The sequence below is a fragment of the Vicia villosa genome, linkage group LG1 (assembly GCF_029867415.1).
Source record: "Vicia villosa cultivar HV-30 ecotype Madison, WI linkage group LG1, Vvil1.0, whole genome shotgun sequence".
Lineage (NCBI taxonomy): Eukaryota > Viridiplantae > Streptophyta > Magnoliopsida > Fabales > Fabaceae > Vicia > Vicia villosa.
In genome coordinates, this window is record NC_081180.1 from 83,305,526 (window position 1) to 83,377,614 (window position 72,089).

Below are 72,089 nucleotides of genomic sequence, written 5' to 3' on the forward strand. Positions count from 1 at the left end.
AAAATTTATAAATATCACTCTCATTGTTTCCTTAAACAACATTACAAAATTTCATATTTTCAAATAGGTTTAAAGCTTTAAGAAAAGCTATTAAATTAGGAATTCAATTAAAGATAAATCAATAAGGAATCAGTTGGAAGTTTAATAATCCATTCCGTATTTGATTGACACAAACATAAAATCTTGATAAGAATAAACACTAATTATTAGTAATATTATAAATCATTAAAATCTCTGTAAGTTTATATGTTCTCAATTTTATATCTTATACGTGAAACTTGTGTTTTCCACGAACAACACATAATATATAGTTGGAACTCTTCCGATCATCTCCATCTTCATCACAATCCCAATCATTTTATGTTCTATCACACTTAATCAACTAATCCACATTCTAAGAATTCACCTTCCATCATTGTAAGAATTCAGATTTTGTGACTAATGAAAGCTTGCGTATTACTCTCTCCGTTCCTTTTTAAGTGTCATTTTAGAAGAATTTTTTGTTTCTATTTAAGTGTCGTTTTTATAGTTTAATGTTATAATCTGTCAATTTTATTCTTATTTTCTCAATAACTTCACTTTACATTTCCCATAAAATTAATTATTTTCTCAATTAGTTATTGGAAAGAGAGAGAGAGAGAGAGAGAGAGAGAGAGAGAGAGAGAGAGAGAGAGAGAGAGAGAGAGAGAGAGAGAGAGAGAGAGAGAGAGAGAGAGAGAGAGAGAGTGTGTATGGATTTAATTTATTTTGAAAGAGAAAATAAATGAGGGTATAATGGGAAAAATAACTATAATAATCCACTATCTTAGTTGAAGAGTTTTATGCTAAAATGACACTTAAGAAGGAACGGAGGGAGTACTAATCTTATATTATTTTTACTCAACTCTATGTTGAGTTTGAGTTTTAACTACATAGCCATAAGTTCAATCCTAAAACAATATAGGACTATCTAATCATACAAGATGAAATCCCTCAATCGAGTAAATAACTAAAAAAATAAGTTTATTAATAAATTAAATAGTTATTGAATTTGGTAGCATTTTAGTCATATATATCTTACATAGAGTGAAAATAATGCTTGGCCAATCTATAAATTGCAACAATATGTGTATAAGATATAAGTCAGTGGCATACCTGCTTAACTGCAAAATAAAATAGACTCAGTATAATATAACTGTTAAAAAAGCCAACTATTAAAGATACATCCTCACAAAAGTATTCCATTCTTTACCTTTTTTAGGTTTAACTTCTCCAAAGAGTTAACCGACAACATTTCATATGCATACTATATAATCTTGCTCCTCAAGATATATAACCTTTTCTCTAAGCCTCTAAAAATGAACCCTTTTAAATTTTTTAATGAAAAAATTAACTCATATCTTTCTTCTTTACCATGTTTTTCTAAAAGCAGGCAAATAATCCATGATGTCAAAATATCATCTTGAATAAAGTCTCCTCAAAGTTTCCATGTCACTAATGCCTTTATTAAATCAACCAACATCACAGAAGATTCTCGTTATTGCCAATTTTTGAGAAATGATGATTTTCCATCTTTGAATGCTCTTCCTTCGAATATTTGTTGATAGAGCTAGTTCCAGAAAGTGAACCATTGACAAATGATTTATTAGACTGTGAAAGCTGCTCGGTGTTGAGAAATCGCCCACTGGATCCTCCAATGATTTTCAAAGCATGCTTGTGTCGGGATTCATGAAGATATGCAGAAAAATAGAAGCAATCAAATCGTCCAGGCCAAAGATGACAATGGTTTTTCGCTAGTAGTCTCATGTCATGATTGAGTTTGAAAGGTTTGATAACTGCAAAAGAGACACAGATCAAACGTTTGCGATACACTATTTATTACAAAGTGTTTCTAAATAAAGGCTATTGGGAGCTATGAAATACTGACACAAACACATATATCAAACACGACACAACCGAGATCGATATTTCAATGCAAGTAATAACTTGAAAAATAATACTAATATGAACGTTATCACATGTATCAGTGTCAAAAACTGATGCGTGTCAGAGATCAGAATACATAATTGTTCAGAGGCATCGTTGTTACATATATTCGGCCGCTATATTGTTGTAGCTTAGCAGAAAAATGAACAAATCACAATTTTACAAATTCTTATATTGACAACACAATAACATTCCAACAACAGGGTATGCATAACACATCACACCAAAAATTTTGCAAACACAAAAATTAACTGATCTAGCTCTTTCTAAAGAACAATCTTAAAATCATATTACTGAAGTAAAACAAACAACACATAAAAATCTTCAAAGAAGGATCTAAAAACCATGAAAAAAATTCAAAACAATGCTTATTACATGAGTATGAAGGATCTAGGAAGTATAAATACATAAAGAAATAATAACTGAAATAAAAAACTACTCCCATATCTTTAATCCAAGATTTGGTGATTTAGGACAAATGAGGGGGGAAATTTTAGGTGAAAACCATGATTCAGAATAAATTTTTTTGATTAAAATTCAAAACCACGATTATAAGGTGAGAGACATAGTAAGAATCTTGAGGCTGTTTTTCATGTCAGAATTATTTTAAGCAAGTTTAGAGCAAGTTTCTTGATTTGGTTCATTTCTCTAAATTGTTATCCGGTGATTCTCCATCTTCCTTAATCCATGGACAATCTATTTTTTTCACATAAAAATTATGTTGTTAGAATTTAAATTACTTCAATTTTATAGTGAGGAAATCAAAAGAAACTATGCATATACTTACTCAAAACTTCATATGATGTTAGCCTCTACTTAGGATCTGAGATCAACATTTTTCTTACAAGATCTTTTGCTGCATGTGAAATAGATGGCCACAGGCGGGTCTGTTCCCTTTGAGGAAATAATCTCTCTTCAGACTATTCAAAATCCTTACCAGAAAATAATACTACAAAAGATAACAATAAGAAAGACAAACAAAACAAATGACATATATTCCTTCCAAAAATTCAATACTAAGATAAACTCTTCTTCTCTACAACACGAGAAAATTCAAGAATAACATTAAGTCAATGTTTCATTATTATAATAACATTATATTAGCCCAACAACAATCTGTGAACTTTCAACATCATTAGTGATTGTACCTGATCAGAAGGATCTTCATGGCATGCAACAAGCTGGACTTCTGTGAACTGGGGGAGGTGTACATGCAAGGTACTACAATGCCAAAGTGAGAAGAGAGAGCAATCATAGTGCAAATATAAGGTAGAGATAGAATAAATTGATGTTACCTGACCCTCTAGTGAAATATGGTATTTATAACCCCCAGCGTTGGGCTAAGATCTCCATCTTGGACTAGATGCCCAGGCCCAAAATGGAAACTACCAGGATCCTACGTGTGTAGTGGGGGCCAACACGTGGCCTCTATCTTGGGTCAATCGCTCTGAAGTTTTAGGGGAGACACGTTCTTCTCGGAAGTGCGTAGACTCCGTCTTAATCAGAGGATTGGAAGTGAAGGAACCCTACGAAGAGGAGGGTCCTTGGAGAAGAGGGTAGACGGAGGTGCTCGCGGGGAGCGCCCGTCCGAAGCCTGATAGGAAGCCTTGCTCGGACTATGATCTTGCCCGTCTAGGGGACTTGTGGGCTCGCCAATTAAACCCAACGTGGTTCGTGCTAGGTAGACGGGCATATGTGGTCCCTGATGACGAGGAGGTCGATTGGGTCTCCTCTTGGGTCAAGCTGAATTTGGGCCTTGTGCTATGTTTGGGCCAAGCGTCGACCCAGTCCAGAACAATTAGCAACAACTTCATCCATATTCTTCAACCTCACATCCATTGAACTTTCATCTTTCCCACACATTCACCGTCTTCATTTAACCTGTAAACAACATAAATACACTAACAACATCTCAACCAACCTCCATCAATATCCCAAAACTTAAAACACATTTCAATCAAAAAAACCTTCAACCTACAATTTCAGCAGCACCTCAAACACAACAAACAAACAAACAAAAAGCCAAGAAAAAAGAAAGAAAAAATGTGATAACTCGGAACCATTCAATCACCAACAACCTTGACAACATAAATAACACAATACAAAAAATCGAGATAGAACGACATCACTCCGCAACAACAAGACTGAACCAAAGAAGAAGAAACAGAAGAAAAAAGAACCTGCAACCGGAAAAACCATACTCACCGCCATCGACGACACAACTCGGAACCACCGTAAAATCCAAATCCTATAGTTCAAATACAGATTGACCACCATGACGTGCAAATCGCGTCGAATGCTCCACCCGTTCCTCTGTCGTTGGCACTTCACTTCCAACCGTCGCTCATTTTTTTCTATTCATCATTTAGAAAAAAACGAATATCAGGAATGAAAGGAAGAGGGGAAGAAAAAGAGGGGAAAATAAGATTTAATTTTGAAAAAGTTGAAAATGAAAATGAAATAATGTGATTGGTTGATTGACAATGAATTAATAAATTCTCAATAAAAACATTTTGTAGTGTAGTATAAAAAAAGAAAAAGGTAAATTAGAGAGAGTCTTAGTTAGAAATTTTAACCTATCTATATTTTTTATTGGGTCTGTTTGGTAAAAATAGCGGTTGACTGATAAGCTAGCTGATAGCTTATAGCTTATGACTGATGGCTGATGACTGATGACTTATAGCTTATAGCGGATGGTTGAGACTGATAGCTTATAAGCTAATTGAAGTGTTTGGTAAAATTAGCGGTTCAATTAACTAATAAATGTAAAATGACATAAAAGATATTTAATATATATTTATTTTATTTTAAATTAAAATAAATTATAAGGATTAAAAATGGATTTTAATTAAAATAATAAGGATAAAAAAGGAAGAAAAAATGATAAGCTATAAGACATAAGCTAAAACGCTATTTGAAATAGCGTCTGAAAAATAAGCTATAAGCTAGTAAAATAAGCTATAAGCTCGTGATGAAAAGACCATTACCAAACGGGTCTAAATTATCATATGAGCTTATAAGACATAAGACATAAGCTATAAGCTCGAAAACATGGCTTACCAAACAGAGCCATTGAATTTGTGTTTTTGGAGGGATATGGAAGTTTTGTTAAGAAAACAATAACCATATTTATTTTTTGGACCGGATATATTTATCTTTGGGTGGAAATTGAATGTGGAGCATACCCTAACCATTTCCACTCCAATTCTCAGTCCCAATGTCCTCTTCTTCTCTCTCAACCCCTTTCATCCACCATTCTTCAACTCTCCGCCATGGAACCAACCCTTTTCCTTTCCCTCACGCCACTTCCACTCCCAAACCCCGATTCTTCAAGCCCTTTTCCGCAAAGTGCTCTCTCGACCACATCCCCAAGCAGTTCAGAGAGGAAAATCTCAAAGATGGATGTCAGTTTTTTTTCTACTCAATTTCTCTTTTTCTAATGCTAATTTGCTCTTTTCAATTTTGTTTCAGTTAGAAAGAAATAGCGTGGTAGAATCCACCACTTCAAGAAGTGATTTCTTAGACAAAAATGCAATCTTTAGGGTTTTATTTATGTGGGTTTTAGAATCCTAGAGTTTACGCCCGTTGATTTTTGAAATAAAAATTCTTACCCCCTTAAATTAGTTAAATTACTTAGAATTGATTCGGGATGAGTAGAATTGATTTTGACGTGATTGGTTACTCTCGAGTAGAATTGATTTTGACGTGATTGGTTACTCTCGAGTAGAATTGATTTTGACGTGATTGGTTACTCTCGAGTAGAATTGATTCTGCTTTCTAGAATTGATTCTATTTGAAGTTGAATTTGTAGCTTGAGTCTAAACGTGATTTTTACTACCTGACTCACTTTTGTAAGAATTTATCTAAATAGAAATCACTTTACCATCAACTCACTTTTATCCGGAATCAGTTTCACAGAATCAATTCACTCAAAATCAAATTTTTTTCACCCGAGAACCAAACACACACTTAGTAGGAGAGTTTGTGAGTTATGTGAGTTTGTGAGTTTGTGAGTTTGTGAGTTATGTTAAAGTTTGGTTGCGAAACATGTGGAGTGGGGGCTGGGTAAATGTGAAACTTCAAATTGGTGTACTAACCCAAAATTTGATGAGAAATTCAGGAAGTAGAGGGAAAGTAACCCAAATGATAATAACTATATTCAAAGTGGTTCTTTATGAAGTTCAATTGAATAGTTTGAAACTTGGGTGCCTAACCCCAACCTTGACTTTTATCTGATTTATCTGATAAATGCAGTGATGGACAACTACAAGAATGTTCCCGAGTTTCTATATGGTCTTACTCCATCACAAATGGACATGTTCATGTCTTCAAACAATCCTATCCACCAGATGTCTCAAAGAGTTACAGAGGTTCTCATCATTTAAATCATCTTGATATAAGTCATAAAGATTTTTGTTTCTATTAATAGAATAATTATTGATTGAGGAGTTGATTTGCAAAGCACCCAAGTTTTATCACATCATGTTTAACTGGTCAAAAGTGCTCCTAATATTTGTGATTATCGCAGGAAAGCATTTCATCTGCCAAAAGTTATTTGGATCATAGTGGAATGGGTAGAATATCTAGCATGGACATTAATGGCTCTTCAAGGACCAGCATGAGTGTAAGTATGTATAGAGGAGGTGGTAGGGGGGGAAGGCGTAGGAGGGGTCCACCGGATTTGCCTTCAATACTCTTGGATGCTCGAATATGTTATCTGGGTATGCCGGTAAGTATCGTGAAATGTTTGCTTTGATCTCAATCTTGGTGCTAATGTTTACATTTTTTACTGCCTATGTATGTAGAAATCTATTGTGTACCTTTTATACTAGTTGTCTTGATATTCCCTTTCTCGATTCATACAGATTGTACCAGCTGTGACAGAACTTATTCTGGGTCAACTTATGTGGTTGGATTATGATAACCCTGGGAAACCTGTTTACTTATATATTAATTCATCTGGGAGTCAGGTAAGTGTTAATAGTCATTTTTCTAAAACTTCTCCTTGTAAAATATGATGTGGTTATTTATATAAATGGTTTTTATCTCCATTATTTCTGGTTTAGAATGAGAAGAATGAGACCGTGGGATCAGAAACGGATGCTTATTCCATAGCTGATGCGCTTTCTGTAAGTTGTTATCAACTTATCATGAACCACACACCTGTTTTGCACGCATCGCAGTGTTGTTTTTTGGTTTACTTTGAACTCACTGTAACTTGTACTCTTATTAATTTTTTTTCTTTCCTTTTGACCTATAGTTTGTTAAATCTGATATCTATACCGTGAATTTGGCCTTGGCGCTTGGCCAAGCAGCAATGCTTCTGTCTCTTGGAAAAAAGGGTCATCGTGCTGTCTTGCCACATTCGACCAGTAAGAATCCTATCTTTGTAAATTTTTGAAAAATATTGCTTGATTGCACTTGAATCTGAATAGTGAATAGTTTGTGGGTTTGTGCTGTATTACATGAGATTTCACTTGTCTCCACTTCCGCGTAACCACCCTTAAAATCACCGGTAGTGGAGACAAATAAAACCTTGAAATCTGCAAATCTCAACAGATCTGGAACCAATCAGAGAGTCGAGGGTCAGAAACGCCAACCACACAACACATCGGAGAAGATGAGACTAAAACAACAATCGCTTACAATTATTTGTTGCGTCTTTTTTGAACTGCTAACTAATGCTTCCTTCAAGGTTCTTTAAATATGATTCATGAATATTTTTGGAGAATGGAAAGAAGGGTTTATTTTTGCGTTGTGTTTGAATTAGGGATATTTCTTCCACGTCGGTTGGATTTTGTCTTGGTTTATTATATAGTAGCGAGATGAAATATTTATACTTTTTATTTTATAGATTCGGTGGAGATTAAGGATGTTTGATTTTAAGCATTGTTTTTTCACACCGCGATTTCTAATTTTTTTTCAATTGCAGCAAAAATATATCTCCCAAAAGCCCACAGATCAAGTGGTTCTGTCTCAGATATGTGGATTCAGGTATTTGAACTGTAACATGTTTGTTGTCTTCTCTCACTTTTTTGTTTCTATCACCGATTTGGACTTTCTATTTATCAATTATATCGGAAAATACACAACAGGCAAAAGAGCTGCAGACAACTGCTGACTATTACGTTGAGCTGTTGGCAAAAGGAACAGGGAAGCCAGAGGAAGAAATTGCCAAAGACCTCCAGTGGACTAAATATTTCCAAGCACAGGGTGCCATAGACTACGGAATTGCTGACAAAATAATGAACTCAATGGACGGAGAGGGATATAAGAAGCGGGTAATAAATATTTTGCTGATATGAATGTTTAATTTCCTTGAATATTTCATGCATTATATATTCAAACGGTTATTTTCTTGATCAGGATCTTAATGAAATGCTTGCTACAAGAGCACTTAAGAGAGGTGGCGGGTACCCTCAAGCTGCTCCTTCGGGACATTAGGTAATTTCACACACAAAAACATTAGGTGGCTTGTTCTGTTCTCTATATCCAAAGGGTGTTAGTGGGTTTGGTTTCAATTGACGGATAGTATAGAAAGGCCAAATGGAATTTGCACCCGTTAATAATGTCTAGAGTCTGTATCTTTGCTCTGGTGTTATCTATGATGTCAGTGCTTTGTTTCAACTAAAGAAAATTACTAGGCCTAGGGGATTATTTTCTTAAGTTGTAAATATCAAACCGTTATCAATGTGATAAACTTTTTTTTTTTGGTGCCAAGTTTCGAAGAGTACTACTAGGTTGAAGGGTGGGTATGCCTACAACCAAGCGACCTCTCAGGAAACTGGCCAATGTGATGAACTTTGATGGGTGCATTAAAACATTCTATACACCTTTGTTTAATTTTATTGTCTATTATCCAAAAATATTGAATGTTCTGTTGTGATTCAATAAGCTGAAGCAAGGAAACAAACCATATTACGTGACACAATAGTAGCTGCCATTGAATGTGAATAAATATTTATTTCAAACTTAAAGATGTCTACTTCTTGCTTTAATAGAAAATGTCTTAATTAGTAGAGCATCAGGAAACAAATACAAGGTCACTAAAAAAACACAATGTAGTTGAAATATGGCCAATTTTAACTTTGTTTTTCTCTATCATTTCTCAGGGTAATATATTATAACCTGAAGAAAATTGAGTCTAGTTTTTAATAGCACATAATTCAGCTCATTCCAATTAATATACATGAAGATATGACAAAATTACTTGAGCAACATCATGTATAATACATAATCACTAAAAGTTATGAAGAAGTTATCAAGAGTATACACATGAACCCACAGAAAACATCTCAATTTTCATTCTTCAACTTTAAATTGATATTTCTCACATTATACTTAACCAATTTAAGGCTCTCTTCCGAGTTTACTTTGTAACAAAGTTTGTCTATTTTCTAATGTTCTATGTTTCACTCTTAAACAAACTTTGTAGCAACATTTATAAACCAACCATTAATATGGTGTCCTAATTACGGGTTGCAAAATTTCACTCCCAATACATCCACAAACATAACAATTTTATCCAAAATCTCTAATTCTCACTCCCAATACATCCACAAACATAACAATTTTATCCAAAATCTCTAATTCCTAAAACATGTCAGGTACCATTCTAGATCGATGAATTCCGTTGCCTTCCCATCAACATAGCATCTCCATTCTGAATTTCACTCCTAACTCAAAAGTATACATATTCCATGTATATTGACTAAAACGCCCATACATCAATTAAAAATGGCCTTTTATTCATAAAAGCATAATCAATGACTTAATAATTTACTTAGACTTTCATTAGCTTTATAAATAGACTTAAATACCAATCGTTAGTTGGTTCAGTGGTGATTGGCGCTGAACTTGGTAGGGAGAACCATGGTTCGATCCCCCGCAACTACGATCGGGAGTGGTGGCTGGAACCACTTGATGCCAGAACTGACCCCCGAACCGGACTAAACCGGTGGTTATTAACCAAAAAAAATAAATAGACTTGAAATGGCCTATAGTGTATATATATTTTTGGTTTTCACCACATTAGAATTTGTTGGTCCACTGAACCGTCTAATCTAAGTCGGAGATCAATTTTGACATCGTGTAGTTTAAGTTTCATAATCTTTTAAAGTGCTTAAATTGTCTTTAGTGATAAATTGGCTATTTTATCTATTATACTTATGGAATATTTGATTCTCAAAATATTTTTAACCGGAATATTACAAAAAAAAATATTAAGTTAATTATTTTCTTAATATCAAATAGACACCATATAAGTTTTGTCCTAACTTAAATTGATCCAAACAAATTAGTATATTTCTTAGTCCTAATTATTAGAATAAAAATTCATTAACTTGCATTAGATGCTAGAATTACTTTTATACTCTTATTTCATTATATATATATATATATATATATATATATATATATATATATATATATATATATATATATATATATATATATATATATATATATATATATATATATATATATATATATATATATAGGCTTAATACTCAATTTGGTCCTCTACCTATACACTAGGGTCCAATTTGGTCCTTTACCTTTTAAAAGTTTCAAAGTGGTCCCATACGTTACCAAAAAGTATGCACGTTGGTCTTTTCCGTTTGAAACGTTAAATATATTCCAACGTGGCTGCTAGGTGTCATGGGTAGGGTAATAATATTGATGACCTGTCATTTTCACTAGCAAATAGGGTACCCTCATTATCCATGTTCCATTTTTCGTTCAGCAAGGTTAGAAGTTTTCTGAAGAGAAGTGTCGAAGACGAAGACTTGTGCGAAGACGAAGAGGAGTGTGCGAACACGAAGAAGACGACTTATCATCACATTGGGAAGTAATATACGAAGGTCAGATTTCTTATTTCTTCAATCTCTTCTTCTTGTGTATAGGTTAGGGTTTCTGTATCGTATGAAAATTAGGGTTTTTTCCCCTTTTTCATTTTTTCTGTTTTACTGGATTTTTCTGGTTTACGTTTTGTTAGAAATCAAGATAAAACTACATATTTTCATCTATTAGGTTGAAATGGATGAAATTTTGACCTTTAATGTGCACCATAGTGGTAGCTTTCTGGACTCAGAAAAAACGGTTTATGAGGGGGGCATGTGTGGTAAACTAGTAGTAGATGCTGATAGGTGGTCTTAGTTTGAATTGTTGGGTCTTTTGAAAGAGTTTGGTTATAGTGGAGTTAGTAGCATATACTACAATGACCCAACATTTGGGATGAACCTTCTCATAGATGATAAGGGTGCCTTGGAGATAGCTGACCTCTTTAGGGTACATCTTAAAGTGGATATTTACATAGAACACCCCTTATCCCAACCAGAATTGGTTGATAGTCCTTTACCTGAAGTTCCTAATGTTGTTGAAGAAGCCACTGTTGAAGAACCTTTGAATGTGGTTGATCTAGAAAACCATGATACAATTCGGGATATTGTTAATGAAGTACTTAATGAGGGTGAGGGTGGGGGAGGGGTGAGTGCAGGTCAAGGAAACATGGACAATGAGGGTGAGGGTGAGGCTGATGGAGGGGTGAGTGAAGGTCAAAGAAACATGGACAATGAGGGTGAGGGTGAGGCTGATGGAGGGGTGAGTGCAGGTCAAGGAAACATGGATAATGAGGGTGTTGAGGTCCTAAATGCAAATGAAGAAGCCCTGAACAATCTGATTGATGAGGTTATGATTGCAAGTGAGGAATTGTTGAATAATGAGGAGACTGAAGCAGATAATGCAGGTGTGAATGCGTGTGAGGATGACTCTAATGATAGTGAGGATGAGACATATAATTGTGATAGTGCTATGGAGGTTGATTTTAGTGACTCTGATGTTAGTATGGTTTATTCTGATGAGGATCTTGCCAATCTTATGGAAGGAGCAACAAGCAAAAATAAGAAGCCTATGGAAGGAGCTAATGGTGGTGATGACAAAGAGTTGAACAATGATAGTGAGGAATTAGATAGTGGGTGTGATAGTGATTCTGAGGAGTCTGATTGTGAGGATAGTGGTAACATAAGAAAGAAGAAGTATCCTACTTTCAAGTTATTAAAAGACATGTCTCAATATAAATGGGAATTGGGAACTTTTTTTAACTCAAAAAATGATTTTAAAGAAGCTATTAGAACCTATTATGTTCAAACTGGTAGAGCTCTTAAGTTTGTAAAAAATGACAAGCTGAGAGTGAAGGTTGAATGTAAAGAAGGCTGCAAATGGGAGGCTTATTGTGGGAAGTTGCCTAATGAGGAGACTTGGCAAATTAGAAAACTTGTTGATACACACAATTGTTCTAGAGAATTCAATGTACCACTCATGTCTACTAAATGGCTTAGCACAAGGTTACAAAATTCATTGAAATCTAATCCTAAGTTGAAAGTTAAAGACATTAAGGAAAAGGCTATAAAGAAATGGAATGTGGGGGTTTGTAAGACAAAGGAAATTAGGGCCAGAAGTTTAGCTAGGGACATGGTTGATGGTTCATTTATAGGAGATTACACAAGGTTATATGATTACTTGCATGAGATACTAAGGACAAATCCTGGTTCTACTGTCAAGCTAAGTGTCACACCAGTTCAAGAGGGTGCTGAAGATACAAGGCCTTTTTTCAAGAGGTTATATGTATGCTATGCTGCTTGTAAGCAAAGTTTCAAGCTGTGTAGGCCTATTATTGGTCTTGATGGTTGCTTTCTAAAAGGATTATGTGGAGGTCAGATCTTAGCAGCTATTGGGACTGATCCAAATGATCAGATGTTACCTATTGCATTTGCTGTTATAGAAGGGGAAACAAAGGACATTTGGTTATGGTTCTTGCAACTACTCATTGATGACCTAGGTGGCAGAGAATAATGTAGAACCTACACATTCATTTCTGACCAGCAAAAGGTACCATTCTATAATTGATCTATTTTTTTAATTTGTATTCACATTTATGAGGTTATATCTATTCTGTTCTTTATGTTACAGGGTCTACTTCCTGCCATGGATGAGTTGCTTCCAAATGTGGAACAAAGGTTATGTGTTAGGCACTTATACAACAACTTTAGAAAAAAGTTCCCAGGAAAAATGTTGAAGGAGATAATCTGGAGAGCAGCTAGGGAAACTTACCCACAAGCATGGGAAAAGGAGATGAGAGGTATGAGGCAGATAAATGAAGAGGCATACAAGCATATGATGCAGACTCCACCTAGATTTTGGAGTAAGTCTTATTTTAGGACTACTTCAAAGTCTGATACTGTGTTGAACAACATGTCTGAAGCCTTCAACAGTGTCATTGTGGAATCTAGAGGTAAGCCAATTGTGACAATGCTAGAAGAAATTAGGGGCTACATAATGGAGAAATGGGCAACAAATAGGGTGAAATTCCCTAACTTGAGTGATGAAGATGTATTTCCAAACATAAAGAAAAAAGTGGAGAGAACAAGTTCCTACACAAATTCATGGATTGTTAGGTATTTTCTAACAAGTTCCTAACAAGTTCTAATTATGTATTTTCTGTTGTATTGTTCTGTTATTCATTTTCTGTACATAGGATGTCAGCTGAATACATTTATGAGGTTCGGCACATTGAGAACCCAGGTGACATTTTTACTGTCAACCTAAAGGAATACAACTGCATATGTAGAAAGTGGCAACTAACAGGGCTTCCTTGTGTGCATGCTATTGCTGCATTGAAGAGCAGAGGTTTACATGTTGAAGACTTCATTTCTGACATTTATAAAAAGGCTAGGTATATGTCTGTTTATGAGCCTATAATTTATCCAGTAAATGGAACAAATTTATGGGTCAGAACAGAGTTCCCAGATGTCCAGCCACCAAAGTACAAGAAAATGCCTGGTAGGCCTAAGAAGAGGAGGAATCGTGAGGCTGGTGAAATTGATAGGACAGATAGGAAAATAAGGAAGACAGGTATGATAATGAGGTGCACAAGGTGTAGGCAAACTGGGCACAACAAATCCACCTGCAAGATGACTCAACCACCACAAACATCACAACCAACACAAGGGTCTCAACAAAGACAAGCTTCAAGGACACAAGGATCTCAGCCAACACAAGGATCTCAGCCAACACAAGGATCTCAATCAAGACAAGCTTCAATGACACAAGGATCTCAACCAACCCAAGCTTCAAGGGCACCACCTACACTAGGGACTCATAAAAAGATGCCAACAGCTAGGCCACACAAGATACCATTTAGGAAACCAACACATGTGGGTCCAACAACAAGGCTTAGTGCATCTCAAAATGCAGTTGGTCCTACCACTAGGAGGACCACTCCTACAAAAAGAAACAATACTAAGAAGGGCATTTAGTTTGTTAGGGTCTGTTTACTACATTTTGGGTTGAATTAATGTAATGTTTGACTAGTATATTTTGGTTCTGTCTAGTATACTTTGAACATATTTTGGGTTGTTTGAAAAACATGTTCTTAGCAGCTTGTGTTCTAATATATTTTGGGTTATTCTGTTTTGAACATCTTTGAGATGCACATATTTTGGGTTGTTTTAATGTCATGTTCTAACATATTGTGTTCTAATATATTTTAGGTTGTTCTGTTTTGAACATCTTTGAGATGCACCTATTTTTGGTTGTTTTAATGTCATGTTCTAACATATTGTGTTCTAATATATTTTGGGTTGTTCTGTTTTGAACATCTTTGAGATGCACATATTTTAGGTTGTTTTAATGTCATGTTCTAATGAACATATTTCCTGGTATTTCTGTTTTGAGTACCTCATAAACATCTTGTAAAATACTTCAGTCTAATAACATATTGCAAAATACATGTCTCAAAATACTGTCTCAAAATACATTTCAAAACACTAATAACATTACAATCATTTCTAGCAAGATACTATGTTTACAAGCAACACATCTTGCAAAATACATGTCTCAAAACAATTCAAGACAAAACAGTTCCAAAATACATTAGAACACATAACTAGACCATCTTAATTACAAGAGCTAAAAACATGAAACAGACAAAACAATTCCAAATGCTCTTCCATTTCTTTGTCTTCTCAATTAGCTCCCCCAATTCCAATATTTTCAACTTCAAATCTTCTGTCTCTTTCCTGACAGCATCCATCTCTTGGCTCAGCACCTGAATCTTCCATTCATGCTTCATCAAGGTTTCTTCCTTCTCATCTCTACATTCTTCATGGAACCATTCAAAAAAACCACACCCAGAATTGGAATGCCCCTGTGACGATATTGGGAACGATGGTTATGGTTACAGAAAAAAAAGATACTTTAGAACAATAATAGAACTCGTAGTACCTTAAAATGCTTGCATCCCCAAAATAGCTTTCCATAGTTGTTAACGGTTTTCGCCCTACGCAGTATTGCTTCGTCTCCACACGTGCATAGAAGCTTCGCAAATCCTGTGTAAACTTGCGAATCAATCACATTTCTGGATGTTGAGGATGAAATGCGCCCAGAACTCATGCTTTGTGGTGCAATTTTGAAGTCAATTTGTAACAAGATTGAGTTACAGGATTAGGTTAGAGGATTTGGGATTTTTTGAAAATTGCAGTATGAACCCAAATTATAATAGAGATGATGAACAGTGATTGATCCATCTCATGTGCCATGTCATCAAATGTTAACACCGTTTGAAGCATTTTAATGGAAAAGACCAACGTGCATACTTTTTGGTAACGTATGAGACCACTTTGAAACTTTTAAAAGGTAAAGGACCAAATTGGACCCTAGTGTATAGGTAGAGGACCAAATTGAGTATTAAGACATATATATATATATATATATATATATATATATATATATATATTATATAAAATTAAGTGTGGAAAAAATACTTTATACTAGAGAAACTGTCTGAATAAGATTTTATAATTTTTCTGTATTTTGAAACTCATTAAATATAGTAATAATTTCTTAATAACACAAGGATTTTAGGGGCAAGAGAAAGATTCATCGGGTGAGTTGGAAAAAAGTTTGTCTTCCTCGTGAGAAAGGGGGGCTAGGCTTAAAAAATATTTCGGATTTTAACTTGGCCCTTCTTAACAAATGGAGGTGGAAAATTTTGCAAGGCTTTGATAACCTTTGGTATGACATGTTGAAAGTCTATTAAGGTGACATTTCTATGAAGATGTATAGTGGCAGTGTTAGTGGTAAAGTTTCTTATTCTCATTCTTTTGGTGGAAGGATATTTTCAAGATAGGTTCCCTTTATCTTAGAGATCCTATTGTGGCTTCTAGTAAGTTTGTCATTAGAAATGGTTTTAGTATGCTTTTTTGGGAATCTCAGTTGGTTGGAGGAGGTTTGTTTGAGGAAAGAGTTTTCGGATCTTTATCTAATTTCTTGTTTGAAAGAAGTTTCGGTGCCTATCATGAGGGGTGGAATGGAGAGTGGTGTTGGGGTGATTTTGGTTTCAATGCTTTTCCGTTGTCCTCGGTGAATGGTTTAACCTTTTTTCCCTAGTTTCGAAATTAAGGGGAGTTGTAGTGGGGGTCCAATTTTGACAAGGTGGTTTGGTCCGTGGAACCGGGGGAGTTTTTTTTCGGTTTCTTCATGTTACGATTTTTATGATTCCTTCTGTATTCTTTTTGGTCCTCGTAATATGAATGATGTTTTGTTGGCCAAGGTTTGGGATATAGAGGCTCCTTTCAAGATTAAGGCCTTTGGTTGGAGACTTTTTGTCAATAGACTTCCAACAAATGATCTTTTGAAGATTAGAGGTACTTCCTTTCCTTTTAACTCTCCATGTTACGATTTTTATGATTCCTTATGTATTCCTTTTGGTCCGCATAACAGGAATGATGTTTTATTGGCCAAGGTTTGGGATATGGAGGTTCCTTTCAAGATTAAGGCCTTTGGTTAGAGATATTTTGTCAATAGACTTTCAACAAAGGATCTTTTGAAGATTAGAGGTATTGTATTTTCTTTTAACTCTTTAAAGTGTGCTTTTTGTGGTATAGATTTTGAGAATAAAGATCATTCTTTTTTCAATTGCAAAGTGGTGAAGATTATTTTGAACGATATAGCTTTATGGGTTGATAAACCGGGTGGTATAGAGGAGGAGTGCTTATCGAATTTTATGGATTGGTAATTGTTTTGTAAAGGAAAGAATGTTAGGGAGGGCAAATTAAGAGTTGTTTGGCTTGCAACTTCGTGGTCTATTTGACTTTTGCGAAATGAGATTTGCTTTAACCATGATTGGAATGTTGATAATATGATGTGGAGTATTAAATTTTTGGTTTGGAAGTGGTCGTTAATAGGAGATATTATTAAACCCAATTCTAGTTTTTACGAGTCTATAATATAAGAAAATTAATGGTTGTGAAAAAGTCAAAAATATCTTTATTTGATTTTTTGCCACCACATTAAAATTGTGGTTATTTGGTCTTTGCACAATAAAGTTCTTAATTTTATTATTAAAATAAAACAACCCTCATATTTTATCAAACTTATCAAACCTCTCTCCATTATCTATTTTTTTCTCTTTCATCACTTTCTCACTTCTTTCTTTCACAAAAAATATATTATTGATAGGCTTTGGCTAATATGCATAAGAATTTTACTTATGCACCATGCATAAGCCTACATAAGCCATTGGATCATGTTTTTAATCCAGTATTGAGTATTGAGTATTGAGTGGTGAGTATTGAGTAATAATAATTGATGTCTAGAATTTGATCCAATGATCCAAGGGTCCATAATAATCTATGCATGGTGCATAGATTTTTATCTATGCACAGTAACTGCACCCTGATAGATATATATATTTTTATATATACGAAAAATGGTATTTATGATCGAAATATTTTTTAGTAAAAAATGCTATACGGGAAAAATTTATTCAAAAAATCTATTATTGTTCTAGATAAAAATCTATTATTCAAATATTTTTGTAAAGGATATCTAAATAAAAATATTATTTGTATACGGAAAAAATCTATTATTTACGAAAAATGGTATTTATAATCCAAATATTTTTTATTCAGTATACGGAAAAAATTTACTATTGATCTAAATATTTTTATATACAAAATTTACTATTGATCCAAATATTTTTGTAAATGATACCTAAACAAAAATGAAGTCTGTATACGGAGAAAAAATCTATTATTGATCTAAATATTTTTATATACGAATTTTTTTTACTAATGATCCAATTTTTTTTATTAAAAAATGGCATAGGCCAAAAAATCAATTATTGATCTAAATATTTTTGGAAATTTCTTTATCCACCTCCCTATGGGGGTGACCCCCAGCGAAAACCCCAAAATGCCCCTGCTTTGGAGATGTATCTCTGAAGTATTTTTTTTTAGATTTTTCCAGACTTCAAAGATGTATCTCCGAAAAAATAAAAAAATTTAAAAATCCCAAAAATTAAAAAATTTTGGGATATTAATTAATTCACATATCATACTTTATGCGTAATGAATAATAATAATTATATATTTTGATATAATTTATGAGTTATGAATAATAATAATTATTATATATTTCTATTCTGAATCATATTTTAAAATTTAAAATAATTTTAATTAAAAAAATTAAAATAATTTCAATTACAAAAAATTTAAAATAATTTCAATTATTAAAATGTAGTTATGAATAATTTCAATTCATGTTTTTACGGTTGATAATAATATTGAAAGAGATCAAGTAAGACTAATAATAATAATAATAATAATAATAATAATAATAATAATAATAATAATAAAATTATTTTTCATAATGAATTACGATAAAAAAATTATTTTTCATAATTAAAAATGAATTATAATTTTTCATTTAGTTTAAAAAAATTAAAAAAAAAATTTGTCTTAATTTTATTTAATGATAAAATTTTATATTTAATTCCATATAATTCAAAATTTACTTATGAAATTAAAAAGCTTTTAATTTATATAAGTTAGTAAAATAATTTTTAACTTTAAAATTGTTTAGGAAATTTTGATTCACCTTGATTTTATTGATTCACCTTGGTTTTATTGATTCACCTTCATTTTATACATATTAATTGTATTGATTCACCTTGATTTTAATTTTTTAATAATTATTGAATTTTTTCGGAAGTGTATATCCGAAACATTCCAAGACCAATTTGGTCTTGAATATTTCAGATATGCATCTTCGAAGACACCCCTCTCCTAAAAAAAGGGTGTTTTCAGAAATGTATCTCCGAAAACACATTTTTTTTGTGTTTTCGGAAGTGCACTTCCGGAATCAACTTTTGTTCAGAAAAAATGATTTCGGAGATGTATCTCCGAAATATAGGGGCATTCTGAGAAATTCGCCGCAGGTGACCAAGAAGATTAGGGGGTGAATAAAGAAATTTCCATATTTTTATATACGAAAATTTATTATTGATCCAAAGATTTTTTGTAAATGATAGACAAAGATAATATTTGTATACGGAAAAAATCTATTATTTACAAAAAAAATGGTATTTATAATCCAAATATTTTTATTCAAAAATGGTATACGGGAAAAAATCTACTATTGATCTAAATATTTTTATATACGAAATTTACTATTAATCCAAATATTTTTGTAAATGATACCTAAACAAAAATGAAGTCTGTATACGAGAAAAAATCTATTATTGATATAAATATTTTTATATACGAAAAATGGTATTTATGATCAAATATTTTTATTCAAAAATGGTATACGAGAAAAAATCTATTATTGATCTAAATATTTTTACAGCTATGCTGATCTTACACCTTTTTTACACCAATACAAACACCGTATACACTGTTCACCGTATTTATACGGTGAACAGTGTTTTTTAATAAAATAATATTATTTTTAAAAAATATCTTTTATTTTATTTTTAAAATTTATTTTATAATACAAATGTAAAATTGTGTCATTAACCAACTTCACAACTGTATTAACCACAAAAATATAAGTTATTAACCAATTATTTTACCTATAATTCATTAACCATTTTCACTACTTCATTAACCAATAAAATACATACTATTAATCATGTTCTGACACTAAATTATAAATATATTAACCGACATTTACACTCCATTAACCAACTTTATTTTACTATTTAATATTTGTTATGTTTGAGAGCTCATTAACCAAGTTATGAACTGTATTAATCAATTTTATAGATAGGATTAACAAAAGTCTGTACTGTATATATTAATTTTTTATGTTAAACTTGAACTATATTAACCAAATTTTATTATTTCATTAATCAATAATGTAGTTTTAGAAAAAAAATAAAAGTAAAAAAAAATGAATATACCTAAACATAAGTGTATATGGAACTATATTAACAAAAGTCTGTAATGTATTTTTGTAAATAACCAAATTTTCATATTTCATTAATTAATATGATTTTTTCTAATTAACACTTTTCACAAATATACCATTTTTTATGTTAAACTTGAACTATATTAACCAAATTTTAATATTTCATTAATATTTCATATTTGTGAAAAGTGTTTTAGGTGTAGGTGTAACATTTTAGTGGCTGAATAACATTATTCATATTTTTATATAGAAAAATTTAATATTGATCCAAATATTTTTGTAAATAATACCTAAATAAAAATAATATTTGTATATAGAAAAAAATTTATTATTTTCGAAAATGGTATTTATGATCCAAATATTTTTTATTAAAAAATAGTATACGGGAAAAAATCTATTATTGATCTAAATATTTTTATATACGAAATTTATTATTATCCAAATATTGGAGATGGTCTGACTGGTGGGACCCATAAAAAACTCAAAAATAGGTTGCACCATTGGAAATGGTCTAAGATTTTTATCTTCACATTCGCACAAGAAAATTTTATTTATAAATTGTCTCATCTTTGGTCACAGATCTCATCGAATTTATATGGTTAATATTGGAAACAATGTCTTAGGCATATTGCAGAGATATAGTGTCTTTTGACATGATGCCATGGTTAGTAGAGTAAGGGGATTTCGGGTGTTGAGAGTAGGATTGTTTGGTAGGCACAATATTTTACTACCATCTTGGAGAGAAATCTACTCAACATTGAAACAATTTGATATTGAAAGTCTTCATGTGATGGAAGCAATGAATCTACCCGGACAATTGCTCTATAATGGATGAATAATGGTTTCACTACTTTGTTTTTTTTTTTATGGTTAAAAAGGGATAATCATATTGCACTGTTTTGCTGTTTCCATGCACTATAATTAATTTTATTTTTGCAGGATTTTCTATGTAATGATGACTCCTTTTGCTGTTATAGATTAATGAAGTTTGGTGTGGTCGGCAAAACTTCCGATTGCTTGCATAATGAAATACTCAGCCAAAGCAATTGTTTGTCACATATGCAATGGTAACCAATGTTTTGCTTGCACCACCAATTTGTTTGTGTTGACATCTTGTTTATTTTCCTTTGTCAATTCCCACTTTGCTACATTCCCTTTTAATATATGTGTTGTAAGTCTCTAGGAGTTTTTAGCTAAGTTTAAAATCTTAGCACACATCCTCAATAATGATTCTTTCTTTGTTTTTTCTTAACTTATAATATACATTCTCCAGTTTGATTTTATCTGGAATGGCAAGTGGTGTAAACTAGTAAATGATTGATATAGCTCAATTAATGACTGTCCTCCCTATAAGATGCAATCTTAAGAATTAAGAAATCATTGCATTGCAATCATCCCTTCCTTTTCTATTGCAATTTTGTTGTAGTTAGTCATGGAAGCACCAGCCAGAAGTTGTAATTTCAAATTTTAGAGAAGTCTGGTTTTACATTAATTTGTTTGTTTTGGTCTAAACAACCATCAATATAATGGGATGCCTTCAAGACAATTATATGTTAGACCTTCACTGAAGGGATAGTTAAATGTTGGACCTTTATTGAAGGATCCTTGCTGCCCTTTGCAACAATTATATGTTGAACCTTCACTGAAGGATCATTGTCGCCCTACAAAGCAATTATATACTTGACGTTCACTGAAGGATCTCTGGGAACTTACGAGACAATTATATGTTGGACCTTTACTGAAAGATTCTAGCCTCCCTACGAGGCAACTATATGTTGGAGATTCGTTGAAGGATCATTTCCGCCATACTAGGCAATTATATACTGGACCTTCACTAAATGATCCTTGCCGCCCTACGGGAAAATTATGTTGGTATTTCATTTAAGGATCCTTACGTCCCTACGAGGCAATTATATCTTGGACCTTAACTAAAAGGTCCTTGCTGTTTTAATTAATAAAGCACATTCGCTGTTTTAAAAACTAAAAATATGATTTTTTTAGTCAAATACCTTTTTTTCGATTTTTCAGGTCGTAAACCGGTATTTCAGTGTTCTTACTATCGTAGTGAACCTTTAATTCTAAAATAGGAATTTTCTAAACAAAAATAATGACTCTCATTACAATTCTATAACATACAATGTATATGAGTATCGTCAGTATGACGGTCCTTATATTCCGGATCAACAGATATACTGAGACATATTAACGTAAATAACTAAACCTGCAATTAAACAAGGCACTACAACGAATAACATTTTTTATGAAGAATCTTTCATCTCCAACAGTCTAAAAACCGAGAGGATATGTCTTGGGAGCGCAATGCTTTATTTTTTAAATAAGATAAACAACATGTTACATTGGTGTTTTCAAAAGCCGAGGTAACACAACTATAAGTTAACGCCTTTTTTAATCCATATAAAATAATAAACGTGTTATCTTGGTTTTTTTGAGAACCGAAGTAATATAGCTATAAAGAACCTCACTTCGAATCCCCTTTGCTGCATTTAAATTTTTTTCCAAAGATTTATCACTTGGCGTCTTTTCTAGATGCCATGTTTTATTTTGTTAATTAGTAATTCTAAAAAACTTTGTTAAACAAGAATAGACAATAATAGAAAAAGGAAATATTTCATTGATAATGAAAAAACAACACAAAGAAAACTAATCAACAAATCCAAACTTCTCAGTGAACTCAACTTCAACATCGCTCATAACTATCCCTAGCTTATAAAAATGTTTAGAAAGAACTCTTCCATAAGGTATGAGGAAAGTCGTTTCCTCCCGAGAAGTCCTTATCATTTCCTTCAAGAAGTTGAAAATGGTAAGAAGAAGATTAACTTTGATGTTGTAGGTGAGGAATAACACGAGATGCTTAGCATACCAAGTAAGTGTTTCCGGTTCTTTCTCTCTTGGGCGGAGATTCGCTACTAAAAGTTGAAACCAAAATTTTATGATTGGGATTAGAGAAGCCGAACTAGAGAGATTATTTTGGATGGCAAAAAGTCGGTGAAGGTGGGTTGCGTAGGCATTGTTGAATTCATAATGTTCAACACAACTACCAAACTCTTCACAGTTGATTGTCATAACAATCAGTGATGGAGTAATGTATAAATGAGTGGCATTGATATAAGTTTGAATGATTTCTTGATGACCACCTGGAACAATAGAGGCATTCAACCGCAACTCTTTAATGAGGTTAATGTATATGAGGCCATGTAGAGTGTTAAAGTAACCACTCAACTTTTGGTTTGTTAACAACTTTCCTCAACTTTGGTTCAAAACATTTGAAATCATTGAAACCAACATACTTTTCATTGATAATGAAAAATAGATTTGCATCCATTTTTGATAAAAAAAAACAATTTGAAACAATGAAATAAAGAGTTGGTAGTAGGACGTTGAAAATAGGAAAAGACTTTGAAACAATGTTTGAACTTCAAACTTTGAAGACACAACAATTTGATAATCTAAAAGAGATGTTACTACTTGATTATATACATGATCATTGCTATTCTAGTGATATGATTCTAATGCATGCGCGACACGTCAGTTTTCTAACATCTCTTTTAATTATTTTTTATTTATAAATTAAATGTTCTAACCCGTCGGCGTTCCTAAAAACTGAGGTAACAAAATAGAGCGTTAAAATTGGAACATCTATATTAATTATATTTTTTATTTGTAAATTAAATGTTCTAACCCTTCGGTTTTTCTAAAAGCTGAGGGATAATTTAGCGTTAAAATCGAGGGCATTTATCAAATCTTTAATCAAATTCTTTCTGTCAATTTCATGACTATCAACACTTAAGACATTATAATTCGTGATCCGCTTGAAACATAAATAACTTTCATTATAAAGAAGTTCTCTATCATGGATTGCATTCTAAATATCAAGAATTGTGCCTCTCAAGCAAGTATCATCATGAAGAGTTTAAAGTTTGCTCGAGTGTTTGTTATGAAGAGTTCTCTATGATGAATTGTAAGAGCAGAAAATAATTTAGGTTTAAGGTTTGTGTTCTTAAATATTTATTTGAGTAAGAAAATTATTTATTTATCTTACCCTTTTTCTTACTAACCATTTTTTTGTTCATATAAAAAACAAATGCATGCAAAAGCGATTGAAAACATCCTTGCACCTAGCATTTGATCAACCCTAAAATTATTTGATTCAAATATCTAAAATCTAGATCTTCCAAAAATTAATTTACCTAACCCTTTTTTTGCTTTTGAGAAAAAAGTTTTTCACTATTTGATCTTGCCTAGAATATCAAGGAATTGAAGATCCAACATATGCTCTTCATGGACAATTAATGTAATATTCTGGGTAAACGCTGTTGTTAGAACAGGATTTGGTTATGCAATAATATCTCTAAGTTTTGATGATAACAATGAGTATATTTGTGTGAACATGGTACTCTAACGTTTTTTTTATTTTTGAGTATTTAACAAATATGTTCTGATCTGATAAAAGGCGCTGCCAAACCATTAAAGGAACTATCTAAAGAAACCAAATGCTGAAGATCTAAAGACAAAGGTTCCAAAGAACAATCCAGATACTAAACACTTATGTTTATGAAAATAAAGGGTACTGAAGACCAAGTACTGAAGATTCTGAAGACCCCATACTTATTTTCTGTTTTCTAACTCATGCTCAGCAGAGCCTCTGAAGTTCAAGAAGAATAGAAGATAACGTTTATGTAGTACATAGTACGTGGTACAAAACGAATGTTTTGCTCCACTACCATGAAAGGACGGACGCGTCGTACGTTCTTGTCCCCCACTATGTTTAAGGTGCAAACTTTTTAGAAGTTCCTGATTTGCCATCCAACAGATATATTATTATATTTGGCTATAAATAGGCTCGGAGACTCAAAGAGAAAGGCTGCTAATTCATGCTCACTCATACGCTCTTGAAAGATTATTCATAAGCTTTTCATTCTCTCCAAGTTTAGAATTTGAATTTACTGTTTACTCCAGCTTGTGTAGAAGCGTTCATTGTAAACAAACTTTCTTTCAAACTGTATCTTGATATTTTCCTTAAGAGACCAGCTGGTCAAATTTCTTATGAAGTTTAAGATTAGCGTGTCTTAGAGGTTGTACGTTAGTCACTTGCAGTTAGCTTGTGCATTGTAATAACCGTGATATCAGTGGATTAAGACCTTGTTGATAAGGTGAAATCACCTTGGCGGGTGGACTAGATTAGCTTGACATTTTTCAAGTGAACTAGTATAAACATACCTTGTTCTTTCCTTCTTGCATATTTATTCTTATTATCAAGAATCAACTTCTTTTAGAAGGGAACGGTTTTTGGTGTTCAAACCCTATTCAAACCCCCCCTTTTCTAGTGTTTTTCACACCTTCAACTGTAACGAGTTTTATTAAAAAATATAATATTATGTGTAAACACTATAACGAGTTTTATATAAAAACTAATGACCCCTCAATTTTCTTAATAAACCGAGATAAAAAGGCACTAGTTTTTGTAAATAATAAAAGTGCATAAAATGGGGTTCGAACCCACGTGCTAATAAACTTTTACCTCGGTGTTTTAAACACCAAGGTGATAATGCTTTACTTTTTATGACGAACTTATTTACCTCGCTTCTATTGCCGAGGTAAAACATATTTCGCGTCCGACGTTAGAAGTGTTATTTGTAGTAGTAAGGCATAATTAAAGTAGCAATAAAGGAAACTGGAAAATAAATAAAGGTTGAAACTTGCATATAGTAAATTTCTCCGAAGGGATACTTTTATCTGGTACAACAAGGATAAATGAAACAACAACAATATAGACTTGGAGAAGTGAAATAACAGCTATTTTGAATGTAAATTTGCAGCAACATCAACTTGAAATAAGTGCAGAAATTAAGTGCAAAACACCTAAATAAGTGCTAAAATAGAAGCTTAGATCCTCAAAACAATGCATAAAAGTCTTATTTATAGACTGTTTTTCGCTTAGAACTGTCTAAAATTGTGCAGGAGTAGTGGAGAAAATGCTGGAAGTGGGGAAATAGCTTGTTGAATTGTGGGTGAACTTTTCTACTTCAGGACGTCATGACATGCATTAGCTGAATTGACGGTCTTCACGTCATGACTTCTTCAACAGGGGTCTGCATCGTGGGTCCATGACAGGCGTCAACTAGGCTGATAGCCTTTTCGTCATGGATCTGGAACACGCGCTCCTTGTTTTCATGTTGACTGGCTGAAGGTTTCACTAGTATGGGTCATGACGGCCATCATCGTCTGATTGGGTTCGTCATGACAACAGAAAATTTGTATTGATTTGGTGTTTTCACCATTTTCTTTGTTTTCCAGCATAGAGACTTCTAAGTGACAAGTACCTGAAATGGACGATAGAAAATCAACATAATACCATAAAATGCATGAATTTACCCTAAAACAAGTGCGAATTGAGCTAATTAAATGATGCAATTTACATGTTTTTAGTTTATATTTCTTGGTGCATGGCTTTCCCTGATGCAAATGTTGAGGTGTTGTGTAAACTTCTTTTTGATCACAACCTCATTCTCCTTAGGTGTGGCCTTCCTCTGCAAGACCACAGGTGGCATCCTTTTAGGTTCGAGGCAGCTAGGATCACTCATCGAAAGTATTTCAATATAGTCCAGATTTCTTGGGGGAAATCCCCAAATGGCATTGTAACTTGTTTTCATACAGTACAACACGATTCTATCCTTTTTAATAAGTAAAATTTTGACAATATATACAAACAGAAGCACAACATTGAGAAGAGACTCACAGAAATCCAACGCTCTTTGGAGAGAATAGATTCAACAAGACTAGTTTATCTCCAACTTGAGCTTCAACAGAAGTATGATGAGATTCTTGTGCAAGAGGAGATTCATTAGTATCAAATGGCTAGATATGATTGGATTAAATTGGAAGATCGGAACACCAAAATTTTTATACCAAGACGGTAATCAAGAAAAAGAGAAATCGAATCCACGACCTTCATCTTTCTAATGGTGTTTGATGCAAATTTACATGTCTCAGTTTTCTCCGACTCTTCTGACTAGCCTCGCTTCTATCTTCACTCCTGTTTGTCTAACAAATGGTCTCCACTTTAAATTTGTGCTCTTTTCAACCTCAAAGCATCTCTTGGTTTTTAAAACCTACAATAATATAGAAAACAAGTTACAGTAGTTATATAATACCAACACCTAAATAATTAATATTTACATATTGAAGGTTTTTCATAACTTTCAAAACAAGTCAATAAATAATATAATTGACTTTAAATAAAATTGACACTTATAAGTTATTACTCCTATAACCTCAATAAAATATAACACACCATTAAATATAAATATATATATATATATATATATATATATATATATATATATATATATATATATATATATATATATATATATATATATATATATATATATAAGAATGACATTTTTATATGAGAATGTGATAATGAATCTGAACCATTGAATTTTAAAATAAATGGTGGAGATTATAGGTGAATCTTTTTTTCTCTCTTCTACATCATTTATTTCAAAATGTAAGAAATATATATATATATATATATATATATATATATATATATATATATATATATTTTAATTAACTAATAATGTTTTTGGTTGAAAAAAATTAATTTAATTTATCAGAAAAAAAAAAAGAAAAGAAAAATACACTGAAGCGGATCTCGGTAAGAAACGTAGAAGAGCGAGGGGGGTTTGGTTTTGCACTGAGCTGAGCCTATTTTCAACGATTTCAGTAAATCTATCTCTCTGCAATCATGTCTCCGTGATTACCATTATTTCATCATACTCAAATTCACCTCAATTTCATTTCCCCAAATTTTCTGTAGTATCATTTCAGATTCAATTCGATCATAACCCTCAAATGCAATGGTGGTCTGCAAATGTCGCAAGGTAATTGTTCCTTTCTCGCAACTTTCTGTTTCCGTTTTCAAAATCCTGAATTCTGTTAGGTCAATTAATAATCATGCTTGATTCATTATCTTGTATATATAGATCCGATAATTCGCAATCGCAATCTAGTTTCGTTAATTCAGATCAATAATTGGTGATTCTGTTTGCATTTTGTATGATAGATTTTTATTTTTCAAATTTAAAAGATCCATAGAAACATGTGAGTTTCTGTTGTTGAATATTTTGTGGAGTGATTTTAGTTGTTTTGCATTTCCTTGAATTAGAACTAATGATTTGTGGTGTTTTTAGGCTACTAAGCTATATTGCTTCGTGCACAAAGTTCCTGTATGTGGAGAATGTATCTGTTTCCCGGAGCACCAAATCTGCGTGGTAAATTCATTCTACATTTCCATCCGATTTTTCATTTAATATATTACATTTTGTAGATGTTCTAAGATTTTACTGAATGGGAATATAAAATGAGGGGAAGAAAATTAGTTATGATGGTTGATTTGATATTATTCATAGATACGGACGTATTCGGAATGGGTTATAGATGGAGAGTATGATTGGCCGCCAAAATGCTGCCAATGCCAAGCTGTTTTAGAAGAGGGGAGTGAATCTCAAACTACTCGACTCGGTTGCTTGCGTACGTGATATTGACTTTGTATTACTGTGAAATAAACGATTTATATTTGTATGATTACATGTTTAAAATGACAACCTGGGGCTGATTACATGTTATGAATTTAATTTTTGTATAGATGTTATCCACACAAATTGCTTGATCTCGCATATCAAGAACTTTCCTCCACATACTGCTCCAGCAGGATATGTGTGTCCTTCATGCCCCACTTCGGTAAGATTCATTTTCAAACGATTCTTTGTAGGAAATAGATTTTTGGTTGAAAGTAGTGTATTTGCTTACTTGCTTTTAACTTATAGCCATTATGTGGTTTTAATTTAGTTATCTTTAAACTCAAAACATTCATTCGTGGTGGTCTAGGCTCTTTGAGGAATGGTTCTTTGAGCAGTGTGTACAAAGGGAAAGAACAAACTTAAAACAATCATTCATGGTCTAGGTTCTCTGAGCAATGTGTACAAAAGGAAAGAAAATAAATTGAAATTACTCTTAGCTGAAAGTTAGTCTGATTCATGGTGTTCCAGGTTATGGAACAATTGTAACAATTGTAAAGTGCAACTGTGCAAAGAAATTAGAACATTGTATTCCCAACCCTTCTCTCTTCATTTTATTCATTCCTTTAACTAAAACTCTTGATTATTAAGATGTAGATAGAAACTCTTATGATATTACTATTCTAATAGTATCTCGCACATAGGCCCAAAAGCTTAACAAGGCATCAGGGAAAAGTTAATTATTAACCTAGTTTAATTAGGACTCTTCTTCTATTGTAAGTCTATTTAAAGGCATTATGATTGGGAAAAAAAATCATCAATAATTATTATAAAAACAAATTGTGAATTCAAGAAGAGACTGTCAAGGTCGAGTCCGCTTTTGCCTTCACCATAGGTCAAAGGAAAGATTGTACTGCGTCTAGGACTGTGTCAACACGATCTCAGATTAGGGACCATAACATAATATTGTAGTTACACACATTAGGCACATGACCCGTTCAACTAATATTATAATTATGCTTAAAACTTCTTTTTAAGAATTCCACATCGGCTATGGCTTGAACATGTTTATGTCTGAAGTCATTCCTCACATTATAAGCTGGTTTTGTAAGGTTGAGATAAGCCTAATCCACATTCTAAGATGGTATCAGAGCCATGTTCAAAATTCGTTGGACCACCTGCTATCAGGTCAACCATCATTTATATCTATGCATCAAGCACAATAGTATTGGGCGTGAGGGAGTGTGTTAAGAGTCTCACATCGGACAATATATGACCTGAACATATGTTTATACGTAGGGAAATCCTCGCTTTACAAACTATTTTTGTAAGGTTGAGTTAGGCCCAATCCACATTCTAAGAATTCTAGAAATTTCTTCATGCCTTGGTATCTAAACAATTCTTTTTTGATGTCTCATTTTGGTGAAATAACTCGTGCAGATATGGCCTCCCAAAAGCGTGAAAGATTCGGGTTCTCGCCTTCATTCCAAGTTGAAGGAAGCTATCTTGCAGGTAACTTATGAGATTGGGACTATTTGAGGGGTCTCCATTTTTTAAAACTATTATATCAGATTATACTAGTGTATATTTCCTGGTATACAAAAACCAGAATAAACTTACCATACATTAGTGTCTCACATTGTCAATTTGGGTTTTAGAAAAAAAACATGTCATTCTCACCATTATGGAATAGAGATTAAAAATGAATTGGGACTTAATTGATTTTACTGGCAGAATATTTATACTTGTAGAACCCCTAGTCTCTGGTCTTGGTCTTTGTCAGTCTTATTATTGCTTCTAAGCGTAATAGTATTATATGGAATATCAACATTCTTCAATGCCGGGGCTTATTGAACCAATTACATGAGTATATGTTACTTGCAAATGCATGGTCTATTTGTATCTTCAACACTAGTCCTCTTTCACACCCATCTCATTTCAATTCAGCAACTTAATGATTATTATGGTACAGATGATAATAAGTGTTTATGAGTATATCCATCTGGAAAACTCATTCATGGCATCACTCCCTATTTTTTATTAAATGGCTAGTGATCAATATTTGTGATATACCATTAATCTATTATAGTGGAAATTGATTATTTTTCTGACGAGTTTCCTTTTTATTACCCTAATATGCATCTATTTTCTTTTGTGATACTTATCTTTGAATCAGAATTTCTTTCTTTTTTTTTAATTCTTCTTGTTTTCTGAAATTTTAATTTGTTTTTACCTACTTTTGTGCAGACTGGTATAGAAAAGAATGTCTTTGGAAATCATCCAATTTCGTTGTCAGTGACAGAATCACGTAGTCCTCCACCTGCTTTTTCTTCTGATCCATTGATTGGTAGGGAAAATCACAGAAACTCAGAGTCAGTAGATGGATCAGAACTTTCTAAACTTTCAGTTACAGATATTGTGGAGATAGATGGTTCTAATTCAGGAGGAAATTTCATGAAAAGCACAAGTCCAGTTGGTGTAAGAGAATATCTTTCAGTGCACTTATTCTGTATTTGTATATATCTTCCATTTTAATAAGTAGGCCTGAACTTTTTCTCGCTGTAAACTCTATTATGCATTTGATATTTTATCTCATTTTATATTCCCGTTGCAAATAATTTAGCCTGGTGCTACCACAAGGAAGGGAACAGTCCATGTTGACCGACAAAACTCTGAAACCTCATACTATGCTGATGATGAAGATGCGAAACGCAAAAAGTATATAAAAAGAGGTGATAAAGTATTTTTGATTGAATTTTGAATTTTGAATATTTGACATGTCATATGCTGTTCGTGTTAGCTTGCTCTGGTCTTCTGTGCAGAACTTGTCTAGTTCAATTTATCAATTTGAGATTTCCTCTTTTAAATTGTAGGTCCATTCCACCACAAGTTTCTTCGAGCATTGCTTCCTTTCTGGTCCAGTGCTTTGCCTACTCTTCCGGTGACTGCACCACCTGTAAGGAAAGAAGGATCAAATGCAACCGAAGCCCCAGAAGTTCGTGCACGGCATCCAAAGTCATCACGGATGGACCCCAGAAAGATTCTTCTACTGATTGCAATCATGTAGAGCTCTATCCTCTCCCTGTATATAAACTCAGTTACAGTTATGTTGTATACTGCTAGTTCTTAACTGATGAAGTTGTTATCATCTGTTTGCAGGGCATGCATGGCAACTATGGGTATATTGTATTACAGACTTGTACAACGGGGTCCCGGGGATGACCTTCTTAATAATAATAATAATAATATTAATGATGAATAAACTTTGAATGGAGTGCTCTATTAGTCACGAGGTATTCAGCGGCTCCATTTTTTATATTTAGCTTGTTACTGTTGCTGCAGCTGCTTGCTTAACTGTTTGGCTTTATTTCAAATAGAGTAGCTGTTTTTGAAAAACATGGAAGTAGCTGGTTAGTAACTTCTTATTTGAATACCGATGTCAGTGGCGTGATACATGTCATCCATATTTGGTCTTTGCACTCAGTTTTGGTGTCTATTTGAAATGTAATTGCAGATTCAGATTTATATGTTGTTCACTTATTTGGATCATTGTTGTAAATCCGGAATCTTATAAACCTCTGAGGTCAAATTGGCTTGACGGTTTCAAATATAATTTGCATGTTATACTTATTAGACAGATCACAATTACTACCGGAGGTTGTTATTAACAAACCTCATAAAATATAGTGTAATCATTTGATGTATGAAAAATATGTTAATCTGGGTAATAATGAATGATTTATGCAGTTGTTACAACACTGTTATAATTAACAGCCTTAAGAAGAGCATCATAATTCTCAAATGACAGGCTAATGTAACAAGTCGTTTCCTTTAAGATAAGAATAATGATTGGCATGCCAAAAAAGTTCAAGGAAATTTTTAGTGTTTTTTCCCCTCCTAAAAGTCAAATATTATATAATTTAAATGAATTTATTCCAATCTTACTAACTCTTAATAACATGTTTGATTTCAACCTTACTTTTCTGACCAGACCAATAGAATCAAAATTTTGAATTCTGTTGTGGTTCTGATACTTAGTAATTTAAGGGAAATGTTAACTAGTGCCCTCAGGGCAAATGTTAAGACTTTTAAAATAGTAAATTTATCTCGGTAATCTGCTTATTTAATGCCTTGAAAATTGAAATATTAGATTTTCTATAAAATATTTTTTTTTTAGGAATGCTTAACCATTACCTTAAAGGGCACTGGTTAGCAAGACTCATAATTTAAATGAATTTATTCCAACCTTACTAACTCTTTAGAGGTTAGATAGTAGCAACACCCATAATTTAAATGAATTTATTCCAACCTTACTGACTCTTTAGAGGTTAGATAATAAAGAAATAGGGAAAGTCTCAAAATTCACATTATGTTAACATATAAAAAATATGCTTATTTATCATAGCAATTTATTTTTCAACCTTTATGGTGTGGGACACATAGCTGAAAATTCTAAAATATTATTGGGTTTTTTTAGAGATATATTTTCGAATGCATTAAATTTTGTTTTTTTTGTTAAAATTTAGTTTAGAGATGCATTTTCGATTTTTTCTAAGATTAATTTGCATATACATCTCGAAAAATATACATAAAGTCATTTAAGAGCAGTTTCATTAAGATGGTTTATCATTTAACCATCCAGTGATATTTTTATGCACAAATACATTGAGCTAATTGTAAATGTTAAGGGTGATGGTAATCGTCGTTATCGGGCCGTATCCGACTTGATCGGTAGAGGATAAGAGAATCACTTTCTTGTCCGCCAACAAGTTTTGAAAGAGTTGACGACGCATATGGAATTCAACACATTGCTATACGGGAAAAATAATATTTTAATGCAATTCACGGTGCTCTTATTCCTTGTGTTAGCGGTCCTACACCAAAGTCAAAATGGATGCACTTCTTCGAAATGAGCCATCTTATAGCAAGTGCGTATGATAGAGCGTGTATCGATCTGACAGGATATGGTTTTTCGGAGATATTTTTTCCACTTCGGAATGACTCATCTAAAGATCCTTCCGGACGCGTCATGATGTATTTTAGATTGTAATCGATACTTTTTTTTAATGTATTATCGTCAACGATGTAATCTTGATACGATTTAATACATAAGTAATATATAACCTTAGCAATGATGGTGTAATTCTTGATTAAAAAATTTATGATTTACATTGTATGTGCTTATTTACTAAGTTTTTAGTTTGCTTCTGGTTCATGTATGTTTTCGGATATACATATCCGAATAAATCTCACAAATTAAAAAAAAACCAATCAGTGACCTTTTTTGGATATTCATCTCTGAAGTCACCATTTTTGTATTTCAAAAAAATTGGGGTTTAACCGAAGATGCCTCTCTGAATTCAATTTAGGTAAAAATGAATAAATGATGCGTTCGGAGATGTATCTCCAAAAACATGAGGTATTTTTGACATTTCTCTAGGGATCTAGGGGAATGTAACAGGGTGCGAAAAAAAATTCCCTTTAATCATCTGACTATTGGTATTATGTTTTAGTTTCATACATATAAATTTCAATGATTGATTTAACATCTAAAAAAATTTCTACTCCAAGATCAACCCTTATATGTTCTCTTACACCACTGTGTAAAAAGTTTCAAATATTCCTAGCGTTTGAAAATGCATCTCCGAACGTACGTAAAATTATATCAACAGAGATACTGCAAATGAGACACACTTTATTTTTCTCGAAAAAAAGTACCCAAAAATACATCTTTGAAATAATTTCAAAGATACATCTCTATAGAATGTCATGTGTCAATACAGTCTGTGAAATGCTAATTGATATAACATTGAAAGGGAGACACCAGGAAAGGAGAAAAAAATTAGGAAAATGGTTAGCTTTTGATTTACAGTTTTTTTATACACATAATTAAAATTAAAAGAGAATAGTGATATACACATAATTAATTTAAAGGAGAGAATAGTGATTTCATTTTATTGAGGGAGTGATGGACATCATGCAAAACTCTTCTTTAACTATTAAAACTCAAACAATTTCCATGATACTTTACGGAGAGGTATCTTTAAAATTCTGGAGATACACCTCACGATATTCTTTCAGGCCATTTAAGGTGTTTCACATGTAATATTTTTGTTAGTATAATATTTTATGTGTCTAGAGATGCATCTCAAATTCATGAAAAATATTTAAAATTTTTTTTAAGGTGATCGAGGCACAAATGAAAGAACATTTACCATGGAAAGTGCATATAGTACTAAATTGTACTATTGCTTTGCTAGTAATTTAATTTAATTTCAGGAGAGTGCATATATGATTTTTTTTCTTCTATTTTTCTAAAAAATAGTGACCATTTGATTCATTCAATTAACCGTTGAAAATTGGTGTTGAAAATGTTTTAAAAACCGAATTATTTGTGTAGAGCAATGTTTTAAAAATCGGACCAGTTATCGAACCGATGAGAATATTGAATCACTGGTTAATTGGTCGAACCACTAGGTCACTGGTCGAACCACATGACTAAATCAGATTAAATTGAATAATCTGTTGAATAATTCGGTCTCTATAACAAAATTATATATTTAATAAATCGATCGAACCATATGACTTGATATCTAAACAATATCACGACACCTACAAAATTTTAAAATTTTAAATATCAATGTTCATTTTTTAAATTCAAATTCTAAATATAATCACCACTCACATCAAAATAATACGAAATTCAAATTTAAATAAATTTTGAACCAAATCTAATTGCAAACAATGAAAAGTTGTTCCAATAAGTTTTGAACAAAGTCTAATTATATTTTTATTTTATTTAAAAAAAAATCAAAACATCATCGTTTTGTCTGAGATACAAAATATGCATTTGCCCCGCCGGTTTTTCAAAACCGCGAGCTCACTACTTTTTACCAGTTTTAGCCGGATCAACCAATAACCACTCTTGTTCTCCGTTCAATAGCATATCCAATTCAACAATCAGATCGATCAATAACCTCTCATGTTCCTAGTTCGACTGACCAATTCGATACAACTTTTAAAACACTGCCTGGGAGGGAGTGTGAGTTGTTAATGGATAAAGAAAAACTCACTCCAATGCTTTTGGATCTCATATTCTCCAAAAGAATTGGAGCTTACATCTTAAATATAATTTGGACAACATTTAAAAAAAATAGATTTAACAATGTTATCTTGAATTTAACATATTATTAAACATGATCTATAAGATAATATCTTTTAATCAAACGACAGATTTTATTATATGAATATGCGGTAAAAAATTATCAAATATGTCATGTTATTAAGTTTGACATCTTGATGTTATTTGATGCTAACCAATATATATATATATATATATATATATATATATATATATATATATATATATATATATATATATATATATATATATATATATATATATATATATATATATATATATATATATATATATATATAAAGAAATATTTGTATTGATGATTTATCAAATGGAAATGATATAATAAAGATTTGATTATGTCATAGATACAAACGTCATTAGGAAAATGTAATTCCTACTTTTTGATTTTTCACATGAATAGTCAATCAAACCTATTAGGGATGATTTTTAGCATAAACCCTACTTTATATTCTGTCCAATCAAATAACTAATTTTTCACTTTCATTCCATTACATGTGCAATGAGTGTGTTTAGTTGAACTCAACATGCAAAATCTTTTCCAATGGGTGTTTAGAGTAGTGTTGAGTGTGAGGTGGAAGAGAGAGGTGTTGAGAAAACTCAACACAATTGAGGCTGACGCAGGGGGCATGTGGCAACTTCTGATTGGCTGACCAGATTTTTATCCATTTAATACTTTGAACTCAATTATTTCGTTGCAAATTAATATTTTTTTTTTTACCAAAATTCATGATTTTTTTTCTCTATAAATAGATACTTGGTTTATTTGATTTGGACACAAAAAAAACCAAGTTTTTCACTATCTTAATCTTATTATTATCTTTCTATTAGTGTTTACGTTACTTGTGTGTTGTATTTTAATTTAATTTAATATGATTTGTATCGTATCCAATTATTTAAATAAATTTTGTTTTTATTACAAAAAATTAAAAAATAAATTGTTAAGTATTTATTATTTTAATTTAATTTTAATCGATAATTGTAATTTTATGTAATTATAAAAATAAAATTTAAATAAGAATATGAAAATAAAAAGTGGTGGGGTAGGGTGTTGAGTGAAAAACCATTGGAGAAGGTAAAAGTTGAATGAGTGTTGAGTTATTAGGTGGAAGAGAGAGAAAATGATGTGGAGTGTTGGGAGTTGAAAATGTGGGTGTTGAGTGTTGAAACCATTGTAAATGGTCTTAGACTTTTTTCTTTTTTTTAACAGACTATGTCAAGAGTGTCCCTATTTTAGATTTGTTATAATAATAAGTAATTATTATTATTACTATTAAAATATATTATAAATAATGAATATCTTTTATCTACAAAATTGTCAACTTAGCTTAGTAACTTAAACTATTTCATCTACCATCACAATGTTATAAATAGCATACTATGAGTTCAATGTAAAACGCAACAATTATCCAATTCAAAGAAATTACTCCCACACTCTCTTCTACATATCTACTTTCATAGTTTAATCTTAATATTCGGTTTTTCTTAACACGTTATCAGCACGATCGTTCTATCAGAAGTGTCCAGTACACTAGGTATATACAGGGCCGGTCCCGGCTTTTTAGAGGCCCAGGGCAAACAAATAAATGGACCCCTAACAAAAAATAGACGTTTTACTCGTCTTCAAAATGAATTTCGGAGACAAGATCAAAAATATGAAGTCTTGATTGTTTTTAACAATAAAAAAAATTTCAATGCACATAAACATGATTAACTGAATTAAGAATGAGAATATTTTAAGTGCCTTAATTGCTCAAATTTTTAGATAGTATCTACCTGTTTACGGTGATTTCCAGTAAACAACCGCTAGTCCTCCAAACTATAATAAATATGATTTGGTTACTCGCAGGATCGACTAGATTGATCCTAGGACACATAGTCAATTAGATTGTTATCAATATTCTTTAGAACCATGTTCATGATTCGTTGTCTTCGACAAATGTTATTCGATTGAAAACATACACTTTTAGTGATGACTTGATTATATGTGATTATGACTTTAAAATGTAAACAACGCAGATAACGTAACATGCAATTCTGTTAGAAAGAATCTTAAAACATAAAACTGTTAAAGATCTTGAAGTAAATAACATGAAAATAAATAACATGAAAGTAAAGATACAGTAATGTAAATGACAAGAAGTAAGTAGAATGCAAGAATTTAAAGATATTCGAAAACGAAAAGCAATAAAAGATAATACTCATGTATTAAGATGGTGGTGTCATACGTACATTTTCTCAGCGAACTCGTTCTCGTTAACGCTTGATACTTGAGTAAATATGTGAGTGATTTGTACAAAATGAACACACGGAATTCTATCATAAAAACTCCTATTTATACTAGTTTCGACCATAACGGCCCTATGCTAATCCGCTGCCACGTTTCTCATAAGAACTTCCAGCGATGGCATCTGTGAATAAGCAGTTACGCAACTATCTTCGAATTTCAAATCTTCCCGCCTGAGTCCATCTTCGACGCGTGGCAGTATGTTAATAACACTTACTAACAAACACGCTAAATAATAATACTTAAGCAAATTCATAAATTTTGTCTAAGTCTTCGAGGATATGTCCTTCCAATAGCTTTCAGTAGCCATCATCTTCATAAAAAACTTAGACATTTTTTACTATCGAAACATGGCCATCAGTAGCCATTTTATATTTCTCAGAGATGGTCATCAGTAACCACCTTGCCTTCGATCATACACTCCTTCGAAGCACATATATTTGTTCAACGAAATCTTCAGCTAACAAATTGCCCCCAATAAATGCCTGTTTCGAAGATCAACAGAAATAGGCGTTTTTTGCCATCATAAGATTTCGTCTCTTATTAAATTTTTGATAGTTCCAAGACTACTGACTAAACGTCATAATCATTGATAATCTCTGTTTCCGAAACGTCTTGTCATTCTCAAAATGTCTTCTCATAACTTACATTCCCACGTCCTTGACCTTACTTCCTGATTATTACTCCTATATACTAGGAGTAAAGCTGAATCTTTCGACCGCCATTGGATTAAATCATCATTCGCCACGTGTCCTTTGGGTTTTACCCAAAAGATTTAAAAAGGATTCCCGTTAAAACCTTTAAATACTTTGGACTTGCACTCTTTTTATAACTTCTCATTCCTATTTCTCCGTCTTCTTCATCAAACAAAGGAACCAACATCTTCAAACTTTTCAAATCTGAATTTCTCAAAACTCGTCCGATGGCTTCATCTTCCAATGTTCTTCAACCTGCTCTAAAGCTCCAATCCACCACACGGTCTGGTGAACACGAACACATTCCAAACCCTAACGTTGAAGAAGTTCGCGCTATCTACGCTTCCCAGGTAATCATACCCTTTGAACTTTCTGGAAAATCTTTTGCTTTTATGGGTCCATTGCCGGGTGAAGATAACCAAACCCTAAGTAAGTTCTTCCCTGCTTATTATAAGACTAGGCCATTAGTGAGCAAAGCTAACACAAATGAAGAGGGTTGTTCTCCTTCAGGAGAATCTGCTAATGTTGAAGAAACTTCAACTGTAGCCCCTTTGGCTTTGCCAAAAATTAGGTTAAATTATATGACCAACTTTGTGAAAGTGTTTAGGTCACTCCCTTTAGCCAAAGATCCTGACTTGTACTTTGCCTGGTTAGAAAAAGTAGAGAAAAAGAAAGAATCTGACTGGAAATCGTTAGGAATCTACGATTTGATCCAACTATCAAAAACAGGCTTAACATATAACCAACCCATGCTAGTAGCAGCGGTCCATTTCTGGGATGCTTCCCACAACACTTTCCACCTCCCATGTGGAATGGTCACCCCTACTCTCTTCGATGTAGCTGCGATTACAGGACTTCGACCAACTGGGGAAGACTTTGATCCCACTGAGATGGATGTTGACACAATTGGTTTTAATAATTCGACAGTTACTTATACTGCGTTTATCCAACAACATCATGTTACCGCGAACGAAGAAGTCTCTGATAACGAACATATTGCCTTCTTGGCACTATGGCTTTCGCGATGTGCTTTCTGCTCAAGATCCATACAAGTTGCAAAGAGATATCTTTGCATGGCTAATCAATTGCATAATGGAAAAAAGCTCAATCTTGGCCAACTACTTCTGGGATTTCTTTATGAAAACCTTAGCGAAGCTGCAAACCTTACCAAGAATTACCAATCTGGTGCCTTACTTTATGCTGGACCTTTCTGGCTTTTGCAACTGTGGCTAAATGCTACGTTCGAAGCTCATCTTCCGTTTCGAGGGAAAGTCAAGGAGGAAGATGACAAAATCAGGAATCGAACTATTGAAGGAACTAGGTTGGCTTACCTAACTCCAAAAGAAGAGCCTGGGAAACTTCAAGAATACTTCTTAGCGTATATGATGATGTTTGCCCAGCGTCATCAATTCGATCCGTCTATGGCTCCGTTTGTACATAGAACCAAGGGTCCTGAATGGTTTACTCAGAAATTCCCACCAACATCTCAGGATCAACAAACTGAGCTTATGGAAATTTGGGAATCTTTTCTGACTCCAAGGTTGTTCCTCCACCGTCTTCGACCATCGAAAGGGCAATGCATCCTTGTGTGCTATCAACCAAATTTGGTTTCACGACAGTTTGGATTGGTCCAAATAAAACCAAAATGCTTATATGAGAAAAGGAGTCATATGTGCTTCCACACCTTATACTTGTCAGAAGAAGAATGTGAAACAAAAGTTAACAGATATGCTGACGTCACCAACCTTTCCCCTATTCCTTTCGAACCTTCCTTTTACTGTACACCAGACTTCCATCAATGGTGGACGAATTATTACACTTCTCAAATCTTTGATGCTGATAGTTTGACGCAGGAACTAACTGCAGCTTTTGCTGATGTGCAGGAGACTTTTCGTAAAGGTACTACAACTCATATTAAAGAAATACAAGCTTTCCAAAAATTTTTTGAAACTATCTATAGGCCTGATGATCTTAGTCGGACCGTTCGTGAGGCTGCAATCACTTTGCGCGAAAAGTTTTCCGCCAAACTGGATAAGTTGAAATTGCCCTCGTATGTTCGACCAGAACTACGTTATGAAGTGGCTTTCAAACTTAATCCTCCAAAATTTCCTCCACTGCCAAGCGCGGATTTTGGTGTGGCTTTGAGCCCCCCTTTTCCAGATTGGTTTGTGTGTGGCAACGTTTTAAAAGATCTTCAAAACAGTAGTAAAAAACGTGCTGAACGGGTGGTTCCGACTAAGCATACCTTGGATACTTTCAAAGGACATCTCCATATAGATCTCGAACACGTTCGTGTCTTGACTCCAATACCTGAAGGTTTGGATTCAGACAATCTTTTCGACTGACTTTTCCTTTTTGGCTGGTATACTAATTTCAGTTTCGACTACAGCTGTTGCTCATAGGAGGAAGATCAAAGAGACTCCTGCCCAAAAGAATCCTGGGACATCCCAAAGCGACAAACCCAGTGAAAGTGGCTCTCTCAATCCTGATAAAAAGCCTACGGTACGCACCTTTTGCGTTCTTAATCTTATATAATCCGTAATCAATAGTCCCTTTGCTTATCATCTGTCTTTTCAGAGTTCGAAGCCCCCAACTGGTCCGAAACGGAAAGTTTCTTCGTCCGCTGCTTCAGATGATGAGGATAAATCTCCTCCTAGCACTAGACAAGGACTTAGGAAAAGGCAAAAATCTGCTACTCCTTCGAAAAAGGGAAAGGGAGCAAGTCCCTCCAAAACTGCTTCTCCTACTGATAAAGCGTCCTCTGAAGATTCCCCTTTGAAAACAACTAGCAACATACTTGTTGTCGAAAGTCACAATTCAAGTCCAGATAATATCCAAACCAAGGTCTTTCAGGTTTCTTCGCATATTAACTTGTGACTTTATCTAAATAATGGGATTAACTTTTTTACCTTGTTATTGCAGGATGATGCTGGCACTGCTACTTCAGGTTTCAAAGATCCTGGTCTTACCATTGATGTTCCCAAACTCTATGGTAATAATAATCTTTAGCTTCGTTGACAAACTTGTTACAGGTTTATTCTTATGACTAACTCTGCTTTATCTGACACAGATACTTCTCGAGACAAAGCTCCTGCTCTTTCACCCGTGGTCGAAGATGCTCAGCCCATCAACACTATGCTGCCTGATGAACCCGTTGAAGAAAGTCATTCTACTGATGAATCTCCAGCCACCCATCAAGACAAAAGTTTGGAAGGCGAAGATCACGCCCTCTCAGGTAGTGACAATGTGAATCTGCATCCTCATCATAGTGACGACACTGTGTCTGAATCAGATGCTATGGAGGAAACTTCCAAACTAGAAAAACAAAACTTTCAAGAAGCTTCGACTCTTGACACAAAAGCTGATCCTGGGACCACTTCAATGCCTGCCCCTACGCCTTCGGAGCTAGAACAATTAAAGCATGCTGATCCTCTTAGTTTCTTGAAGATTATCATGAATGTGGATACTTCTTCGTCTCCAAGTCCTGACGTTATTCCAGTTTCGACTGTGGGGTCTGGCAACCAAGAAGACACTTCTAGCCTGCTCCGACAAATCAAAGAGCGGTTCTTCGATGTCAATCTTGTGGATCTCCTCATTCGGGATCCTCTTAAGAGTCATGGTTTACATCAACTTTTGAGAAAAGTAGATTTACTTCAAGTCTCCACAACAGTCTCAGACGTACTTGTTCTGTTAGGCTCTCTGGTTGAGCAACTTCAAGCTGATATCCTTCGAAAACGAAGTATCGAAAAAGAGTTATCTGAAGCAATAGCCTCCCGTGATTCTTCATGGAATTCTGCAGTAGATGCAACCCAACGAGGCGAAGTCCTCAAACTTAAGCAATCAGAAGACCAGAAGGCCTTTGATGATCATGCAAAAAATATTAAGATCTGGAAACAAGAGATAAAGGCACTTGAGGAGAAAATCAAGGAAGCTGAACGCAGCCAGGCAACCATCCAACAATCCAACCAAAAGGAGTTGGTCGAAATAGTACAATCAGGGATCACACATTTCGAGGCCGCTCAGAAATTGATTCCTGAGATCGAAAGGTTGAAGAAACAACGATCGGTGATTGAACTCCGTATGACTTCTTGGGAGTCACAATATTCAAAGATCAAGAATAACCTCCCTGAGGGTTTCAACTAGCTGCTTCGAACCTTATTATCTGTTGCGTTCTTATTTGTAATCGAAACCTCATATGTTTTGTAAAAGCACTTATTTATATGCTTAACTTCTCCCTTCGTTTAAATATAATATTTATCAGCACTACTTCTTAGCAAATCTTTTCAATCTCTTGTCAAAATATATTTTCAGATCCTCCACAGTACTCTTCATTAATGCAACATGCAAACTCCGAATACTCTTCGCAACCTCTTAGCCTTTGGACTTGACGTTTCTACTTCTTTAGCCCTAATCATGACTAAACAGTAACGTTACTTTTTCAAAACGTCATTTCAAGACGTGCGTGAATCAGTTTCATGATTGCTATTCAACTTCCAAGGGCGGGAAACGGCGGATGTAATAACTCCTCTCTTTGGAAAAACCAACTGCAGTCTAATCAATTATTAAAAAACTAAACCAACCTTTAGTATTCCCTTTCTATATAAAGGTCCAATATCACCCTTATTTTCTTCATTCACTCATTCTCTTCTTTCCTAAACTCAGAAAAGAGAAACCATTTTTCTTCCTCCAAAACCTTCTTCTCTTTTTTCATAATGGCCGAAATCCTCTCTTTTAATGAAATCAAAACCCTTATCCGGAGCGAGTTCAGACTTTCTGAGGATGAACTCCTTCGCCACTTTATCACTCTTGAAACTTTGTTTGTCAATCAGGAGTTGGACTTCTACTTTGAGGAAGTCTTGGAAGGTGCTGTTTATCCAAACATGTTGGCTGAGTTTTGGATGAATGCTACTGTACGCATAGATCCTGAAGGTAGAACCACCATAGATTCTGAGATTCGGCATGCACGTTTCAGCATTACTCCTGCCACCATTGCTCACTTAATCAAGTGCAGTAACTCTGGGGAACGCTTTGATGACGATGGCTTTAACATGACCACGCATCTCATGCTGAGGTCCGTCATGGAAAATGATCCTTTTAGTGCCAGAGTTGTTAGGATCTGGCATCAGATGCTCGTGGGTAACTTCCAGCCTCGGAGGGTCAATGAAAACAACATCTTGGTTGAAGATTTGGAGTTCATCTTCTGTGGTCTTCGAGGGAAGAAGATCAACATTCCTTTGATGATATTCAAAGGTCTCGTGAAAGCTGTCTCTATTGGTACTGAACGGCAGAGGAACGTGACTTGCCTCCCATACGGAAGACTTCTTACTTTCATCTTTCAAAGGAAGGGTGTAGTGAGACGCATGCGTGAGGGCGGAGCCATCGACATGTTCGAAGCTGAAGCTTCACCCGTGTTGTCCTTGGAGGGTTTAAACCAAAGGATTAACTAACAACTTTCCTTTTTTCCTTTATCTTAGGGTTTTTTATGCTTTCTTTTCTTTTTCGTTGTACTTTCAGATCCTGTTTGGATCTTTTGTAATGCATGTAAACCCAAGTTATGAATGACAAATATTTTGAAATTTCTTTAGACTTTTCCTTTTTAAGTCTGTTATTCTGCATGCAAAGCCATTTTGATCAATATGGCTCATGTGTTTTGACACATGGCTAACCATTTTGGCTTTTCGTGACACCTCAAGTGTCTACGTTTTTGCAATCTTAACTTCGAACATGCTTGGCTTATATTTCTTCAAATACTTCCCATTTACTCTTAAGATTCTACGATCTTCTGCTAATTCTTCGATTTCGTAAGCATTGTTCGAAAATGTTTTTAAGATTCGAAAAGGTCCTTCCCAATGTGGGGACCATTTACCAAGCGCCTGATTTTTTCGGTCTATAGGTAAAATAACTTTCCAGACTAAATCGTTATTAACAAAAGTTTTACCTTTCACCTTTTTATTGTATGCTCTGGATACCCTTTCTTTCTGTCTTTTAATCATTTCCAATGCTCGAAGCCTGTCTTCGTCTAGATCTACCAACTCATTCATCATTAACTCCCAGTAAACGTTGGGAGAAATGTCTGCTTGTCTTTGTATTCTTACTGACTGCAAACATATTTCGATTGGTAGTACCGCATCATGTCCAAACGTCAACTGGAAAGGAGTTGTATTTGTAGCTTCTCTTGGAGATGTTCGACAAGCCCAAAGTGCTTGATCCAAAGTCTTATGCCAATTCTTGGGTTTCTTCCCCACATGCTTCTTAATAAGACCAATTATAATTTTATTTGCTGCTTCGACTTGTCCATTTGCTTGAGCATAATAAGGTGTGGATGTTAGCAACTTGAATCCTATTTCCTTGGCAAAGTCCTGCATTTTTCGTCCAGTGAAGACTGATCCCTGATCAGTTGTTATGCTTTCTGGGATTCCGAACCTATATATAATATATTTTTGAATAAACTCAATCACCGCTTCTTGGTCCACATTTGCCAATGGTATTGCTTCGACCCATTTTGTGAAATAGTCTATTCCTACCAAAATGTACCTTTGACCTCTGGATGATTTGGGGTGAATTTCTCCAATTAAATCTAAAGCCCATCCTCTGAAAGGCCAAGGTTTCACTATTGTACTGAGTTCATTTGCTGGAGCATGTTGTATACCTGCATGTTCTTGGCATTCTTGGCACCCCTTGGCAAATTCTATGCAATCTTTCAACATTGAAGGCCAATACATCCCATAACGAAACAAAAGCCATTTCATCTTATGTCCTGCTTGATGTGCACCACATGCCCCACTGTGTACGTTTGATAGAGCCAAGTATGCTTCTGCTTCACCCAAGCATTTCAGCAATACCCCTTCAGGAGTTTTCTTGAACAATTCATTCCCCATTAGAAAATATGACAAGGCTCTATACTTGATTTTTCTATCTGTCTCCGTCGAAGGATCCTTCAAATAGTTGATTATGGGGCTCCTCCAATCCGTGTCTGCCAAAGAGTCAATATTTAAGACTTCGAACTCTTCTTTGTTGGCATAACCTAATTGCGAATTCTCTAGATCGCTCGGAGAAAGTTTAGTAGACATTGCTCTTCCTCTTACTTCGATCAATTCTTCCAATTTTTCTTTCGATACTTTGTATCCTGAAGCCAACTGTGCCAAGTCGTTCGCTTCTTGGTTATTCACCCTTGATACGTGTTTCAATTCTACATATTCGAATTTCTTGAGTAGCCTATTTGCAATGACAAAGTACATGATTAGATTCTCTTTGATGCACTTGTATTCTTTTGTTAATTGTTTGATGACCAATTCGGAGTCTCCTTTAATTTCGACTCTGGTTGCCCCCAGTTCTAACAAAGCCTCAAGTCCGGCGATTAACGCTTCGTACTCAGCTTCATTGTTGGAGCATAATGGTCCTTCGAGTTTGTACTTGAGCTTTGTTGGAATTCCATCAGGAGAAATTATCAACACTCCAACTCCAGAACCTTCTCTATGTGTCGACCCATCGAAGTACAACTTCCAAGGTTTTAGGTCCACGTAATGCAGATGATTCTCAACCACTGCGTGATCGACAATGAAGTCTGACACAATTTGGCCTTTCATTGCCTTGAGAGGTTGGAATATTAGCGAATATTCCGTTAGGGCTAAAGCCCACTTGCCAATTCGACTATGTAATATTGGCTTGGATAACATATGCTTAATAACATCACAATGAGACGAAACGTAAACATCAACTGGCTTTATATAATACTTAAGTTTAATACAAGAGAAATACAAACAAAGGCAGAGTTTTTCTATAGCAGTATATCTAGTCTCTGCATCATTGAGTACTCTACTTAAGTAGTAAATGGCTCTTTCGATGCCATTTTCATCTTCTTGTGCCAGCATGCTGCCTATTGTTTTGTCTGATGCTGAGATGTACAGGCGCATGTGTTTCTTCCCGTTTGGGGGAGATAAGATTGGTGGACAAGTCAAGTATTGCTTTATCTGATCGAAAGCTTCTTGATGTTCAGCACGCCATTCGAACTTTCCTTGCTTAAGCCGTAGTAAAGGCGAGAAGGCTTGCGTGCGTCCACTCAAGTTAGAGATAAATCTTCTTAAAAAATTTATCTTTCCCAATAGTGATTGTAACTCTTTCTTCGTGGATGGAGATTTGGTTTCCATGATGGCTTTTGTCTTGTTCTGGTTGATCTCTATTCCCTTTTTATGGACTACGAAACCCAAGAAATCTCCTGCTTGTACAAAGAAAGCACATTTAAGGGGGTTCATCTTCAATCCATGTTTCCTCATTCTTTCGAATGATTGGCTTAAATGATCGAGATGATTCATTCCCGAAGTAGATTTTACCACAATGTCGTCTATATATACTTGCATGAATGTTTCTATAAAGTCATGGAATATAGAGTTCATTGCTCTTTGGTAAGTTGCCCCAGCATTTTTTAAACCAAAAGGCATTACAACCCATTCGTAAGTGCCTATTGCCCCTGGGCAACGAAACGCTGTCTTGGATACATCATCTTCTGCAATAAAGATCTGATTATATCCTGAGTATCCATCCAACATACTTAGATACTCAAAACCTGCGGCTGAGTCTACCAGCATTTCTGCTACAGGCATGGGATATTCGTCTTTAGGAGTGGCTGCATTAAGATCACGAAAGTCTATGCATACTCGTAAAGAGCCATTCTTTTTAATTACAGGTACTATATTGGCAATCCATTCGACATACCTTGTAGTTTGGATAAACTTGCAACGTAAAAGCCTTTCGACCTCTGCTTTAATCTTCGAATGGATCTCTGGCGCGAATCTTCTAGGAGTTTGCTTCACAGGTTTCTTCCCTTCTTTTATTGGAAGCTTCAATTCGACTAGATCCCTTCCTAGACCAGGCATCTCATCATAATCCCAAGCAAAGCAATCTCTATTTTCTTTCAGCATTTTGATGACCGTTGCTTTTAGTTCTGGCTCTAATTTCGCGCTGATATATGTTATCCTTTTTTGATCCCTGTCTCCGAGGTTTACTTCTTCGAGTGGATCTTGGGCTAACATCTTTATATTAGAAGCCATTGGGTCTTTTTCGAACCCTAAAGGTTCTTCGTCGTATATTGCATCTAATCTTTGGTTTGATCCTTCGTCCATAATCTCTTCATCTAGGATCGTATCTTTGGAGTGTTCGAAATCTGTATGCACCTCCAATTCTGCTATCTCTTCTTTGATTTGGATGGTATCTACCTTTACATCTGCTAATTCGGCCTCGAGAGCCGCCTTCTGTTTGTTCTCGGCCACGTAGGCCGAAATCTTTTCGAAGAATGAAGACTCAGACATGATTAATGTCATCGTCCCAGCCTGTTGGCCGTATTGCTGCATGATCTTCTAAAGGTGCTGTATCCGTTGGACCATCCATGATCTCTCTATCCCATTGGAATCCGTTTGGGTGCAAAGTAAGATAATACAATGCATTCTTATTTGGGGTGTACATCTCTTCTGCAGTATGACAAGGTCCTATATTTGCCAGATTCCTATCGAAGTTGGATTTATTTACCTGGTTAACTTCAGCCATATAGTAACTCTGATCACCTTCGATGTTTTCTACTATGCCATCTTCTCTCCAGATTGTCACCCTTTGATGCATTGTTGAGGGTACAGCTGCTACCCCATGAATCCATTCCCTTCCGAGCAACAGGTTATAGTTTGCTTTTGCTGGTATAACCATGAACATAGTGGGTCTGGTAACTGAGCCTACTGTCAAATTGACTTGAACAACTCCCAGTGTTTGTCCTATCTTACCCTCATAGTTAGACAAGACCATGTTATGTGGTCTTATGTCCGTATCGAACATGCCAATTCTCTTTATCATATACTGGGGCATCAAATTTACTGCTGCTCCCCCATCAACTAGGACTTTATTGATGCCAACATTCTCAATCTTAGCCCTAATATAGAGTGGTTTCAAATGATTTCTCATACCCTCATCAGGCCTCTCGAAGAAAGCATTCTGCTCTTCGACTGCACCATTATTTAGCACATAGTAACACACAGGTCTGTGTTTTGCCATTTCTTCGATATCAGCCTCCTCACAGTCTTCTACCTCAGTTTCCTGGTTAAACTCGTGAGGGAGTACGGACACAACATTGCAATTTAAATTTATAGACGAGACTCCATCAGAATCAAAATCATTTGTCATTCTGTCCTCTTCGTTCCAGGAATTTGACCGCATCTTATCTTCTTCATCCAAGAGCTTTTCAGCTTCGAACAATGCACGTTCCACCGGAGGTTTGTTTGACTTTGCTCCCTGGTATGGGACTTGGTTGCTGCTAGTTTCTCCAGTTTCTCTTGGTCTATATTCCTTCTGGGCCTTTTTCATCCTCTGGTGCCTCCTCCATTGGGACCGAGACATAGGGTTTTTTCCCTTATAGTTCTCCAATCGATATGTCTCTCGATTTGGCCTTTGAAATTGTCTCCTATATGCCATTGCGGTTCTTCCTCCTTGGTCCCAACTACGCCGTTTGTTGGTTCTTGCATCGGCTTGTACCCATCTATCCCTAGGTGGATCTGCAGGGACTTTGAACGTTACCCTTCGAACTCTAGGGTGTGGACTATCTGGTCTCTTCGTTGGGGTCCATACATCGAAACCATACAGGTCAGGACGTAGCCCCTGAGTTTCTTGATTCATGGAGCAGTGCACACGTTCAAATGATCGTGCTAGCATCTCATCATAGGCTGCCCCACATCTGGGGCAGAGTGCAACTTCAGAGTTCCCTTTGTGGCATCTGATCAAAAATCCTAATAAGCTTTCATCCATCCTTGGGTACACTTGTAGTAAAGGATTTGGTTCTCTCCCTGGGTGTTCCCATCTTTCACGTCGAGCCCTTTCGAAATTGGCTTCGATTCTTCGATTCAGCATGATCGAACACCTTGGGCACATCCATTGTTTTCCGCCATTTCTCTCATGGCAATTCCATAGGTAGTCTTTGAGGCTTTCAGCTCTTAGAGGAACTTTAATACCCCCATTCTGCCTTGTCAGCCGTGTCTCTAGTTCGCCAAACTCAGATGTTGGGTGTCTGGCGCTAACCATGTTAACCACCGCTGGAGCAACTTCAGAGATTTGGATTTTCTGGAGTTTTATCCTGAGGTCTTCAGTGGCCTCATTGCTCTCTTCTTTTGGTGCTTCAGTCATCTCTGTTTGGGAAGCTTCTTCAATCTCAGTATTGAAGATTATTTCATCATTTAGGCTTTCAGTAGCCTGCTTTCCGTTGAGCATTGCCTTAGTTTCCGCCACTTCGATCTCCGATACTTCCACCATGTTGATATCTTCTACCTCACAGAGGCTAGCATCAGCAATGTTTAGGGGATTGGTATCGACCCTCATGTGACTCTTGGTCTTGTCAGCAAATTTCAACCTTCCATCATTGATAGCATTTTGAATTAGATCCCTGAAAAGAAAACATTGTGAAGTTTTATGGCCTAAAAACCCATGATATTTACAGAAACCTCTTTTCTTCCGTTGTTCCAACGGAGGAATTTTGGAATTAGGAGGTAGTATCATTTGGCCATCTTTTACTAATAGATCAAATATTTCATCACACTTAGTAATATCAAATGTATAAGTTTTCTTAGGAAACCTATCATTCTTATCATTTTCTACAGGGTTCTTTCCATTTGCAGGATTTAATAGTTTGCAGGCATAAGGTGGTGCCTCTTTTAATTCTGCTAAGTCTATTTCGACTTCCTCCAGGCTATATGAGTCATTGCAAGACTCATCATCGGCGTCTTCGGCTTCGACGTATGCTATCCTTTCCTTCTTATGACTTTTATTAGCCCTAGCCTTTTCTGCTTTCAAGCGTTCGACCTGTCGAACTCTATCTGCCAACTGGGCCATGTCCCTAAGGTATTGGGTATCTAATTTCTTTCTTATTGAGTAATCTAGACCACCTGCAGCCATTTCGACAAGTTCGTGCTCAGGAACTGTCGTAAAGCACCTAGATTTCAACAGACGGAACCTATTCAAATAATCATCAATAGTCTCCGTGAATTTCCTCTTAACACTGGCCAATTCCTTCAAACTTATCTTAGTTTGACCCATGTAAAATTGCTCATGGAACAATCTTTCTAGGTATGCCCACGCATCTATCGAATTGGGTGGCAAAGTAGTAAACCAAATAAAGGCATTCTTTGTCAGCGAACTAGGGAAATACTTGATCCTCAAGTCCTCGTTTCCTGCCAAGTCCCCTGCTTCTGTTAGATACCTAGCAATGTGTTCCACTGTCGATTCGTTAGTTTCGCCTGAAAATTTTGTAAATTTGGGTACCTTAGTGCCCCTAGGTAATTCTGTCTGCATAATATAGTCTGATATAGGGGATGTATAATTTGGACGTCTGAGTCCAGTACTTAGGCCATTATTGGCCATCACCCTTTCTATCATAGCAGTCAAGTTATTCTCCGTGGCCAGATTTTCCCTTCTGACTCTTTGAACAACCCCATCTGGATGTTCATTTCTACCTACAACTCTTACTCTGGGTTGTTCTTCCTCCGTTTCTTGTCGAACGGGGACGGTTCTTTGACTTGAAGTCTCTAAATTAATTACTGGAATTTCTTCTGTCCAATTCGTCCTCCGCAAGGAGTTTATGTCTCGGATGGTTGGTCTCGATGATGGGCCCTCATCTTGTATGCGTTCTAAAACGGGCATTCCCTCTTGGTACGCGGGCTGTTTATCTTTCCTTTTTGGTTGTGTTACACCCATGAACTCCGCCATCCGATTCATTTGAGATGACATCTTTTGGAAAGTTTCTACATTTTCCCTATTTGTGCAAGAAATGTTTGTCAATAATGGGGAAAAGATTGAAGTCAATTCTTTGGCTAAAGCCCCTAGCATATCATGGTTGCTTGCATCCATTTCTTGTCGAAATGCTGCTTGGCTGTTTGTGGTATAATGAGGCACCTGGGTAGAAAAACCAACGTTGTGTGTACTTCGACTTGCAGATCCCACATTTGGTGAAAATGTCGCATTATTAGTTGGGACATAAGTAGGTCCGGCCCCTCGTACGCCTGATCCAAAAGGAAATGGCATCCCGTATGGAGGATTTGGCCTCCATTCGAAAGTTGAATTCGTGCCTTGACTAGACAAGTTATTTGCAGCATTTGTTGAGGGAAACGGTAATACTTCCTCTGCACTCGTGGTCGAAGGTGCAGTTGTTGACACTGAAACTGGCAAAGTCCCTGAAAGTCCTGTATTATTCTCAGGCACCGACTGGGAATTATCTGCAGGTCTCGATCCATTTGGACCCGTTGTATCCCTTGTTCCTTGAGTGGAATTCGAATTTGCCGCTCCTGATCCTGTGCTTTGTGAGGGATCTTGATCACCCCCTGCACTGGCTGTAACAGCCATTTTCTTGTTGTACCTTCGTTTGGGAACCGGTTGTGCACTGTTTGTTAATTTACCGTTCCTAAGGTTCATACAAGGTCTTGATATTGTCTAGACAAAACAAAGCAATTGATTAAAACAATCCGTTCGACACTGTCCCACTGGGCGTGCCAATTTGTTTACGGTGATTTCCAGTAAACAACCGCTAGTCCTCCAAACTATAATAAATATGATTTGGTTACTCGCAGGATCGACTAGATTGATCCTAGGACACATAGTCAATTAGATTGTTATCAATATTCTTTAGAACCATGTTCATGATTCGTTGTCTTCGACAAATGTTATTCGATTGAAAACATACACTTTTAGTGATGACTTGATTATATGTGATTATGACTTTAAAATGTAAACAACGCAGATAACGTAACATGCAATTCTGTTAAAAAGAATCTTAAAACATAAAACTGTTAAAGATCTTGAAAGTAAATAACATGAAAGTAAATAACATGAAAGTAAATAACATGAAAGTAAAGATACAGTAATGTAAATGACAAGAAGTAAGTAGAATGCAAGAATTTAAAGATATTCGAAAACGAAAAGCAATAAAAGATAATACTCATGTATTAAGATGGTGGTGTCATACGTACATTTTCTCAGCGAACTCGTTCTCGTTAACGCTTGATACTTGAGTAAATATGTGAGTGATTTGTACAAAATGAACACACGGAATTCTATCATAAAAACTCCTATTTATACTAGTTTCGACCATAACGGCCCTATGCTAATCCGCTGCCACGTTTCTCATAAGAACTTCCAGCGATGACATCTGTGAATAAGCAGTTACGCAACTATCTTCGAATTTCAAATCTTCCCGCCTGAGTCCATCTTCGACGCGTGGCAGTATGTTAATAACACTTACTAACAAACACGCTAAATAATAATACTTAAGCAAATTCATAAATTTTGTCTAAGTCTTCGAGGATATGTCCTTCCAATAGCTTTCAGTAGCCATCATCTTCATAAAAAACTTAGACATTTTTTACTATCGAAACATGGCCATCAGTAGCCATTTTATATTTCTCAGAGATGGTCATCAGTAACCACCTTGCCTTCGATCATACACTCCTTCGAAGCACATATATTTGTTCAACGAAATCTTCAGCTAACACTTTAATTGCGAAAAATCAAGTCGTATGAATAGAAAATGTAGGAGTATGCGGAAACCATATACATGCCCTAATACGTAGGTTTACCTAAATGGTAAGAAGTTTATTTTTATGATAAAAAATAATAAATCAAAGTACAACTGATAAATGAATTTGATTTCATAAAAGAAAATTGATAATAAATGAGTTAATTTTATGACAAAATTAAAATATTTAACTATAATATATAAATATTCTCTAAAATTTATACTAAAATAAATTAAAATAAAATTATAAGAATTACAAGAATAAAATTTGATCTCAAATCTTATTATAAACTTTAATTGATTATATATAAATTATTTTATAATTAAAATTTGAAAAATAAATTGTCACATAAAGCCACCAAAGGTAATTAATTAGGTGACACTAAGGTATATTTAATAAACCACAATCAAGAGTGTTCATGTAAAAAAATTAATAGTTGAAAATTGAGAGCCATCAAGTTTCAAACCCAGAACACAACACTCCCATAGCAAGAGCTAATCCGCTGGGCTAGCAACAATGAGTTGTTTGACAATTTCGCTAACAATTATATATTTTATTATTTCAGTATTTTTTTTAACTACACCCCCCAAATTTGAGGCCCCCATTTTTTTTAGGCCCTGGTCTGTGGGCCTGCTTGCCCTGGCCCAAGGCCGGCCCTGGGTATATATTCTATACTTACCTCTTTAATCTTATTATTATTTTCACCTGTCCCGGTTATAGAAAACTGACAACCAATCAAGTGATTTATAACTAGAGTGACTATTATCATTATCATTATTACTTTACTCCTTGTTATAGAAAACTGACAATTTGTCAAGTGCTCTATAATAAGTCTGACTATTTTTATTATAAATATTGTGTGGAGGTATAAAACCTTATATGCAATTACTAACATTTATATTTATGTAATTATTAACTTTTATATTTAGTGGAGGTTTAAAAACCACCACATGTTGTTACTAACTTTTATATTTAATGGAGGTTTAAAAACCACCATATGTTGTTACTAACTTTTATATTTTAGTGGATGTTTAAAAACCACCATATGCTGTTACTAATTTTTATATTTAGTGGAGGTTTAAAAACCACCATATGTTGTTACTAACTTTTATATTTTAGTGGAGGTTTATAACCCCATTTGCAGTTACTAACTTTTATATTTAATGGAAGTCTGAGACTCCTGATGCAAATATTCTTTTATATTCAGTGGAGGTCTAAAAACCCCATACGCATATTCTATTTTTTTGTGTGTTCATTTATCTTATATGTTATAGATTATAATTATCTCTAACACTTATAACTATTAGATGATATTTAATACACTTAAAATTTGGCTAAATATTTTTTTTATCACTCTTAACTTTTTCCTTTTTCTTTTTTCCTTTTCCCCAACAGTAATATAACGGCCTTTTTTTATAAAAAAAATTACCTCTATAAATACTTCTACTTCTTTCATAACTTTCACACAATTCTCAAACTATCTATCCATATTTTTCAAATGACTAAATTTCTTATTTTGTGCATTACTCTACTTGTAATTATGTTGTTTGCTGTCAGTATTAACAAGCGTGAAAAATCAGGTAATGACTTTGTAGCTTTAATCATAATTATCGTCTTACCATTACTGATCTTAGCTTGGTTTGTCAGTAGAGGTTTTCGAATAATATGTAGTCATGAATTTTGTAACTGAATAAATTAATATTTCTTTTGATTTTAAATATTGATTATGTTCATCTGAATTATAGATATAATCATGTCAAATCTTAAGCATCAATTCAAAATTTTAAGCATAATTGGGGACAACTTCATAACTTGGAACAACAATTTAATATAGTACCTTACATGTGAGGGACTTAACAAAATCCTTGAAGGAGAGAATTTTGGAAAATCGACAGATGATCCAGGTGAAATGGAAAAGAGAAAGTCAAAAGTAAACAGAATAATCAAGCATCATCTTGATGATGGATTGCAAACAAAATATTCAAATGTTAAAGATCCCAAAATTTTATGGGATAAAATTAAAGCAAGATTTGGACATCAGAAAAAAGTCCTGTTACCCTCATTAGTGGATCAGTGGAATAAGTTAAGGTTCCAAGATTATAAAACTGCCATTGTGTATAATTTTGCTATGCACCAAATTATATCAAAGCTAGAATTTTGTGGCAAAATTATAACTGAAAAAGAAAAGTTAGAAAAAACTTTTTCGACTTTCCATACATCTTAGGTATTATTGCAACAACAACATAAAATGAGGGAATACACTGAATATTCTGATTTAGTTGCAGTCCTTCTAGTGGCAGAACAAAATAATGAGCTCGTTATGAAAAACCACCAGGCACGACCCACAGGAACAATGTCATATCCTGAAACTAATGCCACGACCTTTAATCGTGGGAATGGTAGCTTTAATCGTCTTAAGAGACGTGGTGGTCATGTTCGTATTGATGGTAATAATGGTCATGCTCGTTTTGATGGTCACAATCAAGGAGGATATCACGGTCGAAACCTTTTCCACGGTCGAAACCATTTTCGTGGTAGAGGACGTGGACGAGGTCATGTGAATAGTTATAGATCCCCCAAATATGACCAAAATAATTGGAATCACAAAGGAAAAGGTAAGTATATCCAAGAAGGTCCTTCAAGGAATTATGAGGATATATGCTACAAATGCGGAAAGAAAGACCATTGGTCTAAGGTGCGTAGAACACCAGAACATTTGTGTAAAAGACAAATGACATATGTTTAAGAAAAGGAAAAAGAAGTTAATTTTAATGAGATTGAACCCAGAGATGATAATACCTATTTTGAAATTGATGATTTTGTTGGAGATGAAACAAATTAAGTAACTTTTTAAAATACGTATTTGAATAATGTTTGGTGTGCTTGTTTTTATATTTTAAATATGTATCTACTTAACAATTTGTATGTTGTTAAGGTGTATCTTAAGTTTGTATGAAATGATAATGTTGAATATGTTGTTAATTTACTGTATTTAATCTTATTTTTATTTTTAAGATGGTTAGACATGGAACATGTCAAAGACATTTGCATTCCGGACAGTGGAACTACACACACAATCCTCAAAAGTAAGAAATATTTTACTGAAATAAATACCACTAAAGGTATAATAAATACAATCTCAGGTCCTACAGATTTAATTTAAGGAATTGGTAATGCTATGTTTATATTACCAAATGGGACAAAATTTGTCATTAATAATGCTTTATACTCTCCAAAGTCAAAGAGGAATTTGTTGAGTTTTAATGACATATATCGTCAAGGATATGATACTGAAACTGCAACGGAAGGTAATATGAAATACATTAATATTACTTATAATGTTTTTGGGAAAGAAGAAAATTTTAGAAAAACTACCAAAATTGCCTTCTGGATTATATTACACATATATACATGAAATTGAATGCAATTTAGTAGTAAAAGAAGTTCCCAAAATTGTGATTTTTTGGCATGATCGTTTAGGTCACCCGGGTTTAACAATGATGCGTAAAATAGTTGAAAGTACACATGGTCATTCATTCAAAAGTTTAAAACTTACACAAGAAGATAGACCGTGTGAAGCTTGCTGTCTTGGCAAACTAATAACAAAGCATTCACCAAGCAAGATTCAGACAGAATCACCTGCATTTCTTGAAAGAATTCAAGGAGATATATGTGGACATATCCATCCACCGTCAGGTCCATTCAGATACTTTATGGTATTAATTGATGCATCTAGTAGATGTTCATATGTATGTTTACTGTCAAGTCGTGATATGGAATTTTCAAAATTTCTTACGCAAATAATTAAACTTAGAGCTCAATTTCCTGATTATACTATAAAGAAGATTAGACTTGACAATGCTGGTGAATTTACATCTGAATCATTCAATAATTATTGCATGTCAATTGCTATTACTGTTGAACATTATGTTCCTCATGTACACACACAAAATGGTTTAGCTGAGTTATTAATCAAACGTCTTAATATATTGCTAGACCTTTAATAATTAGAACTAAACTACCAGTTACTGTTCGAGGTCATGCAATTTTACATGCTGCAACACTTATCCGTCTAAGGCCAAGTGCTGATCATAAACATACCCCTTATCAACTTGCAATTGGTAAGGAACCAAATATTTCTCATTTAAGGATATTTGGCTGTGCAGTAAATGTCCCAATATCACCACCACAAAGAACAAAGATGGGACCTCAAAGGAGGTTAGGTATATATGTGGGGTATGAATCACCATCTATTATTAGATATCTTGAACCTTTAACAGGTGATGTTTTTCAGGCAACATTTGCTGATTGTCATTTTGACGAAACAATATTTCCAACTCTAGGGGAGAGGATAAAAAACTAGAAAATGACATAACATGGTATATACCTCATTTATTACATTTGGACCCATACAATAGGGAAGAAAATGTAAAAAAAATAGTCCACTTACAAGATTTAGCAAACCAATTGCCAGATTCATTTACTGATTTAAAAAGAGTAACAAAGTCATATGTACCAACTATAAATGTTCCTGCTAGGATTGAGGTTTCAAATCAAAATAATGTAGCAAGTACATCTAAGGCACACTTGAAGCGTGGCCGGCCTATGGGATCCAAAGACAAAAATCTCCGAAAAAGAAAGGGAATAGAAAAGGTGAATTTGATTGAAAGTGATCTTGAAAAGACACTAGATAATAATAAATCCACAATTGAAAAGCGTGCTCTCGAAGAAGCACAAGATGATGAAAATGTGATCATTGATAATGAAACTGAAAATAAGAATGATCTTGAGATTTCAATTAATTATGTTGATACAGAAATTTTGTGAAACCGAAAAGGTATGAATATAGATGAAGTATTTTCATTCTCCGTTGCATTTGAAATTATAAATGGAAATGATGATCCAGAGCCAAAAAGTACGAGTGAATGTCAAAATAGACATGACTGGAAAATTTGGAAGGATGCAATGGATACGGAGTTAAATTCTCTTAAAAATCGAAAAGTATTTGGCCCTATTATGGCTATACCAAAAGATGTGAAACCGGTCGGGTATAAATGAGTTTTTGTAAGAAAACGAAATGAGAAAAATGAGATTGTCAAATACAAAGCTCGTCTCGTTGCACAAGGTTTTTACCAACGAGCTGAAATTGATTATGAGGTAACATATTCTCCTGTTATGGATGCTATTACTTTTCGTTATTTAATTGGTTTATCAGTATTTAACAATCTTGATATGTATCTTATGGATGTTGTTACTGCTTATTTATATGGATCACTTGATACTGATATATACATGAAAATCCCAGAAGGATTTAAAATGCTTGAGACATCAATATCTAGATAAATGTATGCAATTAAGTTGTAGAGATCATTGTATGGGTTAAAACAATCAAGGCGCATGTGGTACAATAGACTAAGTGAATATTTACTTAAAGAAGGCTATGAGAATAATCCTATTTGTCCTTGTGTTTTTATAAGAAAAATAATATCCGAATTTGTAATAATTGCTGTTTATGTTGATGATTTAAATATTATTGGGACTAATAAAGAAATCAGAGAAGCGAGAAATTATTTAAAGAAAGAATTTGAAATGAAAGATCTGGGAAAAACTAGATTCTGCCTTGGTTTACAGAATGAGTATACTAAAAATGGTATATTGGTACATCAATCAAATTATACAGAAAGGGTATTAAAAAGGTTCAACATGGACAAGGCAAATCCTTTGAGTAGTCCAATGATGGGTAGAACACTTAATATTGAAAAAGATCCCTTTAGGCCTAAGGAAAGTAATGAAGAAGATCTTGGCTCAGAAGTGCCATACCTTAGTGCCATTGGGGCACTCATGTACCTTACTAACTATACAAGACCCGATATAGCTTTTGCAGTGAATTTACTAGCAAGATTCAGCTCATGCCCTACAAAAGACATTGGAAAGTAATAAAGCATATATTTCTATATCTTCGAGGTACATCTGATCTTGGTTTATTTTATTCTAACAATACAAAACTAGTTTTGCTTGGTTATGCAGATGCAAGATATTTGTCAGATCCACATAATGCTAAATCACAAACTGGATATATATTTACATATGGTAACACTGAAATATCATGGAGATCGCAAAAGCAAACACTTGTAGCAACTTCTTCAAATCATGCTGAAGTAATTGCCCTTCATGAAGCAAGCAAAGAGTGTAGATGGTTATGATCGGTAACTCGACATATCCAAGGAGCGACTGGCTTACCAATTGATAGTAATCCAAATTTTTTGTATGAAGATAATGCTGCATGTGTTACCCAGATGAAAGAAGGTTACATAAAAAGTGACAGGACCAAACATATCCCTCCTAAGTTTTTCTCATTCACACAAGAACTTGAAAGAAACAAAGAGTTTGATATTTAGTATATTCGTTCAAGTGATAATGTGGCAGATCTCTTTACAAAGGAACTTCCTACATCATTTTTCAAGAAGCATGTACAAAATATTGGAATGCGTCACCTTCGAGATCTTTACAGAAGAGCTATATGTGTTCTGTTGAGGGGGAGCATAATGTTGTACTCTTTTTCCCTTAATAAGGTTTTTATCCCAATGAGTTTTTTTAATAAGGTTTTTAACGAGACAACTTATGTTCCCATAAGATTTTTCTCAACAAGACTTAAACGGAGCACCATGACAAATATTTCAAAAAGGGGAGTGTTATAATAATAAGTAATTATTATTATTATTATTACTATTTTGAAATATATTATATATAGTGAATATCTTTTATCTACAAAATTGTCAACTTAGCATAGTAACTTAAACTATTTCATCTACCATCACAATGCTATAAATAGCATACTATGAGTTCAATGTAAAACGCAACAATTATCCAATTCAAAGAAATTACTCCCATACTGTGTTCTACATATCTACTTTCATAATTTAATCCTAATATTCAGTTTTTCTTAACACGATTCAAATTTTCTTTGCATCTAGGAGTGTCACCATTTATTTTGGTCTACACACATTGTCAAGAAGTATATACTTCCCATCTAGATTGGTGACACTCTTACAAATGTTTCCATACAAGCTAGTAATGGAGTTATAGATTTCATCATTGACATACTTAATTTATCAATTTTGGATACAGGGAAATAAAATAAAAGTGTTAAGTTATTTTTCTGTAGTTTTTTCTCTTTCATTTTTATAAGGGTTAATGAACTTTTTCGTCCCTTTAAATATTTTAAATTTCGTTTTTAGTCCCTCCAAAATTTTCCTTCAAGAAATCGTCCCTTCAAAATTTTTCTTCCGAATTATTAGTCCCCAATGTCAAATTTCGTAGCTAATCGATGGCTAAAGTCGTAGCTAATCTCTAGCAAATTTGACGTTAGGGACCAATAGTTTAGACGAAAATTTTTGAAGGGACGATTTCTTAAAGGAAAATTTTGGAGGGACTAAAAACGAAATCTACAATATTTAAAGGGACCAAAAAGTTCATTAACCCTTTTTATAATGATTCGCAATAGATATAAGCACCATATAAGAGATTGTTAGTGCTCATTTTATACCTTGAGCTAATGCATTGTCTTAGCTAATATTGTTGTAACTTGTTGTTCTTAAATTCAAAATATTCTTAATTGAAAGTTATTTTTTTTATAAAGTAGGTTCAAAAATAAAATTTAGTTCATGGTATTCCAGGTTTTGGAGCAATGAAATAAATGTGTCAAATTTTTGCATATTATAGAAAACAGATTTTGTGTTAAATACAACACCTACTACATCTACCATATATTGTATCTATAGTGTTTGTGACATATTAATAGTGAGTTTTTTGTTTTCGGCTAGTAGCCATATCTGCCCTATGATTGGTTAGGTAGTTTGTGCCATATTAGTAGTGAATTTTTTATTTTCGGCTAGTATCCATATCCGCCCCATGATTGGTTAGTTACAAGCAGGGGCAGAAGAAACACTATATTCCAATTCAGTCTCTTTATTGTATTTATTTCTTTAATTAAATCTTTTAATTTATAATATAAAAAAATCAGATACTCTAAAAAACGATTTGTGCCATACTTTAAAAAAAAGTTTCTGTCCTTGCTTTGGATACTTCTATTTTTGGGTAAATTTGATCTCATTGGCTTGGCTTGGTTTCAAGTTCATTGTCAAATCAACGTCCCATATATTTTCAGCACAATCACGTTTCTTCTCATTCTTATCTCCCTCTTTCATCTCCATTTTTTCTTTTTTACCACAATAATCTATGAGCAATTTTCTACTTTTTTTTTTCACACTTTCTTTATCTTTGTTTAACAACTTTAACATTTTCAGATTCGTTTTATGGTCAACAAATTTTCTTTTCCCTCAGTTTCTACCCGGTTCTTCAACAATTTTTATTACATTTTCAGTTTTTTCTCTTCATTCACTGTGTTTTTTTTTTCTTTATCTCGGAGTAATCATTATAGATCCAAATTTATAAATATCACGAAAAAAAATAGATCCAAATTTTCAAAATGAGAAAATAGACTCAAATCTACAAAATTAATTTGTGTGAACTTTGCGGATTTAAAATTAGAAATGAATACAAAGAAATAGCTAAAGCTTCACCGCAAATGATAAATAAGGCAAACTTTGAGTTGATGCCAATGCATTTAAATTGATAGAAGAAAATGATTTAATATTTTAATACTTTGTGATTTAATGTTTTAATATTTGTTTGTGATTTAATTTTTTTAATAGAAGAAGTTGGCAACCAAAGATGGAAGAAAAGAATTTAATATTTTATTACTGGCTTGTGATTTAATGTTACCAAAAATATTGCTTATTATGGCGTGCCAACTAACTATTGATTTTTTATTAATATACTAATGCAACTTATCAAAAATAAACTAACTATTAATTTTTTATTAATATACTAATGCAACTTATCAAAAATAAACTTAAAGTTTTTGTGTCATTTTTTTCAACTTCTTAGTTTCTAATCAACTTAGACACAACATTTTAAAATTCTTAAAAAATCTTAATAAATATTATTTTTATTTGTCAATTTAAGATTTTTATTGTAATTAATATTTTTGATGAAAAAACAAATTTTTATTGTTTTCTCTTAATATAAAAATTAGGGTAATGCTAATATGTGCCATTAAAACACTAAAAAATTTATAATTAGAATGTTTGTTTTAAAAAAATAATTAAAAAAATTAATTATATGTTTATAATAAAGTTAAAATTTTTCTATTTAGTTCTTAACATGTGCACATGTTAGCATTATCCTCGAAATTATATGAAACAAAAAATAAAATAAAATTATTGATCAAAATATTGAATAATAAGGAGAACAAGCTTACTATTGATTTAAATATTTTTATAAATAATACCAAAACAAAATTTTTATATAGAAAAAATTATATTGTTAATTCAAATATTCTTATACATGAAAAAAATTATAGAAACCGATTTATTATCTCTTTGAAAAAAATAAACTATTTTAGTTAAGTAATTTTGTCTTTCTTTCTTTTTGTTTTTATTATATCTTAGAAACAATGCACATATTTTACTAGTTATTAAGATGTAGATAGAAAACCATAAAAGGATATTACTATTTCGATAGGTTCTACACAAACCCTGAACTCCTTAGGCTTAAAGAATCCTCAAGATTTACACTCTTAGGCCCAAAAGCTTGACTAATGAAAAAAAAACTCATGCCAGTAGTTATAAGAAATGTGGAATAATGGGGACAGGAGAATCTTGTTTGTTGGAGCCTAAAATTGTCTGTGGCTTGGGAAAAATTCATCCCTTTTCATTGTGATACTATATTATTTAATAGCATGTATCACGGTACTTACATGAAAAATAGATGTTTAGTAAAATAAAAGCACATTATGCATTTGAAAATTGGAACTCAATTAGTTACACATATTACACACATGACCACACATTATGTATTTAAAAATTTAAACTTCGACACACGACATGTTGAAGTAATAGTCTAGTTACACACATTAGACACACGACCTACAATATTGGAACTCAATTAGTTACATGCATTAGACACATGGCCTATTGAACTAATATTATAGTTGCACACATTAGACACATGTCGTCTACTATCGTAGTTTCACACATAAGACACATGACCATGACCTTTGAACTAATATTGTAGTTACACACATTAGTCACATGACTTGTTGAACTAATATGACATGGGTGAATAAATAGGATGAGGCAGAATTGAATACTTCTATTGATGCACAAAGGCATGATTATATACACATTTTACATTTGATTCTATATCAGGCTAATAACATCAAATCATCTAAAAATAGAAAGTTATCTAAAAGGAATTGAAACCAATTGAAAGCAAATATTTAATCCTTAAATACAAAAATAAAATATCAACACAATCTGAACCAATTACTTATTTTCTAATTTCTAATGTATGTCCTAATACCTCCTTCAAGTTGGAGCGAGAAGATGTAGAACGCCCAACTTGGATAGTATAAAATCAAACTGTCGTTTTTCTAGAGCCTTTGTCAGGATATCAGCAAGTTTTTCTAGGTTTGATATTACCCTTTGAAGATTTATCTCGCACAAAATGACAATCAACCTCGATGTGTTTTATTCGCTCATGAAGCACCAGATTGTTAGCAATGTGAAGAGCAACTTGACTATCACAATAAAGATGCATGGAATCCATGTTTGTTCAACGCCGAGGGAACTCATCAATTGTTTCAACCACTTGAGCTCACAAGTAGCAACCATAACGCGATACTCCGCTTTAGCCGACGAGCGAGACACTATAGTTTGTTTCTTAGTCTTCCAAGAAATGAGGGAATTGTCCAACATCACAAATTAAACTGTCAAAGACCTTCTTGTGAGAGGACAACCTGCCCAATCAGCGTCAGAATATCCATATATATGTAAATCACAATAAGCTCTAAGAAGAATCCCCTGGTCAGGATTACCTTTCAAGTACCAAACAATACGAAGAGTTGCATTCCAATGCTCAAGTTTTGGATTCTGCATGAATTGAGCTAGGATGTGAACACAATAAGACAACTCAGGGTGTGTACTAGTTAAATAAATAAGACGTCCAATAAGACTTATATAAGAGCCAATTGATGATTTTGTTCAATAGGAATGGTTGCAGGTTTTGATCCAAGTAACCCACAATCAAATATAAGATCCAAAGCTTATTTTTGCGGCGAGAGGAAAACCCCTGTGGCATTCCGTGCAGCTTCAATGCCAAGGAAATATTTCAACTTTTCAAGATCTTTCATGTGGAAGTAGCGACTCAAATACTCATTGAATTCACATATAGCATCATTATGATTACCAGATATAACTATATCATCAACATAAACCAAGACATACAACTCTGTGTCGTGACAACGTAGCGTGAAGATGGAATAATCAAAATAGGATTGTTCAAAGCCATACGTTTTCAAAGCATCTGAAAACTTAGAAAACTAACATCTAGGCGTCTGTTTTAAACCATATAAACATTTTCGAAGACGACACACCTTACAAGGAGATTGCTTCTCAAAACCAGGCGGCAATTTCATATACACTTCTTCCTCCAAGCCACCATGCAAGAACGCTTTGCGAACATCCATTTGGTGCAGTTGAAAGTTCTTGGCTGCCCAAATGGCTAAAAAAGTCCGAATTGTGACCATCTTTGCTATGGGAACTGGGAGCAAATGTCTTGTTATAGTCATTGCCTTCGACTTGTTTGTTCCCATGAATTACTAATCTTGATTTGTGTCTCTCAATAGACCTGTTTGAATTATATTTGATCTTATAGACCCATTTGTATCCTATAACTTTTTTTTCATGGTGGCAAATCTACCGTTGTCCATGTGCCATTATCTTCAAAGGCTCGAATCTCTTCTTTCATAGCATATCGCCATTTCTAATCTTGAACAGCCTCTGCGAATGAATTTGGCTTAAGTCCTGCAGTAATAGCTGCTAAGAACACACAATGTTGTATGGAAAATTTGTCACAATTAACAAAATGTGCAATGGGATAACGCGTACATGAGGATTTTAAATAGAGCAGTGAACTAGTAGAGGGGCTTACACAAGCTGTGTGAGTGACATAATCATTCAAACGTGTAGAAGGCTTGTTAACTCTATATCCTCAACCAAGAAGTTCATTAGTTTGAATGTTCTGTTGAAGATCAAGACTTACACCTTGTTCTACATCTTCTTCAAGCCCTTTAACTCCAATATCATTTTCTAATGGAACGTATGTATCACCCAAGTCATTAGTACTCACCAAATTTCTTACTTCATTCCCTTCCATATTGTCATCACTTGAATCAAGAGTCCAACCCCATTCATTTATATGAGTTCCACTCATCTCACCACTGTTAAAAAAGGGAAATACATCTTCCATAAATTTCACATTTCGTGATACAAAATACTCTTCGGTTTCAATATCGTAGACTTCCCACCCCCTTTTGCTGTAGGGTTACCCCACAAAAATGCATTTTCGACTCCTGCTATCAAATTTATCTCGTCCTCTATTTTCATTAAGAGCATAACACAAACATCCAAATGTCCGAATTTATGCATATGCAGGCTTCTCCCCAAACAACACTTCATACAGTGTTTTCCCACCAAGTAACACAGAGGGAGTCCCGTGAATTAAATATGCAGCAGTGAGTATACATTCCCCCCAGAATTTCAGAAGAAAATTAGCTTGAAACCTCAATGCTCTTACCACATTCAAAATATGATGACGTTTTCTTTCCATCCTTCCATTCTGTTATGGTGTATAACAAATTGAAGTTTGATGAAAAACACCATTTTCTTGAAAATAAATTTTAAATCTTTGAAATTCTATTCCATTATCACTTCTCAATACTTTAATTTGTTTGTTATGTTGCCTATGAACCATAGCAAAAAGTTTTTGGATGAAATGAAGAACTTCATTTTTTCTTTTTCAACAAGTATACCCACAACGCACGTGAACAATCATTGACTATAGTCAAAAAATAAATAACACCACAAGAGGCATGTGTTCTATAAGGTCCCTATAAATCACTAATAGTGATTATTCCTTGTTTGGTTGCATATGTTTGTTTCTCATTGGGCATTCCAATAGGGCAAGGTTCTATATCTCGAACATCAATCATGCACGCGAGGTGCCAGTCATGTGGTGTGAGCCACCCGTGTCAATAATCCATGGATTCTGACGTGTCAATCTTGCACTTGTCCCACCTTTTTGTGTGTTAATTGTTGTAATTAATTACAAGTTGTGCTCTAAAATGACAAAATGGTGAAAGTGAGTAAATGCTAATAAATGCATGTAATAAAGTCCCACATTGGAAGATTCACTCACTTTGAAAGTCTTTATAAAGAGTTAATACCATTAACTCAACAAAAGGACAAAAGAGGATAAAGTGCTACATTGACAAATATGGTGGTCCCAATCATTATGCCACTTGTCCAAATCCTACAACCACTCGCCGGTGTCGCCACCGGCTCCGATTCCGGGTCTGGATCCGGGGGCATGGGCGTAGAGGCGCTAGTGGCGGCTTGTAGGCGGAACTTGAGCACTTAGGCACGTCGCATCAGAGCGATAAGGCTATTCGCGGCGTTAATGAGGCGGCTCCGGCGAGCGACGTCCGGCCTTCGGCTGGTTGTTACATTTTGCTCAGTTTCCGTGATTTGAATTTTGAATTCGGAAAGGTGGCAACTATTCACGAAATAGTGCAGAAGTGAAACCATGCAAATGGTGCATGAACCAGTGTAAGTGCCAACAGTCATAACTTTTGAAAATTATATTATTTCACCAAGGGTAGCAACCTTATGAAACAATATTATTTTGGCCTATAAAAACATGATTCCGGATTCAGAATGTCACATCACAAAAACCAAAATTCCTCTAAAAATTCCAGAGCATTCTTCGTTGCATTTCGAGTTTTCGCCGGTCTTGCGCAAACTCGATAAGGCTGAATTATTCTGGGTATTCCTGCATCAAAACTCTAAGACATTCGAGAGTGCTTGAAATACTATAAGGAAAGTGATTCCATTCACGATTCTAGCCTTGGTCCATTCGATTGAAACTTATATTTTCTAACAATCTTATAGTATCTCAAATCATGGCCACTGACGCTTCTGTTTCAAGCATCAAACTGATGAACCAGGACCTTGTAAAACTAGATCGTTTTGATGGAACAAACTATACCCGTTGGCAAGACAAAATGACATTTCTCCTGACAACTCTGAAAATTCAATATGTCTTGGATCCTGATTTGGAGGAAATTCCAAAACCAACTGCGGATGACACCGATGAAATTAAAAAGGAGAGAAAGAAACGTAAGGAAGATGAATTTCTATGCCTTGGACATATTCTGAACACATTATCTGATCGTCTCTATGATCTCTACACTGATACTGCCTCTGCAAAGGAAATCTGGAAAGCACTTGAATTCAAATTCAAAGCCGAAGAAGAAGGTACGAAAAAGTTCTTAATATCTAAATACTTTGATTTCAAAATGTTGGATTCCAAGCCTATTCTTGCACAAGTACACGAGTTACAGGTTCTCGTGAATAAAATAAAAGCCGTGAAAATTGATGTCCCTGAAGCTTTCCAAGCCGGTGCAATCATAGCAAAATTGCCACCTTCATGGAAAGGATACAGAAAGAAATTGCTGCATAGTTCTGAGGATCTCTCGTTGGAGAAACTTCAGAAACACCTTCGAATCGAGGAGGAAACGAAGGATCGTGAGAAAACTGAGTCTGCTGGATTTGCTAAGGCAAATGTTGTTGCTGCAAAAGGAAAGAAAAAATAAGATGTCACAAAAAACCATCTTGATCCAAAGAAGGAATATAACAGGTTCAAAAACTCTGGCGGACAAAAGGGCACTAAAAATGGATGTTACGCATGCGGAAAACCCAGACATTATGCTCGAGATTGCAGGCACAACAAGCCCGAAACTGAGGTTAATGTTGTTCATGTTAATGACGACATAATCACTATTGTAAGCGAAATTATGGCCATCAAAGGAAAAGTCCAAGGATGGTGGTACGACACATGTGCAACTGTACATGTATCTTATGATAAAGCGGCATTCAAAACCTATACCGAAGTCAATGATGGACAGGAAGTGCAAATGGGCTATGAAGTGCGATCAAGAGTTGTTGGAACAGGATCCGTCGAACTCAACTTCACCTCTGGAAAGAAAGTCACTCTTGTCAATGTTCTTCATGTTCCCGACATGAATAGAAGCCTTTTAGTGGGACTTGTTGGGAAAACCGGGTATTAAATCTGTATATGAATCGGGCAAGTTAATATTGACCCGTAATGGTATATTTGTAAGAAAAGGATATTCTGCTGAAGGAATGATCAAACTTTGTACTACCTACAATATTATTAATGAAATTTCTAATTCTGCTTATATGCTTGAATCTATTTCATTATGGCACTCTAGATTAGCACATATTGGTATTAGTACTATGAATAGACTAATTAAATATGGATTGATATCATGTAACATTCATGATTTTGGAAAATGCGAAATATGTGTTAAGTCTAAAATGATTAAGAAACCTTTCAAAAGTGTTGAAAGAAAAACAAATGTTCTTGATCTTGTGCACTCTGACTTGTGTGAATTCAATGGAATGTTGACCCGCGGGGAAAATCGTTATTTTATAACATTTATCAATGATTGTTCTAGGTTCACACATGTATACCTCTTAAAGCATAAAGATGACGCCTTTAATACTTTTAAAACATATAAAGCGGAAGTCAAAAATCAATTAATTACTACCATAAAAGTACTTAGAATTGATAGAGGCGGTGAATACTTCTCGGCAGAATTTGATGCATATTGTGAAGAATATGGCATAATACACGAATGTTCTGCGCCTCGCACACCACAACAAAATGGCATGGCCGAAAGAAAAAATAGAACATATCAAGAGATGATTAATTCTATGTTAATGCATTCAGAATTTCCATTTAATTTGTGGGGTGAAGCATTATTATCCACATGTCACATAATGAACAGGATTCCTTTAAAAACAACTGGAATTACTCCATATGAAAAATGGAAAGGAAGATCACCAAATATTAGTTATTTTAAAGTGTGGGGGTGTGTAGCATATTACAAAAATATGGATCCTAAAAGAACAAAACTAGGTCCTTGAGGGATCAAATGTGCTTTCATAGGATATGCACCAAATAGCAAAGCATATAGACTTTTAAATTTAGAGTCTAATGTAATTGTCGAATCCCGAGATGTGGAATTCTTTGAAAATCTTATCACAAAGGAGAAGGAACCAGAGAATCCCACGATCAAAGAATCTCGTGAAAATAATTCGACACAGATTGTTGAAACACAACCCGAACCAAGAAGAAGCAAAAGGGCACGAAAAATTAAGTGTCTAGGAATAGTTGAAATCGATTCTCAACTTATTTCCGTTTATCTAGTTAAAGGAAATAGCAAGAATGATATTCATAAAATTCCTATTATTCTTCAAATTGAAGATGATCCTAAAACGTATAAAGAAGCAGTGACTTCTAGAGACGCTTATTTTTGGAAGGATTCAATCCAAGATGAAATGGACTCAATTATGTCAAACCATACTTGGGAACTAGTTGATCTTCCGAAGGGATCAAGACCCATTAGATGCAAATGGGTGTTTAAGAAGAAGTATCACATCAATGGTACATTAAACACCTACAAGGACAGACTAGTTGCAAGAGGATTTAGACAAAAGGAAGGTATTGATTATTTTGATACATATGCACCAGTAGAAAAAACTACGACGATTAGAATATTATTTCCACTAGCTTCCTTGAACAACATTATTGTACATCAAATGGACGTTAAAAAAGCATTCCTAAATGGCGATCTCGATGAGGAAATCTATATGGAGCAACCAGAAGGCTACATACTTCATGGAAATGAACAAAAGGTATGCAAACTTGTCAAATCTTTATACGGTTTAAAACAGGTACCAAAACAATGACATCAAAAATTTGAAACTGCCATACTTTCAAATTGGTTCATTCCAAACTCTTGTGACAAATGCTTGTACACAAAGGTGCGTGGAAATTCTATAACATTTCTATGTCTATATGTTGATGACATGTTGATTATTAGCAATGAAATGGATGGAATCTTAGAAACAAAAGGATTTCTAACTTCCACATTCAAGATGAAAGATCTTGGATTAGTTGACACTATATTAGGGATCAAAGTAAAACGAAATAGTGGGGGTTATGAACTTAATCAAACACATTATATTGAAAAAATGTTCGAAAAGTTCAAACACCTTAACTTTAAGGAAGTAAACACTCCGTTCGATCCTAGTGTCAAACTTCAAAAGAACATTGGTAGATCCATGGCACATTTGGAATATGCAAGTGCAATTGGATGTCTAATGTACTTAATGCAATGTACTAGATCAGACATAGCATTTGCAGTTAGTAAGATGAGTATATTTACTAGCAATCCAAATGATGAACATTGGAAGGCCATAACAAGGATTTTTGGATATTTGTTAAAGACTAAAAATCTTGGCCTACATTATGGTAAATTTCCTGCCATACTAGAAGGATATACCGACGCAAGTTGGATACCAAGCGTTGGAGATTATAAATCTACAACTGGGTGGATATTCACATTAGCTGGAGGAGCGATTTCTTGGAAGAGCAAGAAACAAACATGCATTACTCTCTCAACCATGGAATCAGAGTTTGTGGCTCTTGCATATATGCTGGACAAGAAGCAGAATGGTTGAGGGATCTCTTATTAGAGGTTCCATTAGCTAAAGACAATGTTTCAAAAGTATTGATACATTGTGATAGTCAGGCCACCCTGGCTAGAGCATTCAGTGAAGTATACAATGGAAAGTTTGGACACATAGGTCTTCGACACTCTCTCGTGAGAAAAATGATAAAGGATGGGATCATTTCACTGACATATATACAAACAGGCTACAATTTGGATGATCCTTTTACTAAACCACTGGCCACAAAAATGAAAAGCCAACAAGCATACACAATAAGGAACCTCTTTAGATGACAAAAATCAGAAATGAAACTTCATAAAACCATGGATCATTTGCTTCTACAAAGCTCACCATGGGGTCAACAAAATAGATCACAAAAGAAACAATCATAAACTAAAAAATGAGATAAACAAAAAGAGAGAAGGAGTCAAATGCCTCTCAAGCCTTTAAAAGACCATCATGGAATTTATCATACCCCATGAATAAACTTATATGTTTTTTATGGGATTTTTTTATAATAGCTACAAAAATTACAAAAAATAAAATAAAAATATCATTGATCAGAGGACTCTCCAAGGGTCATTGTCAATTTGTTTTGGAATTTTTTGATTAACAAAACTATTTAAAATAAATCGGAAAAAAAGAGTAATCATAAAAATAAAATAAATGGAATGGGGGTGCAACAGTAAAAAGTATATGAACTGTTTTTATGAAGGACTGCTAACGGGGAGTGCTAACAGCGTTGGGAAAAGGCCCACCATGTTTTTATTTGGTCCATGATTAAAAGAAAAGCATAAATGAAGAGGATATATTAAAAGGTAACATAACATATGTGCTAATGTGCATCAATCAATCACCTTCTTTTTAAGTCACTAGATGACAAAATAAAGCAACATCCAATCAATGCATGCCACCACATCATCTTCTTCATGGA

At 34.1% G+C, this 72,089-nt stretch overlaps 3 protein-coding genes across 3 annotated transcripts; all 3 read left to right on the plus strand.

Moving 5' to 3' along the window:
• The first annotated feature begins 5,109 nt into the window (after positions 1-5,109).
• Positions 5,110-8,813, plus strand: LOC131643385 (ATP-dependent Clp protease proteolytic subunit-related protein 1, chloroplastic-like). Its single transcript, XM_058913598.1, has 10 exons — positions 5,110-5,369; positions 6,220-6,335; positions 6,494-6,694; positions 6,831-6,935; positions 7,032-7,094; positions 7,226-7,337; positions 7,898-7,959; positions 8,061-8,246; positions 8,332-8,409; positions 8,687-8,813. The coding sequence occupies exons 1-9, from the start codon at positions 5,183-5,185 to the stop codon at positions 8,407-8,409; spliced, it is 1,110 nt and encodes a 369-aa protein (XP_058769581.1). The 5' UTR covers positions 5,110-5,182; the 3' UTR covers positions 8,687-8,813.
• Positions 8,814-27,880: 19,067 nt separating this feature from the next.
• Positions 27,881-32,370, plus strand: LOC131643386 (uncharacterized). Its single transcript, XM_058913599.1, has 10 exons — positions 27,881-28,121; positions 28,431-28,511; positions 28,650-28,770; positions 28,886-28,980; positions 30,198-30,269; positions 31,005-31,235; positions 31,381-31,489; positions 31,631-31,820; positions 31,917-32,050; positions 32,135-32,370. Exons 1-9 carry the CDS (start codon positions 28,098-28,100, stop codon positions 32,017-32,019), a joined length of 1,026 nt encoding a protein of 341 aa, XP_058769582.1. The 5' UTR covers positions 27,881-28,097; the 3' UTR covers positions 32,020-32,050; positions 32,135-32,370.
• Positions 32,371-67,515: 35,145 nt separating this feature from the next.
• On the plus strand, positions 67,516-68,208 carry LOC131647829 (uncharacterized). Its single transcript, XM_058917656.1, has one exon. The coding sequence runs from the start codon at positions 67,516-67,518 to the stop codon at positions 68,206-68,208; it is 693 nt and encodes a 230-aa protein (XP_058773639.1).
• Positions 68,209-72,089: the final 3,881 nt, after the last annotated feature.

What these genes read in the sequence shown, in the direction of transcription:
- LOC131643385 (XM_058913598.1), top strand. Translation starts at nt 5,183, where the DNA reads ATGTCCTCTTCTTCTCTCTCAACCCCTTTCATCCACCATTCTTCAACT. An exon ending in TTAATTCATCTGGGAGTCAG is followed by an intron (nt 6,936 to 7,031) that starts GTAAGTGTTAAT and finishes TTTCTGGTTTAG; the next exon opens with AATGAGAAGAATGAGACCGT. An exon ending in CCATAGCTGATGCGCTTTCT is followed by an intron (nt 7,095 to 7,225) that starts GTAAGTTGTTAT and finishes TTTGACCTATAG; the next exon opens with TTTGTTAAATCTGATATCTA.
- LOC131643386 (XM_058913599.1), top strand. Translation starts at nt 28,098, where the DNA reads ATGGTGGTCTGCAAATGTCGCAAG. An exon ending in TACTCGACTCGGTTGCTTGC is followed by an intron (nt 28,771 to 28,885) that starts GTACGTGATATT and finishes ATTTTTGTATAG; the next exon opens with ATGTTATCCACACAAATTGC. An exon ending in CAAAAAGTATATAAAAAGAG is followed by an intron (nt 31,490 to 31,630) that starts GTGATAAAGTAT and finishes TTTAAATTGTAG; the next exon opens with GTCCATTCCACCACAAGTTT.
- LOC131647829 (XM_058917656.1), top strand. Translation starts at nt 67,516, where the DNA reads ATGGCCACTGACGCTTCTGTTTCAAGCATCAAACTGATGAACCAGGAC.